The sequence below is a fragment of the Xyrauchen texanus genome, chromosome 41 (genome assembly GCF_025860055.1).
Source record: "Xyrauchen texanus isolate HMW12.3.18 chromosome 41, RBS_HiC_50CHRs, whole genome shotgun sequence".
NCBI lineage: Eukaryota > Metazoa > Chordata > Actinopteri > Cypriniformes > Catostomidae > Xyrauchen > Xyrauchen texanus.
This window is the reverse complement of record NC_068316.1, coordinates 24,679,687-24,740,634: the sequence shown is the minus strand read 5'-3', so window position 1 is coordinate 24,740,634 and position 60,948 is coordinate 24,679,687. Positions and strand designations below refer to the sequence as shown.

The 60,948-nt window shown below is 39.0% G+C and overlaps 2 protein-coding genes across 4 annotated transcripts in view; one reads left to right on the top strand and one right to left on the bottom strand.

The window, feature by feature from the left end:
- The first annotated feature begins 6,034 nt into the window (after positions 1 to 6,034).
- LOC127634009 (integrin beta-1-like) lies at positions 6,035 to 48,353 on the top strand. 2 transcript variants are annotated; one of them, XM_052113394.1, is made up of 17 exons: positions 6,035 to 6,318; positions 33,672 to 33,738; positions 34,142 to 34,227; positions 34,992 to 35,211; positions 35,362 to 35,532; positions 35,932 to 36,170; positions 38,477 to 38,632; positions 38,751 to 38,846; positions 39,343 to 39,432; positions 39,521 to 39,661; positions 41,219 to 41,421; positions 41,895 to 42,133; positions 42,306 to 42,528; positions 45,218 to 45,450; positions 45,733 to 45,899; positions 47,262 to 47,339; positions 47,782 to 48,353. In XM_052113394.1, exons 2-16 carry the CDS (start codon positions 33,672 to 33,674, stop codon positions 47,337 to 47,339), a joined length of 2,409 nt encoding a protein of 802 aa, XP_051969354.1. In that variant the 5' UTR covers positions 6,035 to 6,318; the 3' UTR covers positions 47,782 to 48,353. The 2 variants fall into 2 exon arrangements, with proteins under 2 accessions (XP_051969354.1, XP_051969355.1); XM_052113395.1 differs by lacking the exon at positions 47,262 to 47,339.
- Positions 48,354 to 54,729: 6,376 nt separating this feature from the next.
- Positions 54,730 to 60,948, bottom strand: part of si:dkey-192l18.9 (F-box/LRR-repeat protein 7) — a 51,173-nt gene continuing 44,954 nt past the window's right edge. For both annotated transcript variants that reach the window (XM_052113396.1, XM_052113397.1), the window contains one exon: positions 54,730 to 57,756. In XM_052113396.1, coding sequence (XP_051969356.1) covers positions 57,020 to 57,756 — 737 coding nt within the window. In that variant the 3' untranslated portion in view covers positions 54,730 to 57,019. The remainder of the gene's footprint in view (positions 57,757 to 60,948) is intronic.

Below are 60,948 nucleotides of genomic sequence, written 5' to 3'. Positions count from 1 at the left end.
AAGTAATTGGAAAGTGAAGGTCCTATAATTCTCTTTTTTAATATATATTTCTGTAATGTGTCTTTAATCAATAATGTATTATTTTAGGATACATATCGGATTATTTTATTTTTCCAAAATTGCTATAGCTACCTACCTGTGAGTTTTGCACATAGCTCTGTTCCCCTTTTTGTTTACATTGATTTTGTTGCACACTACTGTAAACAAGCATCTTCAAATTTACATTTACATTTATGCATTTGGCAGATGCTTTTATCCAAAGCGACTTACAGTGCATTTATTACAGGCACAATGGTGGTGGCTGTGGGGATCGAACCAGTGCCCTTCTGATTAACAATCATGTGCTTCAGCCCACTACACCACCACCACTCCTGTGTATTCAAATACAGTCAAGTCAAGCATTATCAGGACTGTAATGCGCTTTCTTTATTCAGGTCTCATTTATCATTTTATTTTTAAAATTTTTAACAAAAATAAATAAATAAATAAAAGAAAAACTGCTTAAGCACAAGAGCTATTTAAAGGTAATTTTCATGTTCATGTGTTCATAAAAGAAATCACAAAAATGACCCAGCAAGCTTTCTTTCAATACAAAATAAATGATAATTTGATAAAATCTATTTGTTGTCTAAACTCATGAATTTTTATTTATTGTTTTTAGATTGTATTAACAACAATTCATCAAGTGCCACTTTTCTGGATACTGTTTTCCTGCATATATCATAAAGAAACACAAGATGGCAGTGTAATATTGACAAATATAATTACAATTACATGCAAATTCTGAACTATAAGAGATACTAGACTGTTAAACCTCTATTTAACTGAATCATAATGGACCTCTGTTATACTTGAAAGCTGTTTGTACTATGTTATATGCTGAGCTTTTCATAGCTTTTTGAATGTGTTATTTGTCAAAGAGAGGAATAAACTTGAAAGGAAGAAAATCTAAATCTTAAAATCTACAACAGAATGAATTTACTCTGTCTGACATTTTGACAAAAATGCATTGAAAATGAGGCTCTTGTATACGTGCTTAAAGGATTTAAATATGATTTGTACATACTGTTGCAGACACTGAAAAGTATGTCTGTATTCAGGCAGGAATTTATTTGGAAAGCTGCATTGGGTGTTTCTGTTTATTATGTAATCATAGCAACTTTGTTTTTCTGTTTTCTTTTTTTTTTTTTTTTTGTCATACAGTATGTACCGTACCCTCCCATTATAGACCCACCGCAAATAAAGCACGGTTTCACTTCTAAAAATGCTCTTTCAGAGTTAGTGAATGAGTCTAATATTGATCTTTCTTTAGCATCCCTCTATCTATGTTCTTTCTACTTGTCTTTCAATTCTCTACTTCCTGTTTATTATTTTTAAGAAAGATAGCACGACCACATTTTTCAAGTAGAACATTTTGCAAAACGTTTGTTAGGTTTTAAATGACAAAACAATAGATATGCTGTTCACTATGAAGTCAGAAAGTATCTAGACACTTTGTGGTTGTCAGTCATTAGTGGAACATGTCCATAGTTAATGTGATGAACTGCATTTGAACTACACTCTGTTAGCTATGGCACTTGAGAGGAAATACTTCATACATCAACTAAAAATAGCCTTGGCATTTGTTTGCAGATACCACTTAGATTTAATATTTTCATTTTATAATTAAACAAATTCAGACATTTTCAGTGAGGCTTGAAGGAGCATTCAGTGATTTTTTTTAAAGTTTGACTTCTAAAGAAATGAACTGCAATTTTGAAATATACAGTTGAAGTCAGAAGTTTACATACACTTTAAAAACTTATTGTTTAAACACTCCATAGATATAATATTAGCAAACTATAGTTTTGGCAAGTCATTTAGGGAATCTACTTTGTGCATGACACAAGTCATTTATCCAACAATTGTTTACAGACATACTGTTGCAATTTTAATTGACTATATCACAATTCAAGTGGGTCAGATGTTAACATACACCAAGTTAACTGTGCCTTTAAGCAGCTTGGACAATTCCAGAAAATGATGTCAAGGCTTTAGATAATTAGCCAGTTAGCTTCTGATAGGCTAATTGGAGGTGTACCTGTGGAAGTATTTTAAGGCCTACCTTCAAACTCCATGCCTTTTTGCTTGACATCATGTGAAATTCAAAAGAAATCAGCCAAGACCTCAGAAAAAATTGTGGACCTCCACAAGTCTGGTTCATCCTTGGGAGCAATTTCCAAACTCCTGAAGGTACCACATTCATCTGTACAAACAATAGAACGCAAGTATAAACACCATGGGACAATGCAGCCATCATACTGCTCAGGAAGGAGATGCATTCTGTCACCTTGAGATGAACGTAGTTTGGTGCGAAAAGTTCAAATCAATCTCAGAACAACAGCAAAGGACCTTGAGAAGATGCTTGAGGAAACAGGTAGACAAGAATCTATATCCACAGAAAAACAAGCCCTGCTCAGCAAGGAAGAAACCGCTGCTCCAAAACTGCCATAAAAAAGACACTTTGCAAGTGCACATGGGGACAAAGATCTTTTTGGAGAAATTTACTCTGGTCTGATGAAACAAAAATGTAACTATTTGGCCATAATGACAATTGTTATGTTTGGAGGAAAAAGGGTGAGGTTTTCAAGCTGAAGAACACCATCCCAACTGTGAAGCATGTGGGTGGAAACATCATGTTGTGGAGGTGCTTTGCTGCAGGAGGTACTGGTGCACTTAACAAAATAGATGGCATCATGAGGTAGGAATATTTTGTGAATATATTGAAGCAACATCTCAAGACATCAGCCAGGAATTTCAACCTCAGTTGCAAATGGGTCTTCCAAATGGACAATGACCCAAAGCATACCTCCGAAGTTGTGACAAAATGGCTTAAGGACAACAAAGTGAAATATCGGAGTGCCCATCATAAAGCCCTGACCTCAATCTGATAGAAAATATGTGGGCAGAACTGAAAAAGCGTGCACGATCAAGGAGGCCTACAAACCTGACTCAGTTACACCAGTTCTGTCTGGAGGAATGGGACAAAATTCCAGCAACTTTTTGTGAGAAACTTGTGGAAGGCTACCCAAAACATTTGACCCAAGTTAAACAATTTAAAGGCAACGCTACCAAATACTAACAAAGTGTATGTAAACCTCTGACCCACTGGGAATGTGATGAAAGAAATAAAAGCTGAAATAAATAATTCTCTCTACTATAATTCTGACATTTCACATTCTTAAAATAAAGTAGAGATCCTAACTGACCTAAGACAGGGAATGTTTTCTACGATTAAATGTCAGGAATTGTGAAAAACTGAGTTTAAGTGTATTTGGCTAAGGTTTATGTAAACTTCTGACTTCCATTGTATGTATAAAATCATGAGCTCTCATATGAGATGAAAACTCCAGTAATATTTTTTTTATAGTAATATGCAGTTTTATTCTGCATGAAGAAGGTCTCCTCATGGGGGCTGCCATGTTAGAATGACATAACCAGCCGAATACTACTCACTTAATCTCAGTAACCGCCCTATTATTGGACACTTTCACTCATGTATTAAATTAATTATGGCTGACTGGGAATAGTGGATTTCTGTAACGGCATCGGTGACAAAAAACTATTGCGTTTGAATGATGTTGCATTCATGCCACTAGGTGGCAGTGTAGGCCAAAGACAACATAAACAAAAACATTACATAGTGCACTTTTCGGACCACTGTATTGACCTGTTTCATGTGACTTTGTATGACCACGCCGCCATGTTTTTGACCAAAATTCCTTACACCTACATCCCTGTGGGATGTGGCAAAAGCCAGCAACATTCTTGTTTCTATTTATAAATCTTGAAAAGGGGATACTGCTGTTTAAGTACCAAATCATTTATTAAGTTTTTTACATGTTTTATTGCTAATTTATTGAGACATGACAGATACATTCGTGTCAATGATATTTATAACATCATTGATTCACATTGTAACATTGTAACACATTGTAATAAATAAAAAGCACTATAATGTCAATATATAGTATTTATTTAATGTGTATATACTAATGTAAGTCAATAAACAACACATCATAAGATTATGAAGTACAGATTTTATTCACACTACCAGACTACAATGTAAACATGTTAGTCGTATTCACTAATATGTCTCGATTGCTTTCTGTGTATTTTCATGAGCAGGTTTGGGTGTAATCCAATTGCAATGTAATTATTTACTGTTATCGAATTAATTTTTAGTATAAAAAAAGTAGTTTAATATGTTACATTTTGCATTCTTGTAATCAGATTACGTTCACTGATTTAATTACTTTTAAGTACATTAAAGGGTTATGCTTATTTATCATATATTATTTATGTAGAATACATGAATTATGTCCCCTATATAAGTCACTGTGAATGAGAAATGTGAGGTGCTGAGGGGACTTGTGAGTAACAATGAACAAGAAAGAAAAACAGACCTTATTTTGAATTTGTTGAGCGGAAAAATGTTTTAGAAAATAACTAAAAAGTAAAGTAATTAGTAATATGATTACTTTTTCAATGATCAATGATCTAATTTCAATTTTAGAGAAATAATTATTGACTTGCATAGTGGATTACTATTTTTAAGTAACTTACCCAACACTGTTCATGTGTTTAAAGCAGCTCTTACATTCAAACACATGGGATCATCACAGACGTTTTGTAATATTTTAACAAAATCAGAGCAGAAAACAACACAAACATTTGTAACTTCTGAATGAGAGATGTTTACGCTGCTGGTTTACCAGTAGATGTGAGCATTCGCAAGTCACGCATCAGACTCATCGGTGTACAGAGACGAATCATGGATAAAATATATTTAAATGTCTGGAAATTCAAATTTGGCAATATGTGTGATGACCTCAGACCTGTATATACCTTTCCTGGGACTTGTCATGGACCAAAAGTATTTTTAGAGGGTTTTCTAGATATCATTTACAGGTGTTTTTTCCATTCACCCCCATTGTTTCCTCACGCTGATGGTCACAAATATGGCAGCTGCAAGGAAAAGTGATGCCTCTGAAATACTCATCATACTCATGCTGGTAATCTTCAAAAAAGGGACAGAGATGATAAAAAGGGATGGAAAATGTAAAGAAATCTTCATAGTAGATTTTAACATCTGACTCATTGTATATACATGTATATGGACTCGGAATGAATGTGTATCATCCTTTAGCCAATATAGAAGTTCCATTACTGAGAGAGAGAGAGAGAGAGAGAGAGAGAGAGAGAGAGAGAGAGAGAGAGAGAGAGAGAGAGAGAGAGAGAGAGTGGAAAATAAGAAAGAACCTCAAAACACAAAATAAATATTGAGAAAATTTTTGTCCCACACATCTTGATAGATTCCCCTTTAGTTGAATAAATCAGGTAGATTTAGTGAATCACTTTCCATAATCATGCGAGTTTTGAATGGCTAGAGAATAATGTTCAGACATTAAGTTTAAATCACCTCTTTGTTTGGTCAATGTGGGTTTGCTTCTTGCACACAATCACTTCTTATGTCAGGAACTCATAAAAAGGGTTGGACAAGAGCAAGGCACCAAGAAAAAAGTTCTGAAGTTAAACTATTGTATAGTTATTAGATTTTAGAGAAGTACTAATTAACTATTTTAAGAAGGTTATGACATAGTATCTTATTATTTAGGTGGAATTTTGTTAATGAGGCAATTTCATAGGCCTAACTGTCTTTCTTTCTTTCTGTCTTTCTTTCTGTATATATATATATATATATATATATATATATATATATATATATACACACACACACACACACACACACACACACACACACACACACACACACACACACACACACACACACACACAGTATATATATTGCATAAACACATAAAGTTTAAAATGTATACATACATATATAGGCTACAAATGTGTTTTTAGTTCTTTATTGATTGATGTATGACGTCATAAGACAAAGTTGGTGACGTATGGGGGCGGGGTCCATTGGAAGGGTTCTCTCTCTCTCTCTCTCTCTCTCTCTCTCTCTCTCTCTCTCTCTCTCTCTCTCTCTGTCTGTCTGCTGACCTCACACTTTTTCCTCCCGCGTTCATCAACCCCTGTTTTCATCAACCCAATGCATACACGTAGACGATAAACGCGACCCGTTGACTTCGTGGAATACTTCATTTCTTAGCGACAGACTCAGAATGGATTGTTTCCCATGATTTATGTCGTCTGAAGGATTATGCGAACCTGTTTTATGGTTAAAGAGTAAAAGAAAAACACACGTTGACGAAGGACGCTTATGAGGCTCCGAAAGTGAAGAGAAAAAATAATACAAACCAAAAGGTAAAGTTACATTAAGTCTTTCAATTGAAAGGACTCGGTTTTCGTCGGGTTTTTTTATATATATATATATATATATATACATTTGTTTAAAGAAAATGCTGAAGTGGGTCTTGAATGAAATGATTATGTGATGATGTAGTAAGTATATAAATGTGTATTTAAGTTGTCCGCGTCGCAGCGCGAGGCTGTCTCGCGATCAGATATTTTTGGATGGGTTTATAAAAAGCTGTTCTGTTTCTTCTGTCGTCGTTCAGTCTCTCAGAGACAACTCTTTTTTTGGTTGTACTTGTTTATCTGAGATTTCTAGCGTGCAACAGGGCGAAAAAATTATAAATATACTTACTTGTTTGTTTTTGTTTTATCATGCTCCATCTGTTTTTTTTTTTCTATCAATGTGAATCCAGCACGTCATCTACACTTGTTGCTAGGGAGAATATTCGTATTATGTGGATCCTTCCCATGTTTATTTTATGCAAATATTTTGAATTATTATTAGCCTATTTGTAGTGATAATAGCCGAATAGTTAATTGGAATTGATAGTAATAATGGAAATGTAACTATATAAAGGTTTACAGTGAGAAAGAAAAAAACAAGGCACCGATATATAATTCTTATGCAAAATTCAGTTATAAAAACCTTAAAACATGGTTTAGATTGACCAATTTTGCATGTATGTAGGCCTATATGAAATGTGAAAAATTTTAATCAATATCAATAAATCTTGATAAAGTGTGGCTACAAAAGTATATATTATGAAGAATCTTCATAATATGAAGTGTAATATCATGAATCTTGATGCAGAATGGAAGAGGAAGTGACTAAATGTTTTTTTCCACGCAATCACTGGGAAGTGTGAGTTCCAAATTATTTTCCTGGAGAATTAGTAGTCCTTTAACTGTAAAGATATTCTCTAATATGTTACAATTCAGTACTACCAAGATCCAGACCGTTTAAATAAAGTAGAGGTTCAGATTTACAAACATTAAGAAATTGCATATGACTATTCATTTACATTAATATACCTGAAGGTATGGCCTTTATTACCGAACAATACTATTTAACCTAAAAGCAAATTACCATGTGACTATATAATGTATGATGTCATTTTATGTGATCCTAAACTAGTGGTTATGTTAAGCTGCTGGTTTTATTATCAACACCCTCTCATGGCGAAATCACCAGGATTCGACTTTTCTAAATTTGGCTAATTCGTATGATATCGTGTGACTGCACTCGTTTGAATTCCTACAACTTTCACTACAGCCAATGACGTCCCTGGACATCGATTCCATCTAATACGCCACAATTACTTGCTTCTGTCACACACAGCAGCTTCCTATCATGTTTACACTCTCTACTGATTGGTTAAGTTTAGATAAGGGGTTTGGGTAAGGGCATAATATTAATAACTAGATAGGTACATTTCCTGAAGAAAATGTGAGTGGTGCTTGCCGTGGCAAAACTCGTGAAACAGCATGTTATAACTTGAAAAGAGCAAAAATTATGGTCATGAATAAATCAACCCAGAAGTCTGTATGATTTTCTGGTGCAGAAATATGTGATTTGTTACTCGGTTGCTAGGGTAAGCCCATGTGGTTGCTATGCAGTTACCAAGGTAATACAATACATGGCTCCTTTCCATCCTGAGTGTAATAAGTCAACCCGGAAGTCTCTACGTTTTTGTGATGCAGAGATATGTTATTTGTTAGTCGGTTGCTAGGGTAACCCCATATGGTTGCTAGGCAGTTACCATAGTGATACTTATGAAGTCTCCTTGCCATCCTGATTGAAATAAGTCAACCCGGAACTCTCTACGTTATTGTGATTCAGAGATATGTGATTTGCTAGTCGGTTGCTAGGGTAACCCCATCTGGTTGCTAGGCAGTTACCATAGTGATACTAATGAAGTCTCCTTGCCATCCTGATTGAAATAAGTCAACCCGGAAGTCTCTATGTTTTTGTGATGCAGAGATATGTGATTTGTTACTCGGTTGCTAGGGTAACCCCATATGGTTGCTAGGCAGTTACCATAGTGATACTAATGAAGTCTCCTTGCCATCCTGAGTGAAATAAGTCAACCCGGAAGTCACTACTGTTTTCTGGTGCAGAGATATGTGATTTGTTACTCGGTTGCTAGGGTAACCCCATCTGGTTGCTAGGCAGTTACCATATTGATACTAATGAAGTGTCCTTGCCATCCTGGTTGAAATAAATCAACCCGAAGTCTGTACTCTTTTCTGGTGCCGAGATATGTGATTTGTTTCTCGGTTGCTAGGGTAACCCCATCTGGTTGCTAGGCAGTTACCATAGTGATAGTAATCAAGTGTCCTTGCGATCCTGAGTGAAATAGATCAACCCGGAAGTCAGTACTATTTTCTGGTGCAGAGATATGTGATTTGTTACTCGGTTGCTAGGGTAACCCCATCTGGTTGCTAGGCAGTTACCATAGTGATAGTAATCAAGTGTCCTTGCCATCCTGATTGAAATAAGTCAACCCAGAAGTATCTACGTTTTTCTGATGCAGAGATATGTGATTTGTTACTCGGTTGCTAGGGTAAACCCATGTGGTTGCTAGGCAGTTACCATATTGATACTAATGAAGTGTCCTTGCCATCCTGGTTGAAATAAATCAACCTGGAAGTCTGTACTCTTTTCTGGTGCCGAGATATGTGATTTGTTTCTCGGTTGCTAGGGTAACCCCATCTGGTTGCTAGGCAGTTACCATAGTGATAGTAATCAAGTGTCCTTGCCATCCTGAGTGAAATAAATCAACCCGAAGTCAGTACTATTTTCTGGTGCAGAGATATGTGATTTGTTACTCGGTTGCTAGGGTAACCCCATCTGGTTGCTAGGCAGTAATCATAGTGATAGTAATCAAGTGTCCTTGCCATCCTGATTGAAATAAGTCAACCCGGAAGTCTCTACGCTTTTCTGATGCAGAGATATGTGATTTGTTACTCGGTTGCTAGGGTAACCCCATCTGGTTGCTAGGCAGTTACCTTAGTGATACTAATGAAGTCTCCTTGCCATCCTGATTGAAATAAATCAACCCAGAAGTTTCTCTGATTTTCTGGTGCAGAGATATAGTTACTGCTAAATGGTTGCTAGGGTACTCTGTTTAGTTGCTAGGGAGTGGCTTGGCAGCTGCCAATCATTAATCTCCAAAGGCTGCTTGTCAGTATGAATGATATAAACCAACTCCCATGCCTCTGTGACATTCAGAATGGAAGATATCCTCTATGGATTTTGGTTGCTAAGGTGCTCGACAATGGTTGCTAGGGAGGGGCTAGGAAGTGTTGAGGTGATTCATGATTGGCTGTTTGCTGCCCCGAGTGAAACGAGACCACCCTTGTGTTTCTATGAAACTTCTATCCGGAGATAGCCCTTTGATGTCTTTCATTAGAAGTGTATGGGACTTGTTGCTAAGGTGCTCTAAATTGTTGCTAGGGCGTGGCTTGATAGATTCAAAATGATCCTGAGATACTGATTGGTCGTCTGAGTAAAATGAGCCCGCCCCATTGTCTCTATGACACTGTGATCCAGAGCTATGTTGAATACAAATCCCAATGCCATTTCATTTCATGGGCCGTCCTACACCATTGTAAGTGAATTGGGGCATTTTTGGGCAGCTCCTGCCCCCAGGGTGCAACTTTTACCCCATTTTGAGGTATGCTCTTACAGAGCCTGCCAGCCTCTTCAAATGTGGCAAATCACACGTTTCTCGAAATCCTGCTCGGAGCTGTGGACGTCAAAGTTTGTCGCAATGTTAAGTCTATGGGATTTTTCGGCGCTTTTTGCCCCTGGGGCAATTACCGTACCCGATACGCTATAAAAGTCATAGCACACGTGTCCTCAATAGGCCGTTCGATTTGACACCTCATTCGTGGGTCTACGCCAAACGGTGCGGGACGAGTTAGGTGCCGAAGTTTTGTACGGAGATAGAATAATAAAAAGTATAAAAATAAAAATAAGTATGTGAGATTACAATAGTGATGCTTTGCAAGCACCACTAATAAAAAAAAAAAAGAAAAATAAAAATAAGTATGTGAGATTACAATAGTGATGCTTTGCAAGCACCACTAAATATGTCCTTAACGCCTCGTGTGTGTGGAATTCGCGCTTACTTACGCATTAGACATCTGGGAATTTGCACGTGATGAAGTTGCACGAGTTTATGCAAACAACATCATGCGAGACTATACGAAATAGTCAACTCGTAAATTATGTACGCATTTTCTTTAGATTGGGTTGTTTTATTCGCTTGCTTCAATCTCGAGTAAGTCTTTAAAATATAGTGCCAGCGATCATCTTGCTTAGTCACCCCAAACTCGATTAATTACATAAAAGGTAACAAAATACAAAAGGTAATTCAAACCAGTCTGAGGCTTTCATGGATTCCTAATGACTTATCTGTTTTCTTAGGGAAATGTGTTTAACTGCAGTATGTTAAACACACACATGGCATTGATTGGGACTTTGGAGTCACAGATGTTCCTACTTAGCCCTACTAAATAGTAAAGGGAGACCTATCTACATCTACAAAAATAGGATCTACCTTCCTGGATGATTTACAGAATTGCAACTGGCTGATGCATTTATCCAGAGAGACTTACAGTGCATATAATGTAGCTACAGTATACAGTTTATCAGTATGTTCCCTGGAAATCAAACCTATAACTTTGCCTCTGCAAGTGCCATGGTACCAAAAATACAGATGAAATACTCTGATCTTTCATGGTTTATTTTTGTAATCAGTTTCTAATAAAAGCAAAGCAGGCCTGAGAGCAATATGTTTGTCTCCTTAAAATTGGCATGCTCCTCTTTCCAAGATCCTTTGAAATGTCAATAAGCCAGGAAACAACCTTGTGAGACATGCTGCATTGATTAATTGTATTCAGTGATACCCTTGTACCCATTTTAATCTGAAAAGGACGTACGTCTGTACTTAAGAACAACCTTGTGTCTGTGAGCAGAGTAGCTTTTTAATCAAGTGAATGGAGGCAAGATGCTAAATGAAGTGTGGGTTCGTGTGTGGTCGCTTGCATCTGTTAGCTGACTGTACATGACCTTTAACCTTAATAACAGCTGCCAGACAGAAAAGCTCTTCTTGGATCTTTAACAGGGACTCATCTTGACAGATAAGTGCAGGTTTGTAACCTAAAATTGGGAAGACATTTCAATTCATGTTTCTGCATTGTCGGTCACTCAAAGATGTTTAAAACAGTATATATTGATTTAGAAATCTACGTGAAAGTGTCACTCATGTTTAATGCTTAAAGTTAGTTGTTTATTTTCTCTTTTGAAGTTTATGATATGATGGTATAAATGAAATTCACAACAAACGCATGGTTTGTGACTTGAAGATAGTTGTTGTTTTCTCTCCTGATTCTTGTGAAGTTTGTTATGTGATGTTGCAGAGAAAGTAACAAACTCCAGTGTTTAAATTCAACCTCATTTTAAAGTGCACTAGGTAAGAAAAGTTCAATATTATTTTAAGTTCCCTTCACAGTAACAGTCAAAAATTTTGGCCAGGGGTGGGCGATATAACTAAATTCTTATGTCATGATATGAGTAAATTTATATCACGACAATGATATACTGTACGATAACGCTATCACGGTATGTTCATTTTTGTTCTAAAAATCAATAAAACAATTTTTAGATGTTAAATGTTGTATAAACTAATTTTATATAATTTTCTCTTTATTTGGAACCATCTCTCTCTCTCTCTCTCTCTCTCTCTCTACACACACACACACACACACACACACACACACACACACACACACACACACACACACACACATCCTTGTTTCTCCAGTAACTTGTTAGAAACAGCCCAAGCCGTCATTACAAGTACTAAAGTGAAATTTTCAAATTAGTAATGGAGGCTTGTGCACATCTTTTGAACTAGCAATGTCAGATTATGATCCGTCGCGTAAGAAATTAGTTCCATTAGTTCCAAGTGCGGTTTTTGTGAAAGTCCTTCGTTTTTCCTAATTGTTTTGTGTACTTGTTCTTTGAACTGATGTGATGTGGGCCATGCTTGCTTGTGTTATTTTGCTTAATAAACGTTCCTCAAAAAAACTCAACATCTTCTCAAAGAAACATAACAAAGGAAATAAACCATGAGTAAAAAAGTACAGTGAGGAAAATAAGTATTTGAACACCCTGCTATTTTGCAAGTTCTCCCACTTAGAAATCATGGAGGGGTCTGAAATTGTCATCGTAGGTGCATGTCCACTGTGAGAGACATAATCTAAAAAAAAACATCCAGAAATCACAATGTATGATTTTTTAACTATTTATTTGTATGATACAGCTGCAAATAAGTATTTGAACACCTGAGAAAATCAATGTTAATATTTGGTACAGTAGCCTTTGTTTGCAATTACAGAGGTCAAACGTTTCCTGTAGTTTTTCACCAGGTTTGCACACACTGCAGGAGGGATTTTGGCCCACTCCTCCACACAGATCTTCTCTAGATCAGTCAGGTTTCTGGGCTGTCGCTGAGAAACACGGAGTTTGAGCTCCCTCCAAAGATTCTCTATTGGGTTTAGGTCTGGAGACTGGCTAGGCCACGCCAGAACCGTGATATGCTTCTTACAGAGCCACTCCTTGGTTATCCTGGCTGTGTGCTTCGGGTCATTGTCATGTTGGAAGACCCAGCCTCGACCCATCTTCAATGCTCTAACTGAGGGAAGGAGGTTGTTCCCCAAAATCTCGCAATACATGGCCCCGGTCATCCTCTCCTTAATACAGTGCAGTCAGCCCTGTCCCATGTGCAGAAAAACACCCCCAAAGCATGATGCTACCACCCCCATGCTTCACAGTAGGGATGGTGTTCTTGGGATGGTACTCATCATTCTTCTTCCTCCAAACACGGTTAGTGGAATTATGACCAAAAGTTCTATTTTGGTCTCATCTGACCACATGACTTTCTCCCATGACTCCTCTGGATCATCCAAATGGTCATTGGCAAACTTAAGACGGGCCTTGACATGTGCTGGTTTAAGCAGGGGAACCTTCCGTGCCATGCATGATTTCAAACCATGACGTCTTAGTGTATTACCAACAGTAACCTTGGAAACGGTGGTCCCAGCTCTTTTCAGGTCATTGACCAGCTCCTCCAGTGTAGTTCTGGGCTGATTTCTCACCTTTCTTAGGATCATTGAGACCCCACGAGGTGAGATCTTGCATGGAGCCCCAGTCCGAGGGAGATTGACAGTCATGTTTAGCTTCTTCCATTTTCTAATGATTGCTCCAACAGTGGACTTTTTTTCACCAAGCTGCTTGGCAATTTCCCCATAGCCCTTTCCAGCCTTGTGGAGGTGTACAATTTTGTCTCTAGTGTTTTTGGACAGCTCTTTGGTCTTGGTCATGTTAGTAGTTGGATTCTTACTGATTGTATGGGGTGGACAGGTGTCTTTATGCACCTAATGACCTCAAATAGGTGCATCTAATTTAGGATAATAAATTGAGTGGAGGTTGACATTTTAAAGGCAGACTAACAGGTCTTTGAGGGTCAGAATTCTAGCTGATAGACAGGTGTTCAAATACTTATTTGCAGCTGTATCATACAAATAAATAGTTAAAAAATCATACATTGTGATTTCTGGATTTTTTTTTTAGATTATGTCTCTCACAGTGGACATGCACCTACGATGACAATTTCAGACCCCTCAATGTTTTCTAAGTGGGAGAACTTGCAAAATAGCAGGGTGTTCAAATACTTATTTTCCTCACTGTAACACTTCATTATTTGGTTAGAATATCAGATTGTTTAGCCGTTTCAGATGCTTGACTTCCTGCATAGCACTTTAAGGAAAAAAAATGATTAGAACTAAATGGGTCTCGTTAGTTATGTGGTTATTGCTGTGATATCGAGAGAAACCAGATTGAGTAGCATGAGTGATCCCGCTCTGTAGCACAAACGGTTAGTCTGCTGGACTCACTTGCACTTGCGTGCTCCAGAGATAACGCAACAATCATGTGAAACAAAGCTGCGCATGTCAGATGAGAAATAATACTGTGGTGAGTAATGCTGTAAAATTGTGATGCATTGTAAGGGTGACAATGTGTAAAACCTTGAAAAACCTTTATTTTGGCACATGCACAGTGTTGCTATTTTTCTCCTTAGTATAGTTTAACATGTCTACTGTTTGAAAGACTAAATCTAAAAAACAATAATAAAAGTGCCAAGATGACCTAGAAACACAATGTTCACAAAGCAACAAGTCTAAAGTTATTTTTCAAATTTGAAGATGATCTAACAAAAAATGAGGTTCCTGCAAGCTTTTTTCTCTGTAAAATTGCTGGAAGCTTTTCATACCTTTGTCATGAAAAGCGATCGCGTTTTCATAACAAAGGTATGAAGTCCCGTTTTGATATTGCATGTTTTAATTTGTACTCCTGGCAAAAATAACTAAATTGCTGTTTCTGGAGCATTGCTATTGTGAAACAGAGATTGGATATCAATGTTCAACCCTTAGACCTTTGACAAGATGTATAATTTGTTAACATTCATTACATTTATAGACGTAAATGATATATTAAACGTATGCAGAGTGACGTCACCACCGTGTGCGGGGAATTGCGTATCAACAAGTTAAACAAACAAAAAAAATCTTACTAGAATTTTAAGTGGTCACATCTATTTTTTGGTCTACGCTGCAATATCGAGGGAAGTCTGGTTGTTCAGCAGCACTGTATGGGTGACATCAGTGGTGGGTACGCTGTTCGATTTAATTGTGAAGTGCCATTTTGTCACAATTTGAGTAGGTGCATCGGTTCTCCCATTGGCCAGTCCATCCCTGCCTGACCAATCCAAACAGACCTGTGACCAACCTGTTGAGGAACACTGTTTAGATCAAAAGATTTTTATGATCATAAGAGACAAATACAGTGAGGTGTGTCCAAAAGTTTGACTGGTACTATGCATGTTCATTCTGTATAACAAAGGTAATTATAATTTACTGAAAATCCTTTTCAAGCTATCTTGTCTTATATACAGCTATTGAACTCTCAGCAGAAATATTTATAGGAACTGATCCAAGAAAAAATCATGACAGCTCTGCTACATCTCCAAGTATTTGTTAAAACCATAGCCCATATGTCGCAAATGGTAGCTTTGCAATGCTGTGATTCACTTTTGCCAATCTACCCAGTTATTTGAGTTTCAGAGCACTGTTTTGAAGTGGATTCCACTTGTAGACTTACACATGTCTTATTTTAACACAAGCTTCATGCTTTTTTAGTGTCTCTGTTGAGTTTTTATTGAAGGGTCAATGATGTGGCGGTAGTGTTGTTGTGTCCATATGGTTTAGTTTAATTTAAAAGGTTAAAAATAAATACAAATTACTTGCATACATTCTTTTATTGAGGACCTAGTCTAAAAGTTCTGGTTTTAATCAATTTTGAGAGAATGATGGCATTTTGGATGATGGCAAAAACGTCAATGTGGTGTAACCGTAAAAACTTGGTACCAAATAATTAAACTTGATTAAAAAAGGTGAAATTATCAATAAAACACCCTATTAACTAGTTTGGCATAATCTTACATTAGAACTATTTAATAGTAAATAAAATAATGGAACATCATTGTTCTGAAATTAGGGGATCCTGTCAGTCAAGTGAATTTCCTGAAGTGTCAAGTTGGTGTAACCACCATTCAAGGAGCATTTTGTTATGTGCAAGAAGACCATGTGACAGGAAATCACAGAGAAAGACCCCTGATGACCCTAACTGCTGCATAAAAAGATTAGTAACTCTCTTTAAAATATTCGAGATAATTTGATATGGTCAGGTATACTTGTGTCAAATGTCAAATGGTATAACCTTAGTAAATCATTGATCATTCATCATAATTGTAAAATATTATTTGCTATTTACTTGAAAACTTATGTTTGAAATATTCACATCAAGGCCATGTGCTTGTGTCCATGATAATGCCTGTCAAATTTGTTACTCAAAAGATAAAATACAATTCATTGAATTTGAATTTTGAAGCAATATGGTCAGGTGGTGTAACTGGTTTGTGTCAATTGGCGTAACCAGTATTTTTCTTAAAAATATGATAATATACAGGAAAATTTATGTGGAATAAAATGTACTCTTCTATTGACGTGATATATATATATATATATATATATATATATATATATATATATATATTTATTTATTTTTTTTACATAACTTGTCAAATATTATATGTCCTGCTTATGAAAATCCTAATAAAATCTATTTTCATATATTTTAAAATGATGTAATTATTTTGACGAGTACAATTACATAAACTGCAGGTGTATAAAATGTGTAATTTTTTCATTCTTTTGTGGTTACACCGCTTGACATTTTCATGCGCATTCAGTGTGTACCTTTTGTAAAAAATGGTGCAAATGTAATTTCAAATTACATGAAAACAACACAAATACAAAATGTACATTTGAACAAACCTTATGCATGCTTTTTAAAACAAGTTTAAAAAACAAGTGTTAATCTTGCCAACCCTTCATTTTCATTGACCCTGAAACTGTAGATCTAAAATCAAAGAACACATGTCTAGAAGAACGCGGCTGTCTAAATCCTCCAACTTTTCATCTTAAAACCTTGTTTAGGTAGCAAAACCTTTTGATGAAAGCGATTCTTCCATTCTGCCCATCGCTTCTCAAATGGTTTTGCATTGGACATCAAGTGGTGACCAACACAGCACCAAAATTGTTTAATGTAAAAGTGTCTTTTAAGTTTTTACCAGATCTGCATAGGCCCATCATTGTGGACAATTATTAATATGATTAAATAGTAAAATTGACAATTTTGTAAATATAACAGCTGTGTGATTTACTAGCTTCTGACTCATAGAATAGGCTAAATATTTTGTGTTTATCAGCAGCCAATAATTCACACTACAAAACAGTCCTCTGGTTGATACAAACCATGTTTGTCCTTGTTGCAAGTTAACCTGTTTTTTATATATTCAGTTTGCTTACTTTGCCCAGCTTCTAACAAGCGACAGATGAATATGCGGCAAATAGAGTTTGATTGAACCTTAGCCTTTGATGCTAACAACAAAAGATATGGGATTTATTTGCTCCTTTTAAAAGTTGATAAGCCTGTTCATTTTGCTATCCTGCATGATTAAATAGTAAAAATAAAAATAGCTTTTTTTTCAAATGTAAGGTGAAAAACATCTTTTAGATTTAAAAACCATTGTACTTTTTCATGTAGGCCTATTTCTTAATTTGTTTAAACAAAGCTTAGATTCAGAATATGTATGTGTGTGTGTGTGTGTGTGTGTGTATGTATATATATATATATATATATATATGTATCTGTTGAACAGCTAATATCTCCTGCAGGGTGGTCTGGAAAACAGTAGCACATCTAATCTGATCTGCGTGCTGTCCCCTCCCTGTTTCCTTTGAACTGGCTTTTCTCGTCTTATCTCACCCTTTACTTATCAGCCAAGAATAAAAGTTTTCAGCAGTGTACAATGTGAGAAGTATTCACGTGCGCCAATAGAGGTCACACAGTAAATTAATTAGAAATTTACCTGCAATGGCATGTGATCAAGTCGTTTAAAACGATCACCTTGCCAATCTGTCATACAAGAAAATGCCTTTGGTTGTTCGCTATTTTTTGTCACTCTGCAGCACATTGAGTCTTATTAGTAAAGCATGTACAGTATACTAAGCATCGCTTTATAGATTTTCTATCAATGTTGCACTAATGCGTAGGGAAATTTGACGTTACAGAAAATGCTGTATATTTGTCACGTTAAGTGCTGTACCATTAGTCTTAGACATACTGTACCAAAGAGGGTGAATACTTTGGCTGTGTTGAAGTTTTTTGGGGTAAATAGATGATCCAGAGTGTCATTAGTTTAGCAACAGTTTTAATCAATTATGCACAGAGTAGAGTGAAGGGTGTCAACAGCTGTTACACAGCTGTGGAAAGGAAATGCATAACCCATTTAACATGAGACTCTGACCTATTTGTCCAATAAAGAACACACAATTCAAACTGAGAGCTTCCCCATATGGGTTTTCTCACCAAACAAAGAGTTGGTTGCATGAAGATCTGCTTGAGGCAGTTGGCCCCATGTAAACTACATTCAGTTCAGTTCGAAGTAGCTGTAAATCTTTGACATCCAATTTAAACTTATAGATATCTGTTATTGAAACAACAGATAGGACTTGTATGCTGGGAAAAATAAATATTAAAAATGTATTTTAACTCAGTTTCCTTTACTTTTATAAAGACTCAAGCCTGATTGCTGCATTTGCATGTATTGTTCCATAGACTTTCAAATGTTCAATCTTTAGCCTGGCATGCATTCAAAATGTCACCGCCAATGGCCTGTTGTTGAGATGGTAGTAAAACTGTAAGAAAACATGTACTATTAGTGGTGGATTTATTATTATATAACCACTCCACTTTTTTCCACTACATGTTATTACCAATTGTAGAAAGAAAGTCGCAGGTTGCCTGTAAAATGCAAAGATCAGTAGAGGTATTGTGGACTTCAATGTATTTTATTTTAAGTTTTGACACAAATTTTGACACACTTTTCATAAAAAAAATAAAATGGAAGTAAAAGCCATTTTAAACATCCATATCTCAAGCCCCTTTTGCTGCATTGCCATATGTGTGATGGGCTGCTCAGCTGGACTGCCATTGGGCTAGTCGGATTTACCTCTTTAAGATTAGGGAGATATTCCTCTGTGTCTGTGATAAGGAGGAGGGCGGGGCCAGGCCGTGACTATGCATGCCTGGCCCCCAATCGTGCTAATAAGCCGAGGAGAGGGATAAATGCAGCCGGATGTGGCAGTTTGGGAGAGAGAGAGCCACATGCAACTGCCGTGTGTGTGTGTGTTTATGTTTGTGTCTTTTTGTTAAAGTTCTTATTAAAATATTACTTTGACTGTTTAGCCTGTTCCCGCCACTTCCTTTCCCATTCTTAACCATGTTACATTGGTGCCGAAGCCCGGGAAGAAGGAGGGATGCACTGTTATGGAGTCCTCGCCACTGCTGGCCGACCAACGGAGCAGCCGCAGCCAGCCGCCTGGAGCTCGCTACCGGCCATCAGAATGTGGAGGGGCATTCCATCCTCCAGGGGGTGGAGGACTGCCTCTGGTTCGCCCGGAGAGGTGTGGCACCTGCCAGAGGGTGGAGTGGTCGGGGACCACGATTTATAACCAATCATTTTCCCCCTTTGTGTCTGGCTTAGAAGTGGCTGCTCGTATGAATGTAACACATCATAAGAAAGTGTTTCACAGCTATTCAAATGCAATTTGGATCGCATCATTTACATGTATATATAAATATTTCTATCTGAAAGGACTAAATATTAAATGAAAAAATTGCAGTAAAATGCAAAGTAATCTCTTCAGTAATCAAAAAGCTTTTTGAATGTAACTATTCTAATTACCAATTATTTAAATTGTTACTCGGTAGTGGAATACAGTTACATATATTTTGTATTTTTAATACATATTCAATGTTCTTTATATGATCTAGCTTGTAGTGACTGTGATGCCATGTTTTTTATGGCCAGGACATCACAGAAAAGGGTAAATTTGGCAGTTGACCTGACTACATACTGTTTTCCTGTGTGACGGGGTAGATTTCTGCAGCACAAGTGGGAGAAAGCCAATGCAACAGTTAAAAAGTGACTAGTCATGTGGAACAGTTATATTTTTTAGATTCTGAACCCTGTAACATCTGCCTCTTGTCTCAGAGGGATAATATATCATGCCCTTTGTATTCTATGCATTATATGTATGGTAGTTTAATAGGGGACTTACTCCCACTCAGCCTTCAATTTGATTTATTTGGCACAATATTTTAATTCATTGACACAAGTTGTGCATTTGTCCGGAGGATGGTAGTGTTTGTGGTTGACTCCAGAGAGAGGAAATGAAAGGGCCCAACGCTCGGGGTGGAACTAAGTTAAATTAAATGAAGTAAACTGAGAAAATTATCTGATATCAAGAGTGTGAGTTTAACCATGTTTGAGAGATGAATTTAAACAGTGATCTAAATGTGCTTTATAATTACAGTCTTTTCTATTTTGAGAGCTACAGCTACATCACACATTGGTGTTAGATGTGCCTTGCTTTGTTCCCCGTCTGTCACTCAGTCGACGTTGTGTCGCTGAGTTGACACTAGGAGTTGACACTAGGGGGTCGCTCTTGCGGAGCACGGCCATCTCTGATTTTGAGAAAAGGCCAATGAGAATTGGCGTGTGGAATTTGCATGCCACTCCCCCGGACATACGGGTATAAAAGGAGTGATGCTGCAAATACACATCAGATATCTTTTTCGGAGCCGAGAGAGCAGTCATAGAGCTGAATTCCTCTGCTGTTCCAGTCATCTCTGCAAGCTGTTGGCTTTACGGCGCTTTCCAGCGGTCCTCCCCCTCGCATTCTACGTTGTGCTGAGCATACACACCTGGGTGCTTCAGCAGCTGATAAAAGAGTTACGGAGTGAATAACTTCGTTTATATATACATTTATACTCGTATACATATATATATATATATATATATATATATATATATATATATATATATATATATCTTTTAAAACATTAAAAGAGTGGCACAAATGGTGAAGCGTCTTTTTCAAGATGTCTTTCCGCTTGTGTGTGTTTCCTGGTTGCAGTCGTTCTCTCTCCTCGTCTGATGGCCACGATCGTTGCCTCATGTGCCTGGGTACTACCCACGCAGAGTCAGCGTTCAGTGGATGGTTCATGCTCTCACTGCGAGAGCATGCCCATGGCTACGCTGCGGTCGCGCCGCGACTCGTAAGAGCTGGGCACCCCAGCCGCTCCCGACTCGGTCCTTCTACCTACGGGTATGAGGCGGTGTCGGCTAGCGCTGGGGGCGATATGGGGACCTCAGTGGGAGCCTCTCCGCCGGGTAAAACCCCACGGACCTCCCACTCCCGCCACGCTCAGTATGCTCCAACCGAGGCTGGAGCGTGGTTGCCGGCTCGCTTCATAGCGGACCCGCGATCACGTTCGGAGCGCCTGATGACGATGAGATTTCGATCGCGGCATCGGAGAGCGGGTTTGTCATGTCTGACGCTGAAGACTCGGCTGAGCTCCCACCCTTGGGTGCGGCGGCTCAGTCGCAGGCTGACGCGGAGCTGACAGCCATGCTTGCCCGGGCAGCCGCGAGTGTCGGGCTGGAGTGGAATCCTCCGTCCCCCCGAACCCTCGCGGCTCGACGATTGGTTCCTGGGGCCGGAGCGCCGCTTACGGCCATGTTCCTTTCTTCCCGGAGGTGCATGAGGAGCTTACACGCTCGTGGCACGCGCCTTTCACTGCCCGCACGCGAGCGGTAAGCTCCTCTGCTCTCACTACCCTCGAAGGCGGGACGGCAAGGGGCTACACGGCGATTCCCCAGGTGGACCAAGGGGTCGCGGTGCACTTATGCCCGCAAAATGCCTCCACCTGGCGGAACCGCCCGACGCTTCCGTCCAGGGCCCTCTGGGCAACGAAGGTCACGGCGCGGGCTCTCGGGCAGGCGATGTCCACCTTGGTGGTCCAGGAGCGCCACCTATGGCTCAACCTGGTCGAGTCGCGAGAGGCTGACAAGGTACGTTTCCTTGACGCCCCAATCTCCCAGGTTGGGCTGTTTGGCGACACCGTTGGAGACTTCACCCGGCAGTTCACAACGGTAAGGAGGCAGACGGATGCTATACAGCACATCCTGCCCAGGCGGAGCTACAGGCCCCGCACCCCGTCTGCTCGTCGCCCAGCGCGTCCTCCTGTGGTACCAACACCAGCCCCGCCATAGCCCTGCTACCCACAGGACGGCGACGCCCCCTGCCTCACGGCCGGCCGCCAAGAACCCTAAGAAAGCTTCGAAGCGCCCCTGAGACGGGCAGCCCTGGGACTCAGGGAACTGCACTTCGGGAGCTGGTAAGCAGACCACTCCCTCCCCCGCCGGAGGGGCGGGTGGAGAATCCTTATTTCCCTTTGAAATTTATTTCACTGCACGCCCAACGGGCTGCGAGCAGTTTCCTCAGCTCCCGGGCTCCACTTCCGGTCTCCCCGGCCGTCATTATCACGACTGCCGGCCACCGGTTCTCTTTGGCAGGTACAGCGCCCTGGAACCAGGTCTTCCGCTTCCATGCGTCCAGCTGCGGCACAACCCCGCCCCCGTGCCGACGGTCTCGAAATTCTTCCTCGCCCGTTCCAGGCTGTTCCGGGAGTGGTCACAAGGAGCCAGGTAAGTGCTTCGATGTCCCTAGACTCAGCACCCCGGGCTCCGACGCTATAGTCCCCTTGGTCCCTCTCACTCGGAGTTTGGGGGCGTGGCTCGCGCTCCCCAACCCGTCGCGTTGGTTGATCAGGACAGTCTGACTCGGCTATGCGATTCAGTTCGCCAGACGCCCACCCAGGTTCAACGGCGTCCGCCCCACCACGGTGAGAGACGAGAACGCCGCTGCCTTGCATGCGGAAATCGCCTCCCTTCTACAGAAGGGCGCGATAGAGCCTGTCCCTCCAGCCGAGATGAAGAAGGGGTTTTACAGCCCCTACTTCATCGTACCCAAAAAAGGCGGCGGGTTGCGGCCAATCCTCGACCTGCGAGTTCTGAACCGGGCTCTGCACAGACTCCCGTTCAAGATGCTTACACAGAGACGCATGCTAGCGAGCGTCTGGCATCTGGATTGGTTCGCGGCGTTAGACCTGAAGGACGCGTACTTTCATGTCTCGATCCTTCCCTGGCACAGACCCTTTCTCCGGTATGCCTTCGAGGGTCAGGCATATCAGTACAAAGTCCTCCCCTTCGGCCTGTCCCTGTCCCCTCGCGCCTTCACGAAGGTCGCAGAGGCAGCCCTTGCCCCACTGAGGGAAGCGGGCGTCCGCATCCTCAACTATCTCGACGACTGGCTAATCTTAGCTCACTCGCAAGACATGTTGTGTGCTCACAGGGACTTGGTGCTCAGGCACCTCAGCCGCTTGGGGCTTCGGGTCAACTGGGAAAAGAGCAAGCTCGTCCCGGTTCAGAGCATCTCTTTTCTCGGTATGGAGTTGGACTCGGTCTCAATGTTGGCGCGTCTCACCAGCAAGCGCGCACAGTCAGTGCTGAGCTGTCTGCGTACGTTCAGACAGAACACGTTGGTCCCACTGAAATCCTTTCAGAGGCCCCTGGGGCATATGGCATCATCAGCCATGGTTACACCGCTTGATTTGATGCATATGAGACCACTCCAGCACTGGCTGCAGACCCGAGTCGAGAGACGAGCATGGCGCCACGGCACACACCGCGTCCTTGTCACGCAGACGTGTTGCCGCTCTCTCAGCCCCTGGTCAGACCTAGCATTCTTACGGGTAGGAGTTCCCCTAGGCCAGGTCTCCAGGCACGTCGTGGTTACGACAGATGCCTCCCAACGGGGCTGGGGTGCCGTGTGCAGCGGGCACTCAGTCGCCGGCCCTTGGACGGGCCACTCACATCCCAGGTTACCTCAACAGCACAGCGGACGCGCTGTTGTGGCAGGTTACATCCAAGGGAGAGTGGAGGCTCCACCCCCAGGTGGTTCAGCTGATCTGGAGTCGATTCGGCCAAGCGCAGGTAGACCTGTTTGCTTCCCCGGAATCCTCCCATTGCCCACTTTGGTACTGTCTGACCGAGGCCCCCCTCGGCACAGATGCCCTGGCACACAGCTGGCCCCCGGGGCTTCGCAAGTATGCGTTTCCCCCAGTGAGCCTACTTGCACAGATGTTGTGCAAAGTCAGGGAGGACAGGGAGCAGGTCCTCTTAGTGGCCCCTTATTGGCCCTCCCGAATTTGGTTCTCGGACCTCACGCTCCTCGACAGCCCCGGATCCCTGAGGAAGGACCTTCTCAGGGTCAGGGCCCATCTGGCACCCGACCAGACCTCTGGAATCTCCATGTCGGCCCTTGAGCGCTGTAGACTAAGGTGGCCTACTACCAGCGGTGAACGATCACTCAGGCGAGCCCCCTCAGGCGTCTTACGCCTGAAGTGGCGCTGTTGCTCAGTGGTGTTCTTCCGGGTGAAGACCCCAGAATGAGTTGGATCAGTGCTCTTTCTGCAGGAAGGTTGGAGGAGCTGTCCCCTCCACCTGAAGGTGTAGTAGCATATCGGCACATCCGATGCAATGGAAGGTAAGTATTTAGGAAGCCGATTTGATCATCAGGTTCCTGAGAGCGAGGAGGTTAAACCCACCAGGCGCTGCTCCCTCGTGGGACCTCTCTGTGGTCCTTTGGGGCCTTCAGGGAGCTCCCTTCGAGCCCCTTGAGTCAGCAGAGCTAAAGGCGCTCTCTCTGAAGACCACCCTCCTGACGGCGCTCACCTCCATCAAGAGGGTAGGGGACCTGCAGGCGTTCTCTGTTAGCGAACTGTGCCTAGAGTTCGGTCCGGCTTACTCTCACGTCATCCTGAGACCACGACCGGGCTATGTGCCCAAGGTTACCACGACCCCCTTTAGGGATCAAGTGGTGAACCTGCAAGCGCTGCCCCTGGAGGAGGCAGACCCAACCTTTACGTTGCTTTACGTCACTCCTTTTATACCCGTATGTCCGGGGGAGTAGCATGCAAATTCCACACGCCAATTCTCATTGGCCTTTTCTCAAAATCAGAGATGGCCATGCTCCGCAAGAGCGACCCCCTAGTGTCAACTCCTAGTGTCAACTCAGCGACACAACGTCTCGTTCCCTCCATCAGGGAACGGAGGTTACGTCGAGTAACCGAGACGTTTTTGTTGTTTCTGCATTGTGGTAAGTAATTTCCAATACAGCAGAAAGTGGTAATTATCCAGTATGACTGTGAGGGATGGGGCTGAACTTAAACATTAGTGTGGTCAATATTCCCCTTTAAAGTATTTTAAGGTCCTTATTATAGGACTCTGCATTGTTACTCACATACAGTACATAATGTTCAGTCAAATTTACAATGTTATTTCAGATGTGAAAAAATAAGTAATCACATAAGCTAACAGCAAATGGTCCTGTTCTAGTAGCTAAGCTGGTAGAGCATGATGCAATGATGGATATGATACCTAGAAAAACTACAATTCACCCAAAAATGATTCTCTCATCTTCTACTCACCCTTATGCTGTCAAACTCATATGATTTTCTTTCTATCCATGGAACACCAACAGATATTTTAATATACATACAAGTCGTAGTGGACCAACACTTTCAAGCTCCAAAAAGCACATAAAGCAGGGTTCTCACATGTAATTTTTACATGTACAAAAACATCTGTGTTAATGCATGTTGGTATCAGACAAACTGAAGAAATTAAGGTCTCGTGCTTGTGTATGTATTCGCTTTTTTTTTCCTGATCAGGCGGTTATTTCCTTTTAAAGTTGCACATAACTGCCTAAGTCTAAGCTCTTGCTTTAGCGTAGCGTAGCGGTTGATTGGTAGGTGAGGGGTGTTGCTTCACTGCTGTCCAGGATGCGTTTAGGTTGGATTAGCATTAAACACCTCAAATGCAATGTGGTCACATGCATTTCTGACTACCTCCTTATGTGGTTTGATTGTTCTTCTGATCACAAAACATTTTGGACCCCGTTTCCACCTGTATTTAGTGTTTACCTCTTATGATTGTATTACCAAAAATGCATCCTTATACCAGGTGGAAACAACGTTTATGTTTTAAGCTGTAGATTCATATGAACCGGTACAAAAGAGTTTGGGAATTGGACTACACTTGTCGCTCTGTATGTTTAACACTGCTGATAGTAGCGATGTTGCAGTGCTGCTGAATGGTAGCGCAGGAAACTGTATTTTAGTATTTTAACATAATTTTGCATCCACATCAGCTTGTTAATACAAGTTTGAGAACCATTAACGGCACTAAAAGTCATGAAAATAATTTGTTTTTGGTATTTTTAAACAAATGGAACCACAGGAACTACCACTTCTATCAGAAAAGACTCTGGATGATTGGAATTATTATAAATGTAGAGAAACGTATAATATTTGGCTTAAGCCCCATTCTATTGTTCAGCGCTCAGATACTTGCTTGAACCGTCAGATACCGCCAAAACAATGATGGCAGGGGAACGGATATTACCGCAAAAGGAATAAGAACCTAATTTAACCTATGCCTCCAAAAGAAAATATAAAACTGTCACGATTCACTGTTGTCTGCCCTGTGTTTTGCCTCTGTCATCTGTTCCCCATGGACTACACTTCCCATAATTCCCTGCCCTCATCACTGCCAGCTGTCTTCTATTGTCCTCACCTGTGTTTGATCTACTCATTAGTTTGAGTAATGTAATACTTTTTGTATATTATGCCCTGTTGGTTGCTTGTTCTTTGTCAGTTGTTGAATGTATGTATTTGAATGTATCTAGACCTACCGTGTTTTGCCCATGCCCTTCGTGGATGTTTTTGCCTGTTTATGTTTTTGTTTCCCATCGTGGATATTTTCTTTGTTCCCGTGTCTCCCAGTTCTTTGTCCATCCATCCATCCATCGTCAACCGCTTATCCTGTGTACAGGGTCGCGGGGGGCTGGAGCCTATCCCAGCTAACATTGGGCGAAAGGCGGGGGACACCCTGGACAGGTCGCCAGTCCATCGCAGGGCCCCAGTTCTTTGTATTTGTTTATTTTTCATTAAACTCCGTTGCCGCACCTAGATCCAGCTCCTGAACTTTCTTCCCAGCATTACAAAAACCAAATAAATTAGACTCAGGACAACACCAAAGTCTTATGAAAGTGACGGACAAATCTGAAAGAAGAGGAATTATCAATGAATGATCCAAGTATATGACTGTGCGACATGCTACTATTGTGCCAGACACTTTAATGCAGTTAAAAATGCAGGCTTCCTGATATTGGTGCTCCACAAGACAGAAGAACACAGAGCAGAATCACTTGCGCTACTCAATCGTTTTTGACCAAGGAAAAAACCCTGATTGGAGAAAATAAAATCTCCACTGAACAGGTCGACTTCCAAACAAGTTTTTACTTGGACTATTGTCAAGTGCCAAATAAAGAAAAAGTATAAAAAAAGGAATTATTTGAAAGTATTTAATTCACTGACTGAATTATTAGAAATCAGGCAGTACACTACGGTTATTTAATATGTTAACCCATTTTTATTGATTTTCCAAAATAATGTACTATATTTTGATATACATTGTTATCGTGATACAGGTGAAACTCGAAAAATTAGAATATCGTGCAAAAGTTCATTAATTTCAGTAATTCAACTTAAAAGGTGAAACTAATATATTATATAGACTCATTACAAGCAAAGTAAGATATTTCAAGCCTTTATTTGATATAATTTTGATGATTATGGCTTACAGCTTATGAAAACCCCAAATTCAGAATCTCAGAAAATTAGAATATTGTGAAAAGGTTCAGTATTGTAGGCTCAAAGTGTCACACTCTAATCAGCTAAACACCTGCAAAGGGTTCCTGAGCCTTTAAATAGTCTCTCAGTCTGGTTCAGTTGAATTCACAATCATGGGGAAGACTGCTGACCTGACAGTTGTGCAGAAAACCATCATTGACACCCTCCACAAGGAGGGAAAGCCTCAAAAGGTAATTGCAAAAGAAGTTGGATGTTCTCAAAGTGCTGTATCAAAGCACATTAATAGAAAGTTAAGTGGAAGGGAAAAGTGTGGAAGAAAAAGGTGCACAAGCAGCAGGGATGACCGTAGCCTGGAGAGGATTGGCAGGAAAAGGCCATTCAAATGTGTGGGGAGCTTCACAAGGAGTGGACTGAGGCTGGAGTTACTGCATCAAGAGCCACCACACACAGACGGGTCCTGGACATGGGCTTCAAATGTCAAACGTCTTACCTGGGCTAAAGAAAAAAAGAACTGGTCTGTTGCTCAGTGGTCCAAAGTCCTCTTTTCTGATGAGAGCAAATTTTGCATCTCATTTGGAAACCAAGGTCCCAGAGTCTGGAGGAAGAATGGAGAGGCACACAATCCAAGATGCTTGAAGTCCAGTGTGAAGTTTCCACAGTCTGTGTTGGTTTGGGGAGCCATGTCATCGGCTGGTGTTGGTCCACTGTGCTTTATTAAGTCCAGAGTCAACGCAGCCGTCTACCGGGACATTTTAGAGCACTTCATGCTTCCTTCAGCAGACAAGCTTTATGGAGATGCTGACTTCATTTTCCAGCAGGACTTGGCACGTGCCCACACTGCCAAAAGTACCAAAACCTGGTTCAATGACCATGGTATTACAGTGCTTGATTGGCCAGCAAACTCGCCTGACCTGAACCCCATAGAGAATCTATGGGGCACTGCCAAGAGAAAGATGAGAGACATGAGACCAAACAATGCAGAAGAGCTGAAGGCCGCTATTGAAGCATCTTGGTCTTCCATAACACCTCAGCAGTGCCACAGGCTGATAGCATCCATGCCACGCTGCATTGAGGCAGTAATTAATGCAAAAGAGGCCCAAACCAAGTACTGAGTACATATGCATGATTATACTTTTCAGAGGGCCGACATTTCTGTATTTAAAATCCTTTTTTTTTATTGATTTCATGTAATATTCTAATTTTCTGAGATTCTGAATTTGGGGTTTTCATAAGCTGTAAGCCATAATCATCAAAATTATATCAAATAAAGGCTTGAAATATCTTACTTTGCTTGTAATGAGTCTATATAATATATTAGTTTCACCTTTTAAGTTGAATTATTGAAATTAATGAACTTTTGCACGATATTCAAATTTTTCGAGTTTCACCTGTATAAGATTTAGTAATGTCGCCCACACCTAGTCTTAGACATTTCAGCAGTATTAGGCATTTCACCGGACCATTATGTGGATAGATATCATTCCCATAATGCTCTCTGTGCATCCCCTCCCCTGCAATCCTGTGTCCGTACGTGCGCACGCGCGCTCGCATGCAGTACTGTGCAAAAGTTTTACCTGCTTAGTGAGGATGTCTTCAAAAATAATTACATAATTTTCATTTATCACTTAATGTCATATAAAGTCCATTATTCATAAATAAAAGCTAAATCAATATTACGTGTGACCACCTTTGCCTTAAAACAGCCCCAATTCTCCTAGGTACACCTGGACACAGTATTTCTTGGTTGTTGGCAGATAGGATGTTCCAAGCCTCTTTGAGAATTCACCACAGTTCTTCTATCTGTTTAGTCTGTCTCTTCATGTAATCCCAGACTGACACGATGTTCTGTGGGGGGCTCTGTGGGGATCTTGCAGGGTCTGTTCTTATATTTTCTTTGCAAAAGTAATGTTTGAGAGTCTAACATTTATATTTCCTATTGACACACTAAAGTTGAAGATATAAAAAAACATCTTAAGACAAATGGTTGTGTGAAACATCTTATGTATCAAAACTTTTGCACAGTACTGTGTATGCATATATCTATATATCTATATATATATATCTATATATATATATATATATATATATATATACACACACACACACAGTACATACTGTAAATAAATTATTGCTGTCAATTTTAAATGTTAATTCAGTGCGATTAATTGTACTAAAAAAATACACAGTTAATCATTCACTCGGACTGTATTATGGAAATGTCCTACCATCGGAGATGACCAGTGTAATCACATTCATGAACAAATGAGTCATCTGTTGCAGTTCTTTTAATAAATCAGTAAAAATGACTCGCAAACTGTAAAAAAAAAATTCACTGAATCTGTCAAGGCAGTTACTAAATTAACATCTGACTCACTGACAAGATGTTTGTATAAAAATGTGTAAAGATATATATATACAATTTTTTTTTTTTTAATAATGGTATTTCGATAAAAAACTTTGTGTGACAGGGTGTAGGGTGGGCCGGGTCGTGATTATACACACCCGGTCCCTTATCAGGCTAATTAAGCCTCCGAGAGGGATAGAGGCCGATTGCGGACGGAGGTGCGACGAGAGAGAGATAATTTACAGACATGTCCGTCGTGTGTGTGTGTGTGTGTGTGTGTGTGTGTGTGTGTGTGTGTGTGTGTTTGTCTTATGTTAATCATTAAAATATTATTTATATTTCCAAGCCGGTTCTCGCCGCCTCCTTTCCATTGAACTGCTTTACCCATTGCAACTTCACAACAGTAGTAGCACTATTTTAAATGCACTAATAACATGAATGACAAGACAACTGAGAAGTTCACATTTGCAGTCAGTGTTTCTAGTAACTAGAAGCTCTGTGATCCAACAGCTTCTGAGTTTAACTCTAGTGTGACCTTACAAGGCTAAACTCTCATTGACAGTCTAATCTGGTCACTCTGTCTGACATGCTGCCTACACACACACATGCTGTCTACACACACACACACACATACTCACTGACTAAATTAAGTCTTCGTTTACTTTACCCAGTGGTATATGACTCACAGGATAATGACTTCTAGAGGTATTATAATGTTACTTATGATTTAATCCGCTCTGCCTGAGTTCCCACAGTGGTTAGGTTTAGTGTTTTAAGGATGGAATTCTTCTAAAGCCACCTCATCTCTGCCCATTGAGTTTAATGGAAACCACATGCATTACATTCAGTGGGGGAGTAACATTTTCTGAAGCATTTTCAGACTCCTGTGTGCTCCACATTGGTTAAGAGGGTTTTTGTTTCCAGACAAGCCATAACACCACTGGTTAAATTTGTGATTTCTTTTGAATTACCATAGATGTGCCATATCATTTGGGGATAACACTCTAGCATTACAGATTTCTTACATCAAGCCAGTATCACTTTTTAAGTATTTGTCAACACTTTTTGATAATGATACACCACTTATGACTGGTGGTATGCAGAAGGTCTTAATATTCTGCTAGATGTGCTACATTTTTGGTATGGTTTTGTACATTTGTACTATGTAAGAATCATTTGGCAGTTTTGTAAAGACCCCTAGAGTTTTAGAAAATTAAAGTCTTGGGACCTTCAGTCATTGTCTGTAAATTTTGAAGCCATTTATATGCTAGTGTACACATACAAAACGAAGTTTGTATATGTAAACTGTCAGTTAAGGCTTTGCAGTGTTGTAACTTAAACTAAATGCTGTTGATATTAAAAAAAAGAATGAGCCCTTCAATATGCCCCATATTGTTGTTTCAATTGGAAATGTGAAAGCAGTTTGGACCCTGTTACAGCTGTCTTTAAGGTTGTCCTGTTTAAAACAAAAAATGTGATTATGATCACAAACTCATGTAGTTTATTCGTGATAACATCAACAAACATGAAAGAACGTCTCACAGCCATTTTGTCCTTGTTTGCACTTGAGGCAGTATAGTGATTGGATAAAAGCATTTCTTCTCATAAATAATGTGGAGAAAGGCTCAGAATTATGTATTAGCGTACTCTACCAACCACAACTCAAAATTTAAGCATATTCACATATTTTATGATGTTGCTTCAAGTTTCGTTTTTAAACCAAAGGAACAGATTGCTTAAAAAAAAGAAAGAATTACCTCTGTACACTTAACAATAAACATAATGAGTGCAATTATTGTTTTCAATGCAACCTGTACATATCTGTTAGTATCTCAAAAAATTTGTTTTGGGGTTTCATGAAGCTTTAAAAAGGATATAGGAAACTGTTTTCTTTTTGAATAATGTCACTGTCAGTCAGTGATAACTTTAGCTGCTTATGAATTTTAAATAGAATTCACTTAAACGAAGAAACTGCTGTCTCACCTAATCTGTTCAAAGTGCTTGTGATCCCCTCACCGTCATGTGGAGCCAAACAGAGGGATAATTTATTAACCAGACACAACACAAAGTCTCACGGGACACTCCAATCAATAATGCTTTTCCTGCTGGAACAGACATTTGTGCTCTCAGCAGGAAAAATTGCCCTGAATCCATTGAGAGATCAGTGGGCCAGTTTTAAAGGGACTGTTGAACAGATGTCTCTGGCCCAAATGGCCCTGAATTTATTACAATCATGATTGATGTAAAAAAAAAAAATAATAATCATTTTGATTAATTCTTTGGTCAATTTTTTTCACATTTTAGAATAATAGTAAAGTCATCAAAACTATGGAATAACAAAAACCTAAATAAATGAAAACTGTGTTATATTGTAGCATCTTCAAAGTAGTCACCCTTTGCCTAGAATTTGCAGACATGAACTCTTGACATTTTCTCAACCAACTTCTTGAGGAATCACCCTGGGATGCTTTTTAAACAGTATTGAAGGAGTTCCCATCTATGTTGGGCACTTATTGGCTGCTTATCTTTATTATTTGGTCCAAGTCATCAATTTCAAAAACTTTTATATATATATATATAAATAAAATTTATATATATAAAATTGTAGTTTTATAATGAAATAAATGAATATGGTGGCAAAATTATATTTTTGTCTACAAAACTAATTTCAGGCATTTAAGCATACGCCTTCAGATCGAAAACATTTTTAAGAGCATGAGAATCATTTCAGTCAAGTGTTTCAAATCTTTTGGTAGTGTATTTCTGGCAGAGGAAAGAGCTACTAGGAAATGGTCTGTCTGGTGAATCACAGACACAGACACTGATTTGCAGATCCTTTAAACTACCTCAGATGTTCCTCTTGCAGTTGCTGAGAATAGTGAACCCCTGTTGAGTAACCTCTAGTGTACTCTGTGTCATACCTCAGAAAATATGGGCAGTAAAATATTTTTAGGTTTACTGTGTAGATTGGATTAAATTTGTCACGGTGACAATTTTCAGTACAAGCTGAGCAGGCCATCAGTTTAGTAAGTTGAGTCATCAGGTGACAGAGGATGGATGTTACATGGGGAAGTTGTCACAAGGGCTATATCTTAGTAACTTTAAGGTTTAAAGTGCAAATACACAAATGTGTTTTCTCTTGCAGTCGTGTGGTATATTGGTTTCAAATTACCAAGTTTAAAACCCTCTTAAATGTTTTTTTGTTCTTTTTTATTAAATCTATCCTCCAAATTAAAATTTCAACTTCATATTTTTGTAAGAGGTGCACAATCGAAGCGAACACAATAAAACCAAACTGGCATATGTTCATACATAGATCAACTATATAATTAAGGCAGACATTTTGCATAAATGTCAGATTGGGGCAGTTTTATATCGGGGCATGTTGTCACGTGTGTGTTATAATTGTATTCGCTTTATTGATTACAATTTATGTTGGCCAAAACAATGATTTTATATTTTTTTGTATTTTTGCTCTTTCATGATTTGTTTTTTGCTGCATTATTTTTACACTTTAATACATGCTGCAGAAAAAACATAATAGCTTAATTTAATGTTCCCATTTTCACAATTTAACCCATATAGAGTGAGAATATTAATTAAGTGAAAAGTGTAACAACTTGCTTTGGTCTCCCCTATAATATTGAAAAGTGAATCCACCATGTTTATGACATACTTTTTTATATTTATCTTTTTTTTTAGATGGACCTGAAGCTGTTTTTTGTATCAACATTGTTAGGAATCATTTGTAGCAGCAGTGCCCAGCAAGGTAATGTAATTGCTATTTTAGTTTCAGTTGTTTCAGATCACTGTGGCCTAAAATACTAATGCTATCTATGTACTCCCATTCAGCCTAATTCTGTCCGACTTCATCAGAATTAATAATTGGAGAATTTCTATTAAGGATAACTAAATGCTTTGTCTTCAGAGCGAGCAAAGTTCTCATTCGGCAGTTAAATACTGATGTCATTACTCAGAGGTCGCTCCACCCAGCCTGAACAAGCATTATCCATGATGGAAAAACATAGAGCAGTCATCTCTGGCTCTAATTACAGTGAGCCAGAGTGATGTAAATAAATTCAGAGCAATGTATGCTGTCAGCTCTCTTTTTTTTCTTTGTGATGCATGATGGGATGTGAAACTGTCCCTGACTATTTTTATTTTTTTTACAGAGGGCAATGAGTGCATCAAAGCCAATGCTTTATCATGTGGAGAGTGCATACAAGTGGGTACTAAATGCGGGTGGTGCACTGATGGAGTAAGTTCTGTTCTTTCAAGTTCCATTTGTTATATTAAGCAAATATATCTGGCCAATTAATTACTTATTTGTATGCAAATTGAATGACTGATTGATGGATTGATTGATTGTCAAAATGAAAAGCCAAAATTACATTCACTGAATAACTGCAACAGGACATTTTGAAATGATGTTCTATACTGGCATTGTTTGGTGTTATGGAGGTTCCAAGTAAATATCCCAGCAAAGTCTCCAGCCCTGTTTGACTCATAGAGTCATTTCCATTCTGATGATTCAACTGCTGGACCAAACGGCCATAATGTCAAACAAAATGGCTGTGACAGGAGATATGCACGATAATTTGCCTGTAACAGTAATAAGACTGTTCCTTTCATAAAGATAATTCAAAGACATTCAATTATTGTGGCAGAGCATTATATAGACCTTACAAAAAGTGGCTTTAGAAGTCAATAAGTTGTCTATTACCAATATTATTGAACGTAAGCCAATCACAGCCATACAGTATACAGCAATCCATGTGTTTATTTAAGGGGCCGTTCAAACAGGATGCATTCTCACATTCTATGGTCTATGTAAACATGATGTGTTTTTTTTTATATAATTGACTAAATTAACATGTTTAATTAACAGCCCTAGTTTTTTGTCTTATACATTATGCATTTCATAGTTTTGCAATGATGCACTGCTTAGTTGACACATTAAAAGAATCTGACATCTGATACAGAACACAAACTGCCTGTATGTTTACTCTGTATCCTCAACAGGAGTTCTTAAAACAGGGAGAACCAACATCAGCCCGCTGTGATGAGCTTGAGTCCCTCAAGAAGAGAGGCTGTGAAGCCACCAAGATCGAGAACCCTCGTGGGAGCCAAAGGATCCTCAAGAACAAGGCAGTGACCAACCGCAAGAAAGGCGCAGAGAAGCTCCGACCCGAAGATATCACACAGATCCAGCCACAGAAACTGAGCCTCGATCTTAGATCTGGTATGTGCAAACTTGCTTTTATCAGAAAAGGATGATTCATTAATTAGATTTGTATTAATCTGTGCAAGCAATGCTTGGAACATGATTACAGTTACAACACTTTTCTTGGTCCCACTGGTCTTGAGTGATAAATGCTTGTTATTCTTGCAGGGGAGCCTCAAAACATTAAACTGAAATTCAAGAGGGCTGAAGATTATCCCATAGACCTGTACTACCTTATGGACCTGTCCTTCTCCATGAAGGATGACCTGGAGAATGTCAAAAACCTTGGGACTAGTTTGATGTTAGAGATGTCCAAGATTACTTCAGATTTCAGAATTGGTCAGAGCCTAACAATTTTTTTTTTTTCTTTATGGCTGATGCTAGTATGTAGCCAAATTCACCATGGGTTTCCTCTAGAATTTCCAATTGGTTTTTAATTAAGAGTAAATAAATGTCTGTGCCCAATATGTAAACAGTGTAGAACCTGATCTGCTTATACCAACAGTTCTTACTCGTTTGAATTTGTCTCTCAGTAAATGTCATACGTTTACATAAAGTTGATTTTCAATACATCATTCCATTAAAGTGTTACTTTTTCACATTAACCAATACCACATGAGAATAATTAAAATAATTGTCTAAAAAGACTAAATCAAAGCATACATTATGACATCATTGTCTATGTCATTCGAGACATAAGTAGGAATGAGTTTAAGCGAAGATGCCTCTCTCTTACAGGTTTTGGCTCTTTCGTGGAGAAGACCGTTATGCCGTATATTAGCACCACACCAGCCAAGCTTTTGAACCCCTGCACAGGGGACCAAAACTGCACCAGCCCCTTCAGCTACAAAAATGTGCTGAAACTCACCAGCAACGGGAAACAGTTCAACACTCTAGTCGGTCAGCAGCAGATATCGGGTAATCTTGACTCTCCTGAGGGGGGATTTGATGCCATAATGCAAGTGGCTGTCTGTGGGGTGAGTGAAAAACAACTTGATTAGGATTTTCACAATTTGTATAATCTGTCATTTCTTTGCTTACCTCACTACCCTGGCAATTCTTCCGGCATTTGGCCCAGCCTACTTACCTGCAGCAGACCGCATTGCATCCAAAGCTTAAAATTCCTCCACCACTGTTATTGGAGTTTATCAAAATCTGCTGCCGCAGCTGCTCCTTATTAATGAATATTTTGCGGTTATAGCGACCCCCACTCTAATTTCATCATGCCTTTCAATCTTTCCATAATGAGAGCAGACGTTTTAGTGTGAGGTCTCCACCGCAATACTTTGAAGTTGTCCATGGCTCATGTATCGTTATTTTAAGCAGTTATCAATGCTAATATATTGGTATGTTTTTCACACCCAGAACTGATAATATTGAAATAATTATAGCACCAAGGTAACACTTGGGTAACACTTCCCCAATCGCTGCCAGCACTCCTGGCTGCGGAGGCCATTCCCCAGTCTCCGCCTAGCACTCCAGGCCATGGAAGCTGTCGACGACCCTTTACGGTTCCCTTAGGCTATCGACGAGCCAGTCTGGTTAGCTTAGGCTGTCGACAAGCCTTTTCGGATCCCCGAGCCTGTCCATGAGCCTGTCCGGTTCCCTGAGGCCTGTCCGGTTCCCTGAGTCTGTCCATGAGCCTGTCCGGTTCCCTGAGTCTGCCCATGAGCCTGTCCGGTTCCCTGAGGCCTGTCCGGTTCCCTGAGTCTGTCCATGAGCCTGTCCGGTTCCCTGAGGCTGTCGTTGAGCCTGTCCGGTTCCCTGAATCTGTCCGGTTCCCTGAGGCTGGCGATGAGCCTGTCCAGTTCCCTGAATCTGTCCAGTTCCCTGAGGCTGTCGACGAGCCTGTCCAGTTCCCTCAATCTGTCCATTTAACTGAGGCTGTCGATGAGCCTGTCCAGTTAACTGAGGCTGTCAATGAGCCTGTCCAGTTAACTGAGGCTGTCGACGAGCCTGTCCAGTTAACTGAAGTTGTCCATTTCCCTGAAGCTGCCCAGGTCCCTGAAGCTGTCCAGGTCCTTGAGGCTGTCGACAAGTCTGTTCAAGTCAAGTCAAGTGGTTGACCAAGACCCTGTCATCACTGACTATCCTTTCCCGTCCATAGTGACCATCGACCAGCCCTTTTCTCAGTCCAGTTGCCAGCACTTGTCAGACAAAAACCGCCAGGCTGTTGCTCAGTTCAGCAACCAGCACCTGTCAGTCACCAGTCTGTTCAGTACCCAGCGATCGCCTACTTCCAGTATGAGCCCTGCTGCGGTGGTCTACTCTTCCAATTGGCCACCGCCTTTCTTGAACTTCCTGCTACTCTGCCTCTTGAACCTCCTGCGACTCCGCCCCTAAACCCTTGTCTCCTGGGGCTTCATTTCCTGAGCCTCTGCCTCCCGCGGCTCAGCCCTCCAAGCCCTTCCCTCCTGTAGCTCCATCTATGGACCCTCTGTGGCTCTGCTCCCTGAGTTTCCACCTCCTGCTCCTCCTATGAACATTTTTTTTGTTTTATGTGTTGAGCGTCATGAGTCGCTCCTTAGATGGAGGGTTCCGTAACACTTGGGAAATTTGCCCTAGCAGCCACTAGAGGTTGCCAGGAGTACTAAGACTTTTAGTTTTAAGTTTGGTTTTGTGTTTTGTTTGTGTTTTTGTTCTCTGTGTTCCCCATGATTAATCCCAGCTGTGTCTTGTTACTCTTGTTAAATCTTGTGTTTATTATGCCCTCACGTTAACTTTTGTCTTTGTCAGTTATTTTCATTCATGTATGAAACGTTTTGTTCTACTACAATATTATCTGTAAATGTTATAAATGCAAGTTATGTGTTTATATTTTTCAAACTGTACTTCCTAATCTTTTTGTTTCTTGTGATGTTCCTTCACAATTGTGTCCACAGATTTTCTTTTGATTCCTTCACAGAAGTCACACAACAGTTTTACTTGTCTCATTTGCATAAAATGGCACTTATTTCAAGTGTGATTTGACACCTTTTGGGGGGGGGGGCCTCAGGCCATGATTCAGGTTTGAGCACCTCCTTTACAGGCGCAAGCCAGATTTGTCTTCCCTTAACAATCTGTTTACCATTTTTGCTTCAAGGTCTTGGTGGACATGCAAATTTGTAAAATGTTGTTAGTGAAAGAAGCCTTGACTTACATTATAAATGGAATTAAGGGGGAAAATAAAATGCTACCAGAATATGACCCCTTTAATTCATTCAAGCCCAATCTGTTTTTGTACTTTCAGCTCACTCTGCATTCCTTATTGCTTTTTCTGTATCTTCCTGTTTTTCTCTCTTAGGACCACATTGGCTGGAGAAACGTCACACGCTTGTTGGTATTCTCCACTGACGCAGGCTTCCATTTTGCCGGAGATGGCAAACTTGGTGGAATCGTTCTTCCCAATGATGGGAAATGTCACCTGGAAAACAACATGTACACAATGAGCCATTATTACGTATGTAAATGGCATTTAGTGCTGTCTCCTTTATCTACTTGTAATATTTTTAGATTAGACTATTGGCTGTATGACAGATTCATCAGAACTTGAATTTCTTCCTTTTACTTTTTGCTAGGATTACCCTTCAATTGCCCATCTGGTTCAGAAACTGAGTGAAAACAACATCCAGACCATTTTTGCAGTCACAGAGGAGTTTCAGCCCGTTTACAAAGTAGGTCCATAGATTATTATCTTAATGATGTGTTTGGAATTTGTTTTTTCTATCTGTGAAGCCAACTTTTTGATTGTAGAAGTTTCCACCTGGCTTGTAGTCTTCGTTTTCCACACTAATCTACACTTATCTTAAATGTTCTACTAGTGCTCGCTTTGATAAAGACTCTTCAAATTGGTGAACTTTAATATGAAATAGCAAAATACATATCAAATGTTTTATTACTGGAAGCATGGAGCATTAATCTCAGGCATCTCAAAAGTTTGAATCCAACTTCTCTCTGTATTTGGAAAGCCACAGCCCCCAAAATTGTTTTTAACTCCCGACTTGGAATGATCGGAACACTAAAGTCATAAATTAGAGTTCCTGTCTAAGATTAAAACTGACTGTTGTAAAACAAACACTTTGTCTCTGCCTAACATTCATCAATGTTTTTGTATGTTTTTTTTTCTCTCTCTCTCTGTCTCTCTCTCTCTCTCTCTCTCTCTCTCCACAGGAACTTAAAAACCTAATTCCAAAGTCTGCAGTGGGCACATTGTCAGCAAACTCCAGCAATGTTATCAATCTTATTATTGATGCCTACAATGTGAGTAGATCAAGTTTCATTTTAAATATTTACAGTATTTGAAGGAATTTGGCTATATAAAGGCTTTCACTGTATCTGTCTTTGTCAGTCTCTATCCTCAGAGGTCATCCTTGAAAACAGTAAGCTTCCTGAGGGAGTGACCATCACCTATCAGTCACGTTGTAAAAACAAAATTGTAAGCGATGGAGAAAATGGAAGGAAATGTTCCAACATCTCTATCGGAGACGAGGTAAGACCAAGTCAATACCTCATGTTTGCTACATAAACTTTGGCATAGAAACATGTCCTTTATCATCCATAACAGAAAGCAGCATTACTTCCTTTGACAATTTACTTATGTACAGTGGTCCCAAAAAGTATTTGGACACTTCGGACACACTTATAAATTTATAAATATCATTATATTAGATAGCAGAGTGAGAATTAAATTACACAAAAAGAGGTTTGTTAGTATTTAAATGATAAAACACCATAAACTATAAAATCATTGTTTAAAATTAAGATCAAAATAAAAGTATTTGGACCTTTTATTTTTGTCAGACATTGGTGAAACATGTCCATAGTTAATGTGATGCACTTCACCTGTATGGACACCGGGGTGAACTTGAGAAACTGACTTAATGCATAAAAAAAAAAGCCAATTTTGCAAAAACAATTGTAACAATGACTTAGAAAAGTGAAGTTAATAAATATTCCGGGTTCAGTACAAGTTAAGCTCAATCGACACCATTTGTGGCATAATGTTGATTACCACAAAAATTTATTTCGACTCATCCCTCCTTTTCTTTCAAAGTTAAATTAATTATTTTGTTAAAACGTGTGCATTATTTGACCTGCTAAGTTGTTACATTTTGTTTGAGGGTTTGTTGACATTACATTATCAAACTAGTAAAATTGGCTATAACTTTACACAGAAAAGTTAGTAAGCAAATTTATCACACTAAAATCATGTTTACATGCATATTGTTTATGTCTTGTGGCTATACTTTTAAAAAGTAGCAAATCAAAATTAAGTTTTGTGGTAATCACTACTATGCCACAAATGCTGTTGATTGAGCTTAACTTGTATTGAACCCAGAATTTTCCTTTTAGTTATTAGAAAAGCTCAAGCTTAATTTGTTTGCCGAATCCAATGTCACTTTGTTTGATTTGTTGTAACTAATACAATTACATCAATACATTTTTAATTGTTGCTTTAAAAAATTGTTTAAATACCCAAAAATGATAATTCTCTCATCATTCACAGACCTTTTGCAATCTCAAACTCGTAAGACTATTTTCTTTGCGGAACACACGAACAAACTAAGATATTTTCATAGATTTATGATGTGTTCAATTCTATATAATGCAAGTCAAGTGGATCCAAACTTTGAAGCTCCAAAAGGGAGCATAAAGGCAGCATAAAGGTAATCCATACAACCAAGTTATTCAATCCATGTCTTCGGTTTGTGGTGAGAAATTAAAATCGAAATCTTGACATCTGCCGTCTCTTTGGCTTGATCTTGATTTAATGCTCGATTACACTTCTTCAGCTTGGCACATGCACGGATCATTTGTACAGCCTTTGGTTCAGTCGAGTTGTATAGATCAGCTTTTATATCCTTTTATGAGCTTGTTAGTTTTGGACCCCATTTGAATATAAACGCCTCATATCTTCATAAAAAACTTCACTTGTGTTCCGCAAAAAAAGTTTGAGATGGCATGTAGGTGAGTAAATTAATTATTTTTATCATCCAAATACTTTATATAAGAAATGAAAATAACTTTTTTTTCCATTTTTCCCCAGGTATCCTTCAACATTAATATCACAGCTCAGGGCTGCCCCAAAAAAGGCAAAGCTGAAACCATTAAGATCAAGCCATTGGGCTTTACAGAGGAAGTAGAGATTATGCTCAACTTCATCTGTGAGTGTGACTGCCACAAGGATGGCATCAAGAACAGTGTTATATGCCATAATGGCAATGGAACATTTGAGTGTGGTGCCTGCAGGTAAGTCTGTCCTGACTGTATATGTCTTCATTTTTCTTCTAATAGCTAAATTACACTTTTCCATAACATAACCAAAAGGACATCTGAATGTGTAGTTTCTGCATTATGACCATATCTACCCCTGAAATTAATTTCAATTTAAAAGGAAATGAGTGGAGTCACCTTTGCAGTATACATAATGTTTTTGTTGTGTTCAATTTAATCCTCTGCCAGCAAATTTCATTTTGGGATTGACAACTGCATTTAAATTCTGGAGTGAATCCTCAAATATTACATGTAAAACAAAGAAATTCAGTTTATTTTGAAAGGTCATCGGTTAAATATCATGGGGTTCTTAAGTAAATAATGTAGGCCATTTTGTCCACTGACAGGAAAGTTTGGGAAGCCTTGCTTTTAAACATTTAACACATATATTGTAGTGTATCTGAGTTTAGGTCTGTGCACAATTAACAGTGGTCATTGTGTTGTTTCAGGTGCAATAAGGGACGTGTTGGCAGACAGTGCGAATGTCGAAAAGATGAGGTGTCCACCGAAGACCTGGACAAGAACTGCCGTAAGGACAATGGCACGGACATCTGCAGCAATAATGGCGAGTGCTTGTGTGGGACTTGTGAGTGCAAGAAGAGAGACAATCCCGAAGAACGCTACAGCGGGAAGTATTGCGATTGTGACAACTTCAACTGCGACCGCTCAAACAACAAACTCTGCGGAGGTACTGAGTAGTGGAATTTTTTTCTCTCTGTATGACCATGTTTGTTACCTCTATATTAATAAACATGCCATTAAAGTGGAAAAAACAACAGATTGCAATGCATAGATCACTTCTGTTTGTGTCTGAAATCAGCAGATAAAGGTTTTTGATTAATCTTATCTGTTTCCTGTAGGACACGGCCACTGTGAGTGTAGGAAGTGTATCTGTGATGCCAACTACACTGGAAGTGCATGTGACTGCTCGCTGGACACCTCAACCTGCTTGGCCTCTAACAAACAGATCTGTAATGGCAGAGGAATTTGTGAGTGTGGCACCTGCAGGTGTACAGACCCCAAATTCCAGGGACCCACCTGTGAGATCTGCCCCACCTGCCCTGGAGTCTGTACTGAGCACAAGTGAGTGAAAAAGGAACCAAAAAGTATATGCTCAATTTTCTGTGTAATAAGTTGATTTGGGAACAAGCCATCACATAGCAAACGAAATTAAGCAATCATGCCTGATGAGTTAATTGATTAACTGGGTATATGACAGAACTGCTGTCAAATAGTTATTTGTAAGTATGCAATAAAAAAAGTTTTGATGATCAGATACTACGGGTATTAACACTGGGTGTGATGTTGCTTAAATTAAAAAACAATTAAGCAATATCACACTTTTGTTTTAATGTATTGGGTACAAACATAGACTACTAGTATTGTCAATTCTCAATAACAGTTCTTTTTCTGCACATAAGCAATGTTTTTACTGTTTCAATTTCACCTCATGTTTCCTTTAAAAGAGAAATAAGAGGGGGCTTTAGTAGCTCAGTGAGTAAAGATGCTGACTACCACACCTGGCATCGCGAGTTCGAATACAGGGCGTGCTGAGTGACTCCAGCCAGGTCTTCTAAGCAACCAAATTGGCCCGGTTGCTTGGGAGGGTAGAATCACACAGGGTAACCTCCTTGTGGTCACTATAATGTGGTTTGCTCTTGGTGGGGCACATGATGAGTTGTGTGTGGATGCCGCGGAGAATATTGTGAAGCCTCCACATGCGCTATGTCTGCTGTAACGCGCTCAACAAGCCACATGATAAGATGCGTGGGTTGACGGTCTCAGACGCGGAGGCAGCTGAGATTCGTCTTCCACCACCCTGATTGAGGCGAGTCTCTATCCCATCACAAGGACTTGGAGCGCATTGGGAATTGGGCATTCCAAATAAAAAAGAAAGAAAGAAAAAAGAGAGAAATAAGATCATATTAAATTAAGTTCTAAACATAGGTTTGGGAGGAGCTTGTTCATCTAGGCCTACCAGTCAGATCCCAAGGATATCAAAGTTATACATAAGATATATAAAAAGCAAATAGATCCCATTTTAATCAATTAAGCTGTCTACACTGAAAGCATTGCGCCAAAAGTAAATGGATGTCCTGTTCCATTTTGCGCTGCACATGCCAACAAGACAAATAACCCATTAAAAATGTTCACTTCGACGTGTCCAGTGTAGACGGCCTCAAGCTGTTGCAGTGCATCGCATCGCATCAACATGCGTGCCCATTGTAAACAGGGTGTGAGCTAATCGGAGTTCTTATCCAGGTAGATGAGGAGTTACAGCTTGAGTGGCCCACACCAGTTTTGCCCGAGAGTTCTCGACTGGATGAATGGTTCTCACAGAGCCAGCTGGTGAGATCATGGTATGCGCCATTCTCAGCAAGAACCCATGTCATCCCCTTCACATCTCTGGATCACGCAGAGCTTTGAGGCTATACATGGATTTCCACAGTCGAAGAGGCAATAGCAGTCTATCTTTGCCCCTCCTCTTCCGCACTGGTATGGAAATCTTAGCCAGTGCATCCATCAAAGCCATGGAGGCTCACATTCAACTTGTTGGGTAAGGCCTACGGCTGGTCAGGCAGGTGCGGCAGTGTTCCACGTCTACCTGGCAGATCTGCTGAAAGAGTTGAATAAGATCAGTCCAGACCCGGAGTCCTTCCAAAAGCTGCATCACGACACAGATTTAGCACTTCGGGCTGCCAAGATTAGCGCCATATCTGGCTCAATTTGTCAGATATGAGTGATCGAAGGACAAGGCTGTCTTGCTTAATGCTCTGGTGTGTCAGCAGGGCCTTTTCGGTGACGCTATTGAACAATCGGCTAAGAAGCATTCGCTGGCCTACAGACACATCCTGCCAAGGTGGGTAACTCTGTAGCCCAGCCGGCCCACTCGCGCTCTTCCTCAGGACGGCGCCCAGCCAAACAGAGTGCTACAAGCACTAACCCTGTTCCTTCCCATAGAGGGGTGTCAGATCAGCCGGTATGGCTAGTGTCTCTGTCTCGGCATAGAACTTTATGGTTTATTGTTACTCCACTCTCCTTATTTTTGAGTATATAGGGGTGGTTAGAGCAAATCCTTTTACTACCCACTTAGCGAGTGGACATGTGCCATGCTACTAATTTCTCATTGTTAAGTGACCCACAATGACGCAGGCGTGAGGTATAACGCCAAGCGCCACCAGCCAATCAAGATGCTGTGATGGTATAGGGTTTCAGCTTTCATCTCCTCTGGGAGGATCTCCCACAGCGTCAGCTACTGACGCAGCATCTCGTTTCCTCCTTTCAAGGAACCAAGGTTATATCAGTAACCGAGATGTTAAGTTATTTATTTTCATAGAACTGGTCAAACTGGTTAGCAGATCAGTCTAAATGACTCATTAGTCTCATTAGTGGGCCTGTATCAAAATGCTTTTAAAAGAATCATTTTTCAGTCATCACAAGACAGGGCATGGAAATTAATTGGTCAAAAGTTTTGGGAAACCTCAATATTGCACCCTAATATGGCTTGTTGGTCTTTATATAATAGACACCCTAAAATATGTATAAGATATCAGTATAGATTTTCTCTTCTCTAAAGTGACTTCTACAGGTAGAGCAAATTTTGTTTAATTTTATGTACTTGTACACTTCAATTTAAGAATTACCACATATTAACCACAAAACAAAGTAAACATTCCTGCCATTATATTTTATATCTCTGAACTCAGGAAACCATTGTCCCCAGTGAGTTTCATACTAGCTAAATGAGTTAATGGCTTCTTTCCTGTGACAGGGAGTGCGTGCAGTGTCGGGCATTTGGCACAGGAGAGAAGAAGGACACTTGTGAGAGGGACTGTAGCTACTTTAACCTCATCAAGGTGAAGGACAGAGATAAACTCCCTCAGCCTGTGCAGGCCTTCCCTCTCATGCACTGTAAGGAGAGAGACACCAATGACTGCTGGTTCTACTACACCTACGCTGTGAACAACAACACAGAGAAGGAAGTCCATGTGGTGGAGAATTTAGGTGGGATTATGGTCAAAAGTGCTTTTTCTACATTCAAAAATCTCAATTGTTTTAAACTAAATTTAAAGACTAATTTTACCCATTTGTAAACCGTATACGGTAGATATATATTATACAGTAAAGTTATCTTGGGAAAAAAGCAGTGAAATTATGTTTTATGTGGGGTTGTTTTAAATGTAACAGTAATAACAAAAACAATGGAAATCATTCAAAAATCATTCAGAATGAAATGCCAAATTTTAGTTTGTATACGTTTAAATCGATGTTTGTTTTATTCGGCAGAGTGCCCGGCGGGTCCTGACATCATCCCCATTGTGGCGGGCGTGGTCGCAGGCATCGTTCTGATTGGTCTAGCTCTGCTGCTGATCTGGAAGCTGCTAATGATCATTCACGACCGACGCGAGTTCGCCAAGTTTGAGAAAGAGAAGATGAATGCCAAATGGGACACGGTATGACAAAGCTTCTTGTGTTCACATTTAAAGCAATTTTGAAGAGTTCAATGTTACAGATTGAATTTAATTCTTTTGAAAGCAAACATTATTGAGTGAAATATCTGGCTAGGTCAAGAAGTCCTTTGTTGTCCCATGCTTCAAATTCATTAAGTTAGTTTTAATCCTTCTAAAATGCATAAACTATTTCAATAGAAGTGTTGTTTCTGTGTTGAAATGGTCTCTGAACATTTTTTAAGGCTGCTGTGAAACCAGGAGAAAGGCTTTTGGATTTTCAGGGCCTCAATTTTTCTAGGTGTGGCCTGTACAGTTGGTTGTCAGTGTGGATGGTTCACTGCTGCCCTCTGCTTTTTGAAACATTCACTTGAGATTATAAGGAGATGTCTTCACCTGCATCCTTTTATGGTCTTAAGGCATCACAGTTCAAAATCTACTCAAAATGGGGAAATAGAATATGGTGATATTTTAGCAATGAGCGCATTTACATGAACAATCTTACACCATTAATGCTTCAAAAGCAGACAGCATGTAAGGTCATGTAAAAACCTTAAACCGTGTTCCTTTATCAGGGAAAGGTCATAAGTGGTTTAAGCAAAAAAACGATCTGCACACATACATTTTTGGCTATGACCCCAATTTCAAATTGCATGTAAACACCTTAACAGTCGTTCTTACCATCTTATCCTATGTGCGTATGACTGTTTTGCTTTTGACGTCAAAAGCAGAGAATAACCCGATGGTTTTACGTCTCCTGTAAATATAGTTGTTTTCAGTGTATTCGGTGTGCATATAAGTACGCTCAAGTGTCATTACAGGTATTAAATGTTGTAAGGTTTACATATTTTAAAAGCAAAATGCTCTCGTAAAAGTCCTAATAAGAGTTAATGTACTTTATTTTAATGTAGCCCTATTGCTCTTACCCTACAAGATAAACGGCATACATTGCATGTCAGCTTTGTTTATTGGTATATCAGAATAATCAGATTAATCCAGTATTGAATGAATCCAATCCATAATATTATTTGTTGTAAATATCATGTAAATGAGTAGTTGATACGCCTAATATCAAATGAAAGTATGGGAACTTATGCTCTCTCTTACTGCATGATCTGTTATAATGACTCTGATTAAGACATATTCAAAGAACATATGTGTTTATCTGAACAGATGCGGAGATCAAATATTTAGCATGCTGTGAGAGCATCATTTCCCCCCTCCATGTTCATGAAATCTGATCATTTCTTCCTTAATTCTTTATCATTACTGTCCTTTTTGTTCTTCTTCATTTGTTTTTCATCATTTCAGCTCTTCTGTTACTTCATTGGTTCTTGATCTGTTATCTGTCCCCTTTTCCACTCTCAGACAGAGAATCCAATTTACAAGAGCCCTATTAATAAATTCAAGAATCCAAACTATGGCCGTAAAGCTGTGGCTCTCTAAGTTTGTATACTTCTCCACTCTTTCTGCATGGCCTTTTCTGTGTGGGTGTGTTTCTGTGCCTGTGGTCCCCATTTTCCCTCATTTTCAACCACTTTTTTGATATAACTAAAGAATATTCTTGGAAATCAGGCAATATAAATGAGAAAAGGAAGTTTTAAAAAGGATGACTATTGGGTACTAATCATCTACTGCATGGTTATCTGACAGTGCTGTACAATACTTCAATCAGTGTTTAATTTATTCATTTTGCTCACTGCATTTGATATCAGTGTGTACTGGAAATATGGTGTCTATATAGTTTTCATAGCTGCATGATGTGTAGTTTTAATGCAAAGAATTGCTTTTAATGGGTAGAAATGCATTGAGATAAGTTTAGGAGTGCTAATTTTTTACATGAGTTTATGATTCTTAAAAACATACCTTGTGTTTGTTTGTTATACAGGGAGAGAATCCCATCTACAAGAGTGCTGTCACAACTGTGATCAACCCCAAATATGAAGGCAAATAATGGACACCAATATCACACGCAGAGATGTTTTGGAAGGGATGGACGCAGGGATATCCTAATATTTCTTTTAAAAAAAGTATTTTCTTTTAGAAGCAGTATTGTAGCGCACTATTAGGAAGCAGTATTTTATGAAGGACTGACTGCCTCTCCTCCCTTGCAAAACGTGTACAGTTTGTATAGTCTTTTTTGTTTTTTTTGTTTTTTGTATCTCTTCTACTGAACAACTTCTTTTAAATCTTTTCACACAGACCAGATATTTGTGCCTTTGCACATGTGTTACAACATTTACATTTAAGTTGCTGTGCGACGGGATCCACGAATCCCCAAAATACTGCAAAAACAAAAACACACCAAATGCCATTTAAAGAAATCATATTTAGTTGTTCAATTGCTGCCTTCATCCAAAAGTGCTTTAAAACACATGCTGGTATAGCTGGGAAAGTTTGCCGTTTTATGCGGATAATCTATGCATATTTATTTACTATCGCTGACAGTCTTGCATTTCATGCCAAAAATGTCTTTAAGACGATGCATTTTTTTCTCACTTATTGTTGCTTTTAGAATATCATAATGGCACGTCTTGTGGTCTAAATTGTAAGCTGAAAGTGTTGTCTGTGCATTATATACACGTTATGAAAGTATTATATATTGAATTATTATGTGGCTCTTGGTGAGTATCAGTGTATTCAGGTATAGAATCGGTATAGAAAGCCAAATCCTTTAAAATTGCTCATTAGTGATGAGCACAATTCTGGATATCTACAAATGAAGTTTCAAAGCTTATATTTTCATTAAACATATTTGATCATCTCTATAGTGTATAATTAAATACATGCTAAATGGAAGCTGCGACTTTTCACAGATGTCAGAGATGCTTTAAGCTAAAAACAAATCAATTGTTTAGAAATTAATTTATCTGGTGAAAATGAAGGTTTAGATAATAGTTTTGTGTGCAGTTGTTCATATCATATGCTCAAAGTTACAAGAACCCTGTTTTGTTGTTTGTTTGTTTTTGTTGATTATTGTTTTGTTTTTTGGGATGTAACAAGCAAGGTTACTAATTTAAAATCTACAGGAGTGCTTGGAAAAAATAGCAAATATCAAAGGGACAAAAACAGAAAGCCTGCCAAAAGACCTCATGTGCTAGTTTGAGTCATTGGTTTAGTTTAAAGTGCCTTTTTCTGGTATTATCAATATTGCCATTTTAAATTAATTTATTCAAACAAAATCAAATAAACAAAATAGCCTTTTAGCTACTTAGTTAAAAAAAAAAAAAAAATACAAAATTTATTTTAGCATTACTGGATAACTGATTTGACATGTAGATACGAATGACTAAAAATATCATGTATTTTATTATTATTATTATTTTAAATAAAGACCACCATGTTGTGATCGCATGACCAGCTGATGCTGCATCTGTACTGATAGAGGTCAGTATACTGTTGTATTGTCCAATGAAACATTACGAACAAATCCATGATACCTAATGTTAGACTATTCAACATTGATTTGAAAATTTTTATAATTCTTTGATCTCTCTTAAGAATTATAGTAAAGATGTAAAGACATATCTTCTTTTAAAAAATGACTTTGTATTGAAGATTTATGATTTGAATAACTGATTTGAATTATTTTGATGGATAAGTGATGCAGACATGTAAAATGTGGTATAAGGCGATTTGTGTATTATGATAATGTAGTCCTCTGTACATTGTTTTGAATTTGTTAATAAAAAAGAAACCTTACATAAAATTACTAATTGAACCTATCTATAAAGTATATTCATCCTATAGTACAGTAGCAGATTTAAAGGAATATTCTGTGTTCAATACAAGTTAAGCTCAATCGACAGTGTTTGTGGCAAAATATTGATTACCACAAATATATATATATATATATATATATATATATATATATATATATATATATATATATATATATATCATTTCATTCACATGTAAGTGCTTTTATAAAATTATAAGCTTCATATTTCTGCCTTTAAACCGTCCAAAAATTGGCCCTATTCACTTCCATTGTAAGTGCCTCCCTGTAACTAGGATTTTTGCTTTTTTAAAGAAAAGGAGGGATGAGTCTAAATGAACTTGTGTGGTAATCAACGTTATGCCATAAATGCTGTTGATTGAGCCCCAAATATTCTTTTAGTAGGTGTAGGAAGAGACTTTAAGCACCAGAGGGCAGCAGCCGTTAACAAATGCAGCCTTGGCACATTGAGCTCGTCAACTTACAAATAGAAAGAAATTCAACAAGCGTAAGAGATTTCAGGGAGAAGTGTCCTTTTAATCTGTGTTTAAATGTTCACGGGCGCGGTATCCTTGGAGAGATTTTGAGATAGTCTATAGAGCAGTCGGAAAGGAAAAGGCACGAGAGTAAACAGCGATGTTTCCTGTCAGAAATACAACGCCATCCGCTCATCCATCCAGTGTTTGAAAACCCTTCACTCAAAGTACTTCTGATGAGCGGTCTTATTTTACTGCTTCCCTATCCATTCATAATACTCTGAGCACCAAGAGAACAGGGATAACTCTCGTCCAACAACACACCAAACAGTCCAGGAAATGAGTCCTGCCTCTGTTCAGTTACAGATAACAACACTGTGGGAGCCCATGTCCTCCTGTTTGGTGGCCAGCAAACACATGGTATCAAACTCTTTAGATTTAAATTCTTGGTAGCATGTTACTCATTAACCTCATTAGCAAAACATAGGTTATTATATCTTTTAAGGCAGATTGTACATTCATAATTACAGACATGTGGTTATTTGTTTCTTGAGGTTAAAACCAATCGAGTCATTAAAGCAGTGTTTCATGTATTACTATGGACAATTATATGTTTATTAAGTTACATATACACTTGTTTGCCTGTTTACTGTGCAAAAGGAAAAAATAACTCAATTTAAGTTCATGTGACCTTAAAGTTTGTGCTGTTCAGCCAATGCCACACGCAACAGTTCATGGTGCATTTTGTTGTATAGTTATGATTCATTCAGTAACAACTGCAAATAATTTATGATTATGGTTATCATGAGGGTCATGCATGCCTGGCTTATGTTGAAAATATTTCTTACTGAGGATGTTCTTGGGCCCAGCTGTTGGTGCATTCCTAAACCCCATAATACTTCATTCTGATGTAGGTCAGCTCTCAAAAGAAGTGCAAAGGAAGTCCTAACTCATATCTGGATGCTTGCCTCAGGCCCTTTACCTTCCTGGCTGGAAGAAATAAGTAGATTAACTAAACTAACATTTCTGACTTGGATGTTTTAAATACTTTAAAGAAATGCAGATCAGTTACAAGACCTACCCAGATAGCAAAACTTTCCTGGCCCAGATCTGGCTGCATTCCGCCTGCAAGTTTGGCCCACATACCACATTGAATTACAGTCCAAAATTGACCCAAAAGCCATTTACTGAATTTAAGCCATATCCTCCCCAGAAAGAAGCCAAAACTCAGCCACACTTACCCTGCTCCCCCAGCATGCTGCCATAATTGTAACACAACTGTGCCAGAATCCCCAGACATCAGCCAGAAAACAGCCAAACAATTTACCGCTCCCGCACCAGAACTCGGCCACTACTTATCCTGTACATCCCCAGAAAGCAGCCGTAATTAAACCACAGTTATGCCAAAATCTTAATATTACCAAGCCCCATATGTAATGTAATATTTTCATATTTTGCTTTATTAGTGCCAAAAAAGCAAAGGTGTAGATTTAATTTTTATTCCGGTTTAAAACACTCAAGATGTCATACATTTGCCAACATAAAATACACAAACTCAAATCTTTACATAAGTGTGGAAATATGTAAAGGTTAAAAAAAAAGATAAAAGAAAGACAATATAACAAAAGCAAGAAATAAATGTAAAAATTGTTCAACATAAAAAATAATCAACATCTCAAGAAAACTGTAAAATATAAAAATGTAAACTATGTAATGGATACATTAATGTTACAAAAGCTAGCAATAAACATACAAATGATGAACAATCAAATAAGCTACAAAAGACATCGAACTGAGACAATAAATATAAGAATTATAAATAAAACAAATTTGGAAAAAAGAAATGTTAAACTGAACTTAATGCAACCTAAAAAAAGAAAGAAACGTTTGTAATCTATCATTCAAAATGACTGTTTTGATATTAGAGTTTTGCTTAGTTTCCTCATGGATGGTGTTGAAGTTGCATCTGGAGACAGATGAGCGGTTGTGATTCGTCAGATGCCAAAGAACCGCTTCTTTTGAATGCTTGTGTTGTTTGAGAGAGTTGAGGTAACACTTTTGTGGAACGTAGACCTCCCCATCACACTCATAATCATCAAGCAAGTGCCAGCGTCGTCTTTGGGAAGGTAAAAACACAAAACAAGAAAAACATATTGAACATATACAAAACCAATCTTTGTAACTTAAGATACACAAGCAACATTTTGCTCATGTAAACATTAATTGTGAATATTTTAGTAAAAATATATGGGCAATAAACATCTCTTATGTTATGTAAAGCCTCATCAAAAATCTATTGAAACATTTACTTTGCAAATCAAAGAGAAAAGTGTATACCCTTTTAATGTGCCTCATTAACTCATACACAATCTTACTTGGTTTTCCTTTTTAAAGGCATAAATGAATCCATCTCCACCTGCAGCTCTGTCAGAGGCAACTTCTGTCATAATTCAATATAACAGTCTGTGAATGACAAAAATGAAAAATCAATGCTTTGATTTAATATTTATTTATTAATGTATACTGTTAACATTTGTTTAATAAGTGACTTGATTATGAAAAGTATATTTATACGTACTGTACTGACTTTTGTCCAACTGACTTGAGTTCACTCCAAAATGTCTTTGTTGCCCTCTGAATTGAACTTAACTTTTATTTGTAGGCCGGAAGCACATACACCATCCTTCTTTAGTCTTTAGTTCCATTCTCCTTTAATGAATGACTAAATCATCACTTATAATGTTTGAGTTAAAAGACATACTCAGATTGGCAACGTAAATGATGCATTTCCGCCATCTAGAGGATCGGAGTTGAAAACTATTTATAAGGTGCAAAAAGATACAACTAAATTATTACAAATGATATATGTTTTAAGTCCAGTCTCTTTCTAATAACTGAACAAATCATGAGTTATTTTTGATTGCTTTAGGCCATTACTTTAAATGACCTGGAATGAAGTATTGTTGATTGACATTGATAGTGCATGAATTTGTTGAAATCTTCCTCTTTTATATGCAACACAGTTTAGAAGTACCTGCTCTACTGCCTCCAGTCGACCACAGTTTCCACAGTCACTCGACTCTTGCTTTACAATTATGAACAAATGATCATTTAAGACAGAATTTCCAATATGCAGTCAAGGTATAATAATGTCCTTTCGTCTGTTGCCATATTAAACCCTCTCAGCACCAAACTGTTTTTGAATATTGTACAGATGTCCACCCTTGATTCTCTATCCCAGAGCTGCTGACAAATACAAAAGTGTTTCCTTTTCATAACTTATGAAATATGATAATTTACTCCACCATACTGTCAAACATTAGTGGATACATATGATGCGTAGATAAAATATTGTAGAAGAAAATGCGCTGCTACCTCAGATCATTTCTTGTCATGATGGGGGTCTGTGGTAACAAAGCGGACCAATCACAACTGTTGTGGTCTGCGTTGATGTGACACCATTTTTGAAGAGGTGCTCTTAGCTACTTGTAACCTATGGCGTAGATTTGATGCAGACATATACATCGGCCTTAAGTGCCAAGCTCTAATGTTGACTGGCATACTTGTTAGCAGGGACGGATTAACCACTGGGCCGATTGGGCCGTTGCCCAGGGGTCTCTAAACCCAATGGGCCCCGAGCTCTAAATCAATTATTGATTTATTTTGAGACAGCTATTATAAATCCATGAAAATGTAAATCTTACGTGAAATACTATTTGTTCGGTATTTGTTTGTGCTAAGGTGAGAGCAGCGCGAGCACAGACACTCATTGAATCTATGTTTAATTAAAGGACTATAGAAAACAGCCTTTGATTCACAAAACACTTTAAATCCAAACACAAAGATAAGGTGCAGTTTACCCTGGCTGTGTACAAAGCTGGTTTAAATTTATATAAGCAACAGAATTCTTTGGACTTCTTCGGGATGCTTTGATTTTTAAATGATTCAGCATTTAACTTGTGTAATTATTGTCTGCACACCAGAGCAAATGCACCACGCACATCCCTATTAATAACGCATTATTTTGGATCGTATCATAATTAAAAAGTACATATAACTGGCCGTGTTATATGTACTCCAAACCTTTCTTCCATCAATTTGAAAAATCCAACCAAATCTGGCAAGCGTCCTGTAGTGCATAAAAGTGAACACAGTCCTGTGACATGTCATGGGGGGCCTCTATGGTGTAACGGCCCATGGTCCTCTCAGTTCTTAATCCGTCCTTGCATGTTAGTGCTGATAATTTGTCTGTACAAACTGTATTGCTGTTCTCAATGTTGTACGTCTACCCATTCAAGAGCTAGAAGAATGACAATTCTGTAGTGAATATTGATATGATTAGCTGTCCATTTTGTGATATTAACTTTAAAATGTGGGATAAAAACAGTGACCACTGTATATCCATAATCTGGGTCTTTTGAACCATCTCTAAATACCTACATATATTGCTGAACCAGTATTTCTAGAAAGGCATCTTTGTTATAAATTTCATCATGTAGCTGGAGATCAATTGATGCCATTGAAAGGTTGAACATGATCAGCTGATTCTCATTTCTTGTAAACACAATCAAGCCAGCCACAACAAGCCGAAAGCATGTCTACTTGTGTTTATCCGCACTTATGCCACAATTCAGCCTACAGCACTCCAGATCTCAACCAAATTTCGTTGGTTAGACTCAAGTCAATGTTCAGGCAAATGAATATCTGTCTTTGCTTTGTTTATTTTGGTTGACCAGATTCAAACACAACTTCAGCCAATGCTGATTTAACACAAAGGTGCTAAAATTTCACTACCAAAACCAAACCAAAAGTGCCAAAAAGTAATCAATATTTGGCCCAGATCTTCTTGCTATCTGGGTAAGATATATACTTTCCCTTGTTCATTCATATAAATTTGAACCTGAAATCTTGATGTTGAATTTAAAAAGTCAATTAAAAGAACATAATTTCAATCATTTTAAATAAGTAGCTCTTTATTGAGTCTTTTAGCAGCAAGATTAAGACCTTAAGACTAATTTATAAATCTCCTTTAATCATGACCACTGTGATGTAGAAATATGAAATAAAAGATCGTTTTAGATCTTAAAACAACATTGTGATTATCATACATGCCTTTTAAAGTGCTAATACACACATTTTTACTCATTTTAATGATCAAATGTGGTCTCTTGGAATTGGATATCTCTTTCAAATGGACACTAGGAGAATCAGATATACTTAAAGTTTTAAAAGCTTGTTGTTTTAAAAGCTAAAGGGCTTTTGTAGAAAATTAAAATTAAATAAAAAAACATTAGTCAACCCAAAAAGCAGCTTAATGTTGTACAGTGACAATAATGCATCTCTTTCATGTGATCAATACTATTATATACATAATGTAGTTCTTTTAAAGATGCAAGCTTACACAAATATTGTGGTGGTGGTAACATAGTACAGTGATGTATCAGATGGCAATACCATGGTACCTTCACATATACCATATCACTGAATACCATAGAATTTACATGGTAGTACGCCAAAGTACTTTAATGATACTCTTTCCTATTGCAAATACCAAGGTATTACCATGATACTTTTTGATTATTCTTCATTAGTAAAGAAGCACCATTATAAGCTTAAGACGGTGTCTTAAAACCAAGGGTGCAGCCTGACTGGACAACCAATTTTTGTGCTTCAATGGCAATATCAATATTGATTATAAATATTTTCAGTATACATTTTCACTATATTCAGTCCTTAAGAGTATCAATATGAAATCATTCCTAATAGTTAAAAATGTAAAATTAGTTCCCCCAGTTTTGTGTGAGCTACATAATTTGAATGCTGACATTAGCACATTAGCTTAGCTTATTTGCATGCTAAAGTCAGAATTAACTACGAATATTGCACAATGAGATGTGTTATTTGAGTTACATGCAGTAGTGGCCTATAATGAACTTTCTGTCAGAAAAGACTCCTTATTATTGGGATTAATAAGAATTTATATAATTTGGCATATGCCCTTTCCTACAGTTCAACGCTCCGATGCTTACTTGAACCGTTGGATCCTGCCAGAAGCTATAACATCAGGGGAGCAGAGCTTACCCCCACCCAGGATGGGACCTAAACTGGTGATGATGGGGTGGAGGGAGGGTGAAAACAATGGAAGTAAGCCAACAATGAGAGACAGCTGATCTGGCTTATAAAGTGGAGGCTGTATTGTGATTGGATGAGATGCCTAATAGAATGAATCCCGAGATCTTCCTGCTAGAACTACGCTTGTGCTTAAATTACTAATAAAGGATATCTCAAAATGGTTAATTATGTGTGTCCATTTCAATTGGAATTTGTTTTATGTTGTAAAATGGATTTGTTTTAACAGTTGTCTATGAAGGCTGTAGCAGAACCCTTCTACAAGCTTAGCCTAAGACAGCATAATGCGGCTGCCCCATAGACATTCTATAGGGGGTACACTGGCGAGGAGACAAGATGCCTATGGAGGAGATTCAGCTGAATAAACAGCTTTAGTGAAGAAACAGCTCATTTAATGAACTGACTGCCTGTTCTTTAATATGTTTTACACTAAACAGTCCTTTTGGAATGAACTATGTGTGGAGTTTATTATAATAAAATTGCTATTTTATAAGAGAAGACATAGACAATTTAGCGACAGGTGTAGCGGTCCGTTTACGGCTCTCCCCATTTATTTGTCTGGTATCTGCAAACGGTGACTTACTGTTGTAACATGCTAGTTCACCATTACGCTCTCTCCAATGTTAAAAACATGGAGGTCGTTATCTCTGTATAGAAGATCTCTGGCTGTACACAGCGAGTCAATTCACTAGGCTTTGAGACATAGTCACCATGTAGCATGTCAATATATAGTCATAGAAAGGCACAAGGTATAAACATCCACTTGCCAGGGGTCCACATCCTTGGCATCCCAACCTGCCTCCTCAGTAGAAAGCAGGTATGGTGTGTTCTATTACACAACGTCTGCAGTGCTGTCTGACTAGTCGAAGGGCCTCAGCAGGCACCTCGCACTCCTGTACGTTCAGTAACTGCAACTCGGGGCATCCCGCCGCTAATACCATTAGCCCTCTCCCTGTCACACTCTCGCATCCCCTCAGACTCAACCGTCGAAGCCCCTCGCAGGAGCGTGCCAACACTTCCAGCCCGTTGTCTGACACAAGCGGACAACGGCCAACATCAAGAGATCGCAGTCTGGGACAGCTGCGAGCTAAGTGGCTCAAACCCTGGTCTGTTAGCCCCTCGCAGCCCCGTGCGTTCAGGTAACGTAGCCGCGGACAGTAGCGTGCTACATAGCGCAATCCAACATCTGTAATGCGCATACAATGTGCTACGCTTAGGTAGCGTAGGCGACCCTCCAAGCGGGCAACTTCACGCAAGCCAAAGTCTCCCATTAGATGGCAGTCGCTGAGGCTAAGCTCGCGTAAAGAGGTGCAGTGCAGTGCTAACTGTCGCAGGGAATCGTCTGTTAGGCGGATGCAGCGGCGAAGGAAGAGGTGCGTGAGACGCGGGCAGTGAAAGGCGATGGTCCTCAAGCCTTCATCCTCCAGGGACACACAGTCTGTCATGTCCAGGTAACGCAAGCCAATCTGTTGTCCATGTAGTGGGGTGAGCAGGAGAGAGGCCTCTTGAGTCAGGCTGATACAGGTCACTTTAGGGCAACCTTGGGAAAAGGAAAGGAATATTTACTATTATAATTTATATTTATCAAGACAAACTTTGAGTGTTGGCTTGACTGAAAGTTTAAAAAGCCTTTTATTTGAAAGATTATGAAGGCCAGATGAATCCTTGGGCAGTTATTAGGCATTCTGAGTAGTTGATCTGTTTGGGTGCAGTCAGTTGCTAAGTTGCTCTGAGTGGTTGTTAGGGGCACTGTTAAGGTGTTATGGGTTGATAGGCAGTTTCTCAAGTGGTTGTTCTGCGTGGTTGCTAAGGCATTACTTGTTTTGAGTGGTTGCTAGGTGTTATGTGTTCTGGGTGGATGCTGTCAGTGGTTGCAGGCAGTTGCTAAGGTGTTCTGAGTGGTCTCTAGGGGCACAGTAAAGGTGTTCTGGGTAGTTGCTAGGCAGTTTCTAAAGTGTTCAGGGTGGTTTCTATAGTGTTCTGCATAGTTGCTAGGGTGTTCTGTGTGGTTACTCTTGCTAAACAGATGCTAGGACATTCTGGGTGGTTGCTCTCAGTGGTTGCAGACAGTTGCTAAAGTGTTCTAATTGGTTGCTAGGGGCACAGTCAAGGTGTTCTGGGTAGTTGCTAGGCAGTTTCTAAAGTGTTCAGGGTGGTTGCTACAGTGTTCTGCGTGGTTGCTAGGATGTTCTGTGTGGTTGCTATTGTTAAACAGTTGCTAAGACTTTCTGGGTGGTTGCTCAGCAGTTGCTATTGCAGCTGTACTATTGCAGTTATATTTGTATTCATATTTGTATTTGAAATTTACCGTGCAGACCTCCAGCTTTTTTGCCAAAACAATTAAATAAAAAAAAATAATAAAAATAAACTTTCTGTAACACTCTCTGCAATGCTTTTCATGTAGAGTTCAAAGTAGAAATTGATGCTGTTGAGCGGTACACACAGGACAATCAATTCGTGTCTTCTTGATCCTGTTGAGCAGGAAATCAGAATCCTGCAGTGGAACCATGTCACATAGGAATCAGGGAAACAGTCACATTTAAATTGCGTCAGGTTTTTAAGGGGAATGAATAAAAAAGGGGTGCATAAAGGCCAGAGGAAAAAAAATAACTAAAGAATAAAGACAGGAACCTGATATGGAAATAAAACTGGACAGCAACCTTTTAAAGTTATACTAACTGCCTTTTTAAAGCAAATTCATCCACAGAAAATCAAGGCTACCTCTGCCACAAAGAGTCTATTGCTTGTGGATAGCAGAATGCCTGCTATGCCCTATGTATGATGAATAACTTTACAGTGTGTCTCTTACAATGAACACAGCAGATGGACTCTTACACTTGTATTCAGGTTAGAAGTCTATCCTTCAAAAGTTAGCAGAACTCACCTTCCCCTAGAGAGAACTACTGGACGGGTAGCAATTCCTAGATTCCATAATGCTTTTCCCAGCTTTCACTGAAAAGCTCTGTCTAGTGCTATGAATTATTCCCTGAATAAATCCACTACCAAACATGGAATTCTGAATTCTCTTGAAATGAATAAAGAGTTAATGTGTTTCGCTCATTGACCAAGTTGTCATTTTAAATGGATATGCCACGCAAATAATAATATTTTCACCCCATCATTCATAAAATTCCACAACTATGCATGGTAATAATAATAATAATTCTTTTTTTATAATATAGTATACAGTGGCAAGAAAAAGTATGTGAACCCCTTGGAATTACCTGCAATTATGTTCAAATTTGTCTTAAAATCTGGTTTGATCTACATCGAAGATACAATAATGAACAAACACAATCTATTTGAACTAATAACACACATTATTGTATAGTTCTTGTACATTTTGCATACATCATTCACACATTCACAGTGTAGGTTGGGAAACATATGTGAACCCTTAGGCTAATGACGTAAACATATCCTGGCATGCAATTAATTAAACAAGATTGAAGGTGTGGGTTAGAGCTTCTTTGACATATAAAAATCACTCAAACATTTTGAATTTGCTTTTCACAAGAAGCATCTGCTGACGTGGATCATGCCTCAGAACAAAAATGAGATCTCAGAAAACCTACGATCAAGAATTGTCACTTTGCATAATGCTGGATAGGGTTGCAAAGTTGTCTTGAAGAGCGTAGATATTAATCTGTCCACAGTTAGACAAATTGTCTATAAATGGAGACGATTTAGTACTGTGGCTGCTCTCCCTAGAAGTGGCTTTCAAGACAAGTTGAGTCAAAGGGCACACAGCAGAATGCTCAGTGAGGTGAAAAAGAATCCTCGAGTGAAATCTAAATACTTGAAGGAATCTTTGGAACTGGTTATCATCTCTGTTCACAAGTTTTCTATATGGAATGTACATGGCAGGACTCCACAAAGGAAGCCACTGCTTTCCAACAAAAACATTGCTGCATGCCTGAGGTTTGCCAAAGACCACCTTGACACTCCAAAACGCTACTGGGAAAATGTTTTGTGGACTGATGAAATGAAGGTTGAATTGTTTGGGAACAACATTACATATGGCATAAAAAGGGCACTGCATAACTTCTTATTTTCTGGACCGGTTTTCATCATTGGGGGAAAAATGTATTCCCAATTTGATCAAGATATCCTATGGGATAATGTCAGGGAGGCTGTTCAGGGAGGGTTCACTTATTTTTTCCACAGCACTCTGAATGTTTACTGGGATTTGTTCAATAGAGACATGAAATATTATAATTGTTTGTGTGTTGTTAGCTATAGCACATTGTATTATACTTGTGACTTTGATGAAGATGAGGTCACATTTTATGACCAATAAATGCAGAAAACCAGCTAATTCCAAAGGGTTCACATACTTTTTCTTGTCACTGTATTTTAATAAATTATCTAAAAAATAATGTTATAAAAATTATATTTTGCATAAAGAACATGAAGCTTAATTGTTAGGATTTTCTTTTCACTGTGACATTATCTTCATGACAATAAAGCATATTGACACCCAAATTCCCATTACTGTACTGCAAAAAAAAAATAAAAAATCTCATTACTGTTATAATTTTAAATTCCAGTAATTTTTACAATTACAATATTGTTTTAAACAAATACTACCATGATGCACAAATAATTTACAACATATACCAATTACCTTTTCCCATTACAGTAATGAAAATGCTTGTCATGAAAACAATGTCACTCTTCTGTTTTTCTCTTCTAATCTTCTTTTTTTTATTTTCCAATTTTTGTTCCTCAG

What these genes read in the sequence shown, in the direction of transcription:
- LOC127634009 (XM_052113394.1), top strand. Translation starts at nt 33,672, where the DNA reads ATGGACCTGAAGCTGTTTTTTGTATCAACATTGTTAGGAATCATTTGT. An exon ending in AAACAACAAACTCTGCGGAG is followed by an intron (nt 42,134 to 42,305) that starts GTACTGAGTAGT and finishes TGTTTCCTGTAG; the next exon opens with GACACGGCCACTGTGAGTGT. An exon ending in TGAATGCCAAATGGGACACG is followed by an intron (nt 45,900 to 47,261) that starts GTATGACAAAGC and finishes TTCCACTCTCAG; the next exon opens with ACAGAGAATCCAATTTACAA.